General features: G+C 37.9%; 1 protein-coding gene and 1 pseudogene across 1 annotated transcript; one reads left to right on the plus strand and one right to left on the minus strand.

Annotated features, from left to right (window-relative positions):
- Positions 1 to 10041: 10041 nt before the first annotated feature.
- Positions 10042 to 34412, minus strand: LOC121962194 (peroxisomal acyl-coenzyme A oxidase 3-like). The gene is given in 20 exon segments (XM_042512410.1): positions 10042 to 11912; positions 16078 to 16164; positions 16357 to 16424; positions 16507 to 16681; positions 19219 to 19334; positions 20180 to 20293; positions 21620 to 21742; positions 21842 to 21962; positions 23214 to 23299; positions 23302 to 23335; positions 23438 to 23620; positions 27124 to 27220; positions 28525 to 28613; positions 29786 to 29929; positions 30023 to 30112; positions 30338 to 30412; positions 31295 to 31430; positions 31575 to 31672; positions 32979 to 33155; positions 34287 to 34412. Coding segments are annotated over 19 exon segments (2118 nt in total). The 5' UTR covers positions 33141 to 33155; positions 34287 to 34412; the 3' UTR covers positions 10042 to 11792.
- A 16042-nt stretch (positions 34413 to 50454) lies between these two features.
- Positions 50455 to 56270, plus strand: LOC121962390 (annotated as a pseudogene).
- Positions 56271 to 57542: the final 1272 nt, after the last annotated feature.

The raw sequence follows: 57542 nt of genomic DNA on the forward strand, positions 1-57542 counted from the left end.
CCATTTGTAAAATATGCTATTAATATTCGGGGGAACTGCCCAGTTTGATGCTTTCTGTCATATTTTATTTTTAAGCATCACAATGAGCTTCCAATGAAAGTTTGAGATGTCCAAACGGATAGTAAACATTGTCATTATCTATGGTTCATGGTTGGCATGATTCTTTATTGCTGTATGTCGTCCATCCATGACCAAATGTGAACCACATGTGTGCTGATTAAGTTGAAATGATGTACTCTGTTGGAATGAAGAGCACAAAATGTGAGTAGATGTTTGTACGTAGTCTCACCACTGCTGCTGCTCTGGTTCGTAACTGTTTGTCTTTTAGTATGAATCGACTCATGCTTTTATCACATCGTCAAAACCAAATGTTTACATGTTAAGTTGCTAACAAGGCATTCCTCTCCATCGGCCTTTGAATGCAGCCGCCAAATAAAGTTTTCACAAACTAACTTTGTTTTATTGCATCTGTAATGTCTTGATGGTGTGGAAATCCAAATTATACATCATTTTGTCCACATTTCCTCACCTTCGAATCTAGGTCACAAACAATGACTCATGGGACATTTTTGCAGGAGACATTTAGGAGCTCTTAGCACAGGAGTACAATACCTGACTGTGTGGAAACAAGGCTGAGCTCTCCTCGTGGCCAGCTATAAACATTCCTGAGTGGAAACAAGTCTCACATGCTGGAATGCAGAGGAAAAACACAAAGGAAACTCTTTTTTGGGGTTCAGTGATAAAGTCACTGCAGACAGACGGTGATCGTTTTCAGACGTAATCATTCTTTCCTCCCCAGCTCTTGACAGGTCAGGAGTTTATTTTTAACACAGCGGGCAGACTCGCACAGGCCCATGGCCAATGTTGTGGTTAGTTACAAATGTTAAAAACACAGAAAGAACTCTTAGCAGCTCTCAGATGGCGTCCATACATATACTTCACACTGAGTTAAAACTCTAGCTAAAACTCTATACTATTGTATGGGGCCTTAAAAAAAGCAGCATATAGTTAATAATTGTTTTTATTAAGTTTATTCTTTCTTGGTCAGCCCAGGGTTGTTGAAAACCAGTGCTTGCTAGCTGGTGTTCAAACCCCAGTTCTTTTTTGGTACCAACAAAAGGTATTTAATTGTGTCAAGTGTAGTATTGAATGCCCAAAATCCTAATGTCCTACCCAGCTAGCAGGGAACCCACAACATTGGCTTACGTTACCTACAAGTTGCAATAATACCGTTATAACTGCATTCTGAGGATATTCTGGTGATGTTGAGAGGTGACAGATAATAGAATGTTTATTCATAAAACATACACAAAATGTTACATGTAAACAAAGAAAGAACATTTTCAATGCAACTTTTTGTTTTGTTTTGTTTTGGTTTGGTTTTTTTTTACATTTTTTATGTTAAACTAACTAGTAGAAGAACATTCTGGGAACTTAAAGAAAACTTGCAGCTGAAAACATTACCAAAACATTGCATTGGCTGTATTATACCATTCTGAGAATGTTTCTAGAGCCAAAAAGTGTTAGCTGGGTATATAAACAATCTATAGTGAATGATCTTAAGTGCATTTAGGGTGTTTCTGGTCAGTTGTGCTTATTAAACGTTGCATAATGTGGGTGCAAAGTAAGGTGCAAGAGACAAAGGGATTGTATTTAGTCACTTAATTGACCACAGGTGTGTTTTGGGCATAACATAAATTCAACCAGTCAGAGTGTCATCTTACATTACCTTTAAAGGCCTTGTGCTGCTGCACCTGGTGCACTGCATTTTACATGGTGGATTGTGAAAATTAGAGAAGCAAGGGGTTTTCTGCTGGAAGTAGTGCAGTAAGAGCAGTAATATCACTGCTCCAAATATCGTGGGACATTTAAACACCTTAAGTTGAAATTGGCTCGATAAACTTGACAGTAACAGAAACTTGTGAAATAGTTACACTGCTACAAGTCTAGCCGGAAACCCAGTCACCTCTTTAGCTGTTTTGAAACCTTGTCATTGGAATAATTTGTAGCTGTCATATATGAAGTGATCCACATCTGCCAGAAGTCTAGAAAGCTAAAAACGTAATGTTTTTCAAAACAACTTGGCATGTTGGGGCTTCAGGACACTTGGTTTACTTCAGATAACATTTTGTGGTTTTATAATGAATTTTTTTAAACATTTGAATCCCTGTTACCATTTGCTTCAGTTGTTTGTGAGATGAGTGTAATGCCTTTTCCATGTGCAACTCTGGCAATGTTTTGTGAACCTTAAAACTTCACCTGATTTTCTGTCGGCACTAGGATGCAATAATGACTGAATTTTCATTTTTGGGTGAACTATCCCTATAATATTTTCCTCATAAACAATGTATTATTCCAACATCTCTAACCCATCCACACGTCCCTGTGTGTAACATAAAAAGTGTACATGTGTTTTGAACCTGTCTATGTAGACGCATCGTACAGTCTGAATAATGTCTCCTTAAAAATTGATAGCAGGAAAACACTGCACCATTCTGACTGTAGACCAGATTTTTGTTGGTCAATGATGTAATCACTTTCTGCTGCCTTGAAATAATAACATGCCAACAAAGTGCCTGACCACACCTAATTTTAAGACCCACACACTCATGGGCCCACAGATGGGTGCAAGTATGTACAGACGTGGGCATTGGCTGTAAAAAAAACAACTGCAAAACTAACAAAAAACAGTTGCGCCACTTTAGGTCGGGTGGTAAATAGGGCCCTAGTCCGAGTCTTTTTGACCTCTTGACATTGTTACATTCCCTGAACGGGCTCAGGGGATGAGGGGGGCAACAAAATAAAAGGAAAAAGGCAAACGGGAATGGGTGCATAAACAAAAGCTGTGATTTAATTACAAAAGAAGGCAATGAAAATGAAGAAAGGAAATATCTTCAACAAATTTTAACAAAAAACTACTTTCTTTAATAATCAATAGACACAAAAAGTTGATCATCCTCCCAAAACGAGAGAAAAGCTCATCAATTCTGGTGCACTGCATCACTAGTTTCTTCAGTCTACAACAGCACCCATGCTAACCCACTGGCCTCCAACTATTTGCGCTTTCAGTCCAGACATACTGCATGCTACTGATCAGCAGATTAAGCACAGGTGTGCTCAGAAACTCTCTACAGTGAGGAAGCGGGCATAGGCATAGGAATACAAAAAGGAAACAGTCACAGAAAAGAGCACACTTATCTCTTCACTCATGACAAATATATTCTTAGTTAGCCTTATAGTTGAAATCAGTCTCTAAACTAATGATTAAACTGAGGTTTGTAATTATACAATGCAGATTGTGAAACCCCCAAATTTCTAGAAAAGAAATCAAACGGCATCATCTCAGTGTCCTCAAAGATACAGTAGTTATGGCACTGGTGCTTTCAGGGAATTGTCTGGTCTTATTATTGAGTAACCTGGTGTTAATGAGCGCTAATATGTAATATGTCATCACTGGTCAACGCTGAATATATTTATTTTGAAAGTTTGTTTTACTTTAACATTACAGACATGATCCAGAAGACACATTCATAAGGGAAAGGAAATGCATAAACTATAAATCGTCCAAAAAAAAAAAAAAAAAAATTACAGCAAGGAGAACCATATGAACAAACCCATAACGGGATGTGGACAGAGCTCTTTCTTTCATTTCCTGAAGTGTGTCCTGCAGACAGCCATACAGCTGGGAGAATTTCCTAATATGATTTATTAGAGTGGAGTAACACTGACCTATATCCTGGACAGACTTGTGCTGTTGAAAACTGGGGCAAAGCCAGAATGCAAGGACAATACCAATGTTGAGACAAACAGCAACATGTTGAGGCAATTAAGGCAGAACTGCAGCATCCATCAACTATCTTTTCACTGTTACAATGAAGATCTCTGTTTTTACCAACCACATTTAGTTTGTCTCATACTCTGATTTTTAGTTTTTATTCATACAGTGTCTTAGCTAACCTGTCAAACTCACATAAGGCTGTTGGCCCACAAACTTCACACTAAGTGAGTTTTCCAGAGCAACACAAGTCCGTTGTGAGTGTTTGTGTGTGTTGGCAGTCAACACGTTAAGATATTTCATACGCTTTGAAGCACTTAAGACACTCACAAGGAGCCAAAACAAATAGTATGACTTTCCAGAGTCACAGTGATCCCCACTATGGCAGAGGTCACTGAAGTTGATGAAAAGTTTCAGGGATGAATGAGATGCGAAGAGATCTCTGGTCATGGGAATTTCCTGTTCAGTCTCATAGCTTTGCTTTGTGGAATCAGAGAAGGTGTGTGATTGTGTTTCACAGGGTACTGCACTAATATGGGCTACCTGTGCTGCTGCTATTCAGTCCTTTTATAACCAAAGTAAAAAAGCATGTCCTTTGTGGATGTTGGGTTTCGCCAAGACTTTCCCATCAAACATGTTGTGTTTGCTTCATGGACAGAATACCTAGACACATCCGAGGAACGGCGAATGTCCAAATTTGTGAAGCCAGCACAAACTGTGAGCATTTCGTTTTCAGCCAAACGCGATGTCTTTGGGGTGAGGATCAACCAGGGCAGTAGCACTCAAGTCTGGTCTCTGGCTCAACTGATAGTGACTTATTACAAACATGTACTGCAGCAATGGGCCATAGCAGTCAATTTGGCATCTGTGTATATGCAGTCATCAAAAACTGCCACTTTTGCAGTGCTTTTGGTGTAAGATCCAGACGCCAAAAGCCACTTTTGCATCCCTATATTATGCAGCTGTATTGCATCAGCTTAGAATGAGACTGGACCTAACTGTTCATGCTGCTGGGTGGCACCAGTTTAAGATGCTGCCAATTACAATGTAGGAGCATGACGGTCCTTATAGGGGCTGGTGGAAGGCGTGATAGATGGGTCCAACAAACCCCAAACTTTCATGCTCAGAGCCCAATGTTCACTTCTGGTCTTAATATTAAGGTTTTTTTTCTACACCTAACCATGTGCCCCTTTGCCTAAATCTTAACAGCTTCAGGACCAGGGTAAGGGTCTCAGACAGGAAGAGCAGGATGTCTCCTGAACACCTCCTTGTGGAGGTATTCAAGGCTTCTAGCATCCACAAGGGAACATCTTTGGATCCCTCAAAAAAAGCTGTAAAAAATGGCAGCAGTAAAAGGAGGACCATAAGAATGGATTGTGAATACAAGCAGCCAAATAAGTTTCCTTCGCAGGGTGTCTGAGCTCAACCTTAGGGACAGGGTAAGGGGTTTGGACATAGGAAAAAAGCTCAGAGTAGAACTGCTGTTTCTTCATACAGGAAGGAAACAGTAAAGGCTTTTGGGGCATCTGATCAGAAAATATCCTGGATGCTTGTCTATAAAGGCTTTCTGGTTATAAAGAATGAGGGATAGATCCAGAACATGCTGAAGAGATTAGTACGAGCATGACGCCAAAAGCCCCCTTCCGGGTCCAACCGGAATGTGGCTTTATGGCGTCAGATGAGAACGCACCTGGACAAAACTGGTGACATCAGATGGCAGACGGCCAGACAGCACTGGGTCGGTCCACATGAAACACACACAGGTAGCATTACTTGAGAACGCGTCCAGTTGTGTGTGCCTCAAATGCCGAAGAACTGCGTCAGGTAATTATGCTTCCGGCAATGACGTGATTTCAGGAGTGTGGGTACACTTTTAAGGTGGGCAGGTGGGAATGTGGATGGGCCCCACAAACAGCTGACTTTTGTGTGGGAGACTGGAGTTCCCCTCCCATGTGAATGCGAGGTTTCTGTTTTTCTACCTTACCATGTGCCTCTTTTGCCTAAACCTAAACATCTGTGACTTTGTTCCAACAATCTTGACAGTCCATATTGGTTGCCATTTGCTGTTGTGTTAACATAAGGACCATGCTGCATCATCCCACCATGTGCATTAGTTATCATGGTAACAGCATCCTGGAGCGGAAACCGCTGATGCAGAAGGATAGCTAAAACATCATAAGGAGAAGCAGAAGGTCACTAACAAAGCGGCACCATGTGACGAGTTGGGATGAAAACGTGTCAAGACAGCCCAGAATGATCCTTAGGAATCAGTACGGGAGAGGGAAATTTGGACTACCTTGCTTGGCTTGTGGCAGAAAACGTAGACGGACTTAAACTAAAACATCAGCTAAAATTCTATTTCAGTCGTCTCCCCAGCAGTAAAGAGCATCTCTGTTTCCATGAGTAACTGTCCTTTAATTAGAGACCAGATGATCCATTTGGGGCTAGAAACACGGTTTGAAGCATTGACGATAACCTCAGCATGGGGAAAGCAGACACGGTTGTGCTGACTCGTTCTGTGGTAGCTTCAAACAGGCATTATGTGGGGATACAGCGGCTAAAAATGTAACATGCCAGAGAAATGAATGAGTCCTGGCCAAAGAGACCATGATAACAGGCTTTCACATTGGCTGCCAGTTGCTCTTGGCTTGATTTCATGAGAGCACGGCCCAGTTTTAAGAACAGCTGGGTACTAATAAGTAAGTAAACTGATGATCAGTCCGTTCTGGTCTGCGTCGAGAGAAAATTACTCAAACATGGGAAAACTGAAAACACGAAGACGGTGATCAGCAATAACATAAAGTAGAGGGATGGAAGAGTAGATTAGGAGTTTTAGAACTGCGCATATCTTGACACCCAACTAACCACTCTGACACAATACATGGTGTTAAAATAGACATGCCATTGTTTTGCTAGTTGATAATTAATCTCACAAGTGTTTTGTTTCATTGAACCGAGCGTGAAAGAAATCTGTGGAATGCTTTTTATGACTGATTGACAAGTAGAGTTTAGACAGCTGTGCAAATTCAACAAAAATGCAGGAAACTGAAATATGACCAAAATGTTTAACCCTTTGAAACCTGGAGCAACATCACTTTTCTTGTGCTGCTTTCAAAGGCTTTTCAGCAGTATTCAAAGCTTTGAACACTGAGCAAATAAGTGTGATTTTTCTTGAAAACGTGGGGAAAAAGACAATGAGGAACTTGGTGGGAAATGTTCCACAAATTGCAAGAAATCAGTAAATTTAGAAAATAGTTTTCACAAAAAGCTTGGGAAAAGAAAAGAAAAAAAAAGAAACAGCTAGAGGGAAAACTGTATTTATAATGCTCAAAATGACATATTTAAAGTCATGTTCTGAATTATTATAATCTTTTAAGCACATTTTCCGAGTCTTGTTTGGTTTGTTGTTGTTTTATTTTACCTGCGTTTTTTGTGCTTATTTTGTTTTGTTTTACACATTCAAGGTCATTTTTTAGTTCTTTTTACTAATTATTTTTGCCAGTTTTTAGGTCATCGTAGCAACTTGGTAAGATATGTTCCACACATGGCAAGAATTTAGTAGATTTAGAATTTTTTACTTTTTATTAATTTTTTGCTAATTTTTGGGTGACTTCTTCCATTGCCCATTGCTATCTTTCCATGTTTTTCAAAGAAATAAAGTCAATATACTCAGTTTTCAAAGAATTAAATGAACTCACAAAACAATTTAGACTGATTTTATGTACAAAGTTGACGGAGAACTTCCTCTGTAGAGCTCTACTGCTGATATTCTGGGGACACATTAATAGAAATTGTATTAAGCTTTCTGGGGCCTCAAGAAAATTCATGCCTGAAGTGCAGAGACAGACCTAACTGAAAGTGTGTGTGGTGGTGAGAGTAATGGTTGTGGTTAGACATTTTCAGACAAAACATGAAATAATCTGGCATGAATCACATTGTTGGCTGGAACTCTTAAAACAAACCATTTGTTGCATCACAATGCAAAGTGAGTTTAAAGATCTATTCATCATTCTGCTGTCGAAGGTTTACTGGAGAGCTGGCGCAAAGACAGAGCTGGATCTCAAGTCAAATAAACCTTGATGGTGCAAACATTTTTTATTATTAATCTTTATAATTTACAACATAAAATCTGGGATAAAAAGTGAGCTCTAGTTAGGTGTGAAAAGCCATCATCTTGAATGTCTGAGGCCCTTCACATTTGGCAGAATGCCTTCTATGGATGCCAATATTAAAACCAGAGGAGGTCAGAAACAGCTTACGTGAATCAGCTGTCATAGCTGTCATATATGAATTGGTTCACATTTGCACTGAATATGCGTAAGTGAAGACTGGTTACGTCCATTTTCTTTCTTTTTCTTCTTATTTTGGTTATTTGTGTAAGTCTGAATGGAAGGGTGTAGGTGTGCATTTGTGTTAATGACAAACAAATATGTACATGTTAATGCATACCAAATGATTACCCTGCTAAAAAACAACAACAAAAAAACAACAGCAAGTGCAACCGTTGAATGTTTTAGTAACGTTCTCAGTGGCAAGTTTTCTTTTTGTTCCCAGAGTGTTAGTCTTAAACTTCAGGCAACATTCTCTATAAACATCAAAAAATGTTAAAAATGTTTTTTGTATTGTTAACATAACACTTTACATTTTCATCTTAAACGTAATCTGTAATCTCAGTCCTCAGTAACATTTTCTGAATGCTGCTTTAGAATAGAATAGAATAGAATATTCCTTTATTGATCCCCCATTGGGGGAAATTCCAAATGTTACAGCAGCATGAAAAAAGAAAAGTGAAATGTAACAAAGAAAATAACAATAACAATAACAATAAATAAGTAATAAAATAAGTATGTACATAGAGGAAATAAGGTATGTACACATAATAATAATTAAGTAATAGAATAGTATGTACACAAAAGATGGATTAGAGAATAAACATTTGAAAACATTCTCCATTTGTTCTCATGTAACATTGTGGGAACATTTTATAAAAGAACATTTTATATTCTGTCAGCTCTCAACATCACCAAAACATCCTCAGAATGTTGCAGTAAAACGTGACGCCTTAGTCAGCATTTAACCTTACAGGAATGTTATTTGAAATGATAAACATCCCTAAAACGTTCTTTGAACATTAGATCACAATGCTTTCTTTAAAACTTTATTGCAACTTATAGGTAACATTAGACAATGTTGTAGGAACGTTTCTTGCTTGCTAAGGATCCAGTTCTTGCTGGTCTTTTATGGTTTGATATGCTTGTGTTACCAGCCAACATATGACAATAGACTTAACTGGTTTATGCCTCATGACACTGTTAATTCTCCATTCTCAATTTTCAATTAATTTCAATGGATAAACCAGCTAAAGTCACCATCACATGCTGGCATGAGCAGCTAAACCATCACACATATCTTGAGCTGGTCAAGCTGTTTTTTTATGCAGGTTATATTTTGAAAATATAAATAAAGTTGAAGAAAAAAACCCAGAATACATTCTTTTTTCCCCCCTTCCTTCGTCCTCCTTCCCCTCCTGTCTTCCCTCCTCACTTATTCCAAGCAACATCTTAATTTCCCAAACTGTCACAAGGTAACATGTAATTTAGCGCTCTGGATTTTGGGCAGACGGCTCATACTATATAAGGTGAAGGTTCTTTAAATCTGGTTTTGACGAATGAGTCAGCTCTGTGAGTTTTGGGTCCTACAAAAACACACTTCTGAGTGGTGGAGGAGGAGAGGAAAATTCTGTTTACGTTCCCAATTCATGTACAGTTATTTAGCACTTTGTCAGTAGGTTACTTGGAGGGGGAGTAGGCAGAAGGAGGCAGAAGAACAGGAATTGAGCTGATTGGCTGAGAGAGACTGAGCAGCAGCGAAGGACTAATGAGGCTGATACTTTCTAAAATTGGAGATAAAAAGACCAGGAAAGTTCTAATGCATTTATAAAGGTCTGAGTGTCTTTTCTCAAATATATCAAGAATGCTAAGTTTTCAGATATTCCAACTTAATTCATTGTTGAGGAGAGGTGTGGCTACTCAAGGGTTTGCTTGTTTTTTTGTTTTGTGTCCTTTCATTTTTAGAGTAGAGGTACAACCTAAATGTACTGTTTAACATCCTTGTCATGTACTTGTGACGGATACCCATTTCTCTATAAAAATACGTGCTTTATATATATATTTGTTCCCTGAAAGAACACTGTAAAAGGTGATTGCATTTGTCTTTGATAAAAATCTTGCCCTGTAAGACACAATTTAAAAATATTAAAACAACTGTATTAGTAAATATATTTATTTTGCATTGGGTTTATATCAAAACACTTTATTTTAAGAACTGTGATCAGTTTTTACAGAGTCATATGGAACTGTGCATTATCTACAGATTAACACAATTTTTACATTCATTAAAATATTACATCCTATATGATACATTTCACATCCATTAGATTAATCTAAAAATCACACTCAGATGTCCTGTATGTTATGAGGCTTCTTATTTGTTTAGGCAACAACATTATATAGGCTTCGATAAGGCTCAGTCATTTTTGGACATGTAAAGTGAAATATGTCGTGTCAAATCAAATTTAATCATATTCATGAAGTGGGATGAAATGCAAGAATAGATTATTTTAAGTCCAATGGACATAAAAAATATGTCAAATGTTTTTAAAATGTATCAATAATATTATCCTATTACTTAAAGGAAGAAAAGGGGCGCCATCTTGAAACACATTTTCTTTGCACTTGTATGCTAGCAGCTTTAGCTTACAAGCTAGGACCGGGCAGTGTTTTATTAGCAGTGGTGTTGAAGAATAAAAGCATATAATTGAGTTTCTAAATGGAACGATGAAGATATTTGAAAGTATGTTTTCGTTCTATTAGCTAATTAGCTTGTCAGCTCAAGATGCTAAGTGTTGGCTGTGCACTTTCAAACTGGATCTTTATTTAGTGGTTTGTTAAAGACAACTGGTTGATGTGAGTGTTTGCCTGAAGTGTTTTTATTTTGTGTGTTTTGAGTCATAGCTGCTCTCTGGCTGTTAGCGTCAATCTCAGCTACTGATAGGCCAGTGACAGAGCATTACTTAAAAATTCACAAAATATAAAAGTATGTTGTTGCAGAAAAAAACTGCAATTTAACTTCAGTTGGACAGCTTTGACAGGTTCCATTTGGAATCCTTTCGAATGTGGTCAAAGCATTTAAAAGTATCAGCAGGATTTTAGGATTTTAAAATGTGCTGGTGAGCAGGTCTAAGGTTTCTCAGCATTTTCATAAGAGTGTCCATAAGTGTTAAGCGTTGAGGTCTTTCCATTTTTGGAACCCATTAGCCACTGGTATGATTTAGCCTCTGGTGGCGACAGCTAATATTTTGGGGGTTCCGTGGATATTGGGGCCAAGACTTCCTCTTCCATGTACCTTTCACTGTTTTGAGTCCACTAAGCACTTGAGACACAGGAATACAACCAGGTGTCATCTGCGTATAAATGAATTCTTAAAAAGCTGATGAAAAGCTGAATTATTGTTGGACGACAGCCGTTGGGTTCTGAGAACGCATTTCGGCCATTGCCTTCCACCTGTTCAGCTCTCCGCAGAGACTGTTTACCTGCATGGATTCTAAATAAATGTGATTGGTCAGTACGCCTCTGACTGAAAACAGAAACCTGGAGTACTCCTATACCCAAAATCTTGTACCTTTGCCTAAAGATTCTGCATTCATATGCAGATACCTGTATCTACATATAGAGATGAAGGCGTCTCTAATTTGTTCAGCATTGGGCTAGGGCTCAATAGTTGTTCAGTCCATTCAGAGTGTACAGGAATTTAGGGGTTTATAATAAACATTTGAAAAGTTACTATGTATAAAAAGTGTTGGCCATTAGAATAACTAAGCTGTGCCTTAACTGACAGGTGTGCGGTTTTGGCAAGAAGTTGTGTACATATGGACATTCCATTTAAAATTGCACTTAGCATTACACGTCAATAGTGGACACTTCAGACACATGTCCAGGGTTGTACCTGATAGTAAGTTTTAGAGTTTTGGACGGAGGCATCCGACCACAGGCTTGTCTGAGCAGAACTCTTTCCACCAGGACGGCCGCTCCAGCACCTGGTTGCCCTGCATCACTGTCGACCACAGGTTCTTGTAAAGCTACGACAAAAAGAGACAAGGAGGTTTTTATGGGCTCAAGGTTGAGAACAAAGGTGCTGATCCATTTACAATCATATAATTCTTGTAACCTATTCCACTCTCTCTATAATATTTAGATTTTAAAAAACACCTTTCAGTCATTTGCCTCAAATTTGAAGATCTACACAATCAGCCCAGTTTCAAGGTGGGCACCCAAGATTGGTGTATCAGCATTTAACTAAATGTCTTCTCTTCTGTTCCTGAGTTAGAACACTGAGAAACGTTCAGAAATGTTTGGGTTTTTTTGCAGAACATTACGATGTCACAGTGAAGTTGACCTTTTACCTTTTAGATATAAAATGTTGTCATTTAATCCAATTAGCAATTTGTGTGAAATTTTGTAATAATTAGCATATGAACTGTTGACTTTTGGCCCAAAACATGTTTTCTGAGGTCACACTGTCTTTGACCTTTAACCACCAAGTTGTAATCAGTTCATTCTTAAGTCTAAGTGGACGTTTGTGCTAAATTTGAGGAAACTCCCTTAATGCCTTCTTTAGATATTGCTTTCATGACAATGAGTTGGACGCGGCACATACTGCGCTCACAAGAATGTGACGGACAGACCAAATTCATACTTCTGGAATTATTTCCTAATACTTCTTTCTAAAAGGACATATTCATTTTGACACTGAAGAAAATGGGATTGGCTCTGTGAGCTTTTGGCTGTGGCGTGGGTGGACATCTTCATGCCATGTGTTGATATGATACAGTTCCCTTCCTGTATAATCTGAGCTGTCATCTTCACTTCCTGTCTAACCCGAAATCAAAAACCTGTAATTAAAATGCCTTTTGAATCCACACCAACCACAAAAGAGGCAAAGTTGTCATCTCGAGGATACTGTAAACATACTGCTGGCCGTCCAAATGTCACATGTCCTCCGTATTTCAGGCAAACAACCTGTACAGATTTGATTAATTGACGTTTTGGAACCTCACTATGAATTTGTGTGGGACCGCAGCTGAAGAGGAAGTTTGTTTATGTGAGTTGAACAAGATTCTGGAGAGTGATTCATAACAGGACAGCCTGCTGAGTAAGTTGACTGTTTATCTTTTAAGATGTTTTCAATTTCTGCTTCATAATATTATTATTATTATTATGTTGTTGTAGGTATACATTTACAAGAAGGAGGCTGAGAAGGATATGATGCATGACCACAATCAGAAGCTGGATTCAACCATATGTGATTACTCTTATGCTTTTTGAAAGTGACTAATGGCATATGTTTTCTACAGCAGATATAATTAAGATTAATCATACATCATGATGATGACTTGTATCCAAGACAATCTGAATTATCAAGAAGGCAACTGCCCTCAGGCCACCAAAGGGCCCCAAAGGCCCTATATTAACTGTGTTTCAGAGATTTGGTTTCTGAAATAATACTTAACCACCTTGTTTTGGTGGTTAATATACACCACTACATCACAATATTAACTGAAATACTGTTTTAAAAGGCTAACACTGGATCCTGCAGTATTAGCCCACTTTCAGTTTTCTTTTTTGAATACAGACACAGAGACAGATTAGTTAGATCAGTATGACAAAATGTATCATCTGACGATAAAAAAACGTCTATCATTTCATATTGTGCTAAATTGTTTATTTTGTTAATGTTATCTGATAACGCTTTGCATCCGTTTGTGTAGCCGAGGGCGTGTCTGCATAATGCACGGCACCAAAACAAACAAACATAGAGGAGTTAGAAAGCAATACTGAACGTGGAGATCCAGCAAAACACACTGACACCGACCAGCCAATTCAAAATGAGGAGGGGCTCATACCCAAAAGAGGGGCGACTTCTGTTGTTTGGACGTGGTTTGGGTATGAGAAGTCATACACAAAACTAGAGGTGAGTGAATGTAGAAATATACTCGTATCACTGCTTGTTTCACCTGCTATGTATAAAATAACTTTTTTGCATTTTGGCATTTCATTTTCCCTCTTTCCTTCAGCTCTCTGCCTCTCGTAGACACACACACAAAGCAGGGCTTTTGCAGAGCTCCTGCTCATGACTATTATTTACATTTTACGACCATGTGCACCATTATGACTTGCAAATACTATCAATATCCAAACTGGAAAGCTGTTAGTTTATTTCCAGCTCGCAGTGGATGAATCCTCATACTGCAGTGACAGTTTAACTTTCTGCTGACGCAAACATCCAACTGTTGAGCCGAAGCTTCAAGTCCATGGCAAAAACATCAACACTCCTGGTCTGAGACGAGCCAGGCCTTTCAAAATAAAAGCACCACGGGTTCCACTTTGATTCATTTAATCATAACAATACTTTATTTAACTTTTCTTCATTGACCTTTATACTTAATTTAACATTATAACAGTACTTTATTCAACTTTATGATAACAGTAGTTTATCTAATTGTATGTTATGACTGTAGCTACACATTATTTACGAGCTAACCTAAAAATATTGTGATATTATTACACCATATTGCCCAGTCATACTTCTAATAGTGTCATCTCAGTGCTAATCAATGGCAACCTTTACAAACTAACTGAGTATTGCTACTACTGGTAATTTTACTACTAGTACAAGCTATCCTCATAGACTGCTGTGTCAGGTATATTAAATCTAATATGCCTTTGAGTCATTGTCCAATCTTTCTGATTTTCTTTAAAACAGCACTGGAACCAGTTGCTAGTTTGATTTTAAAAAATTCAAAAGTAAAAGCAGTAGGAGCTTTTCTTATTTGCACACAATTTTTAAAAGAATTTAAAAGTCTCCAGAACATACAGCAAACCCGAACCTTATGTTGGATCAGAATGTTGTTTTCTTTACATAAAGTCATCACTCCTTCTTCTAAGACCTTCTTATCAGACTTTTCTAGAATTTAGACCCCCAGAGAGACCTTGAAGTACATGGTTTGTAAATGTTTTCATGTTAGGAGGATGAAGGCAACAATAAATCAACAGAGAAGGAATGGTAGTCAGCAGTTTTAGCATTATTTAACTGTAATCTTTCTCAATTGTCCCTAATACTACAGATAAACCACCTAAGACCAAATCTGCAGCATAAATAAATCTGACTGATCCTAAAAGCTGACACAGATGAACAGAATCCACTGTGGGTCTGTGTGACGTCTTCATCTCTAAGGCTAAACAAACATCAGTTTAGCCTTCTTATGAAAAAAGGAAGTTCTCAGACAGTGCAGAGAGGGTCATTGTCAACAAGTGTCAAAAACAATTTATGAGCAAACACAGCGCTGGATGTGTTTTCCTGGAAGAAGGAGAGACAGCAGCCAAAGCTCCGCTGACTTCTTCCCGTAATAAGACTTAAACCTGACTGACTAAATGTCCTGCAGTGGTTCTTCAGGGGAACGGGGAGGGACTGAGAGGCAAAAACTACTATATGGTTTGTTACTGAGTCACTGTGATGACAGCCGGTTGGTGCACAGAGTTCATACAATTTATTTACAATTTATGCCAAACTATTTTTATTAGATTTTTTTTTTTAACAATATTAACATTATGTTTTTAAAATTATCCACAAATTAATTGTGTGCCATTAAAATAAATAAAGATTTGATGATCAATGATCAATTTAAAACGTGATTTTTTTTCAAATTAAATTAAATTAAATGCAATTTTGTAAAATGTAATTTATTTATAAATAGAGAGAAACAGATATGTTGGCAGGCTGATAATGATAGGTATCTGTTGCTGTGACCAAAACCAAAATAACCAATACTATTAATTTAAAAAAAAAAGAATATAAATCAATCTTTATCAATCCGTCATTTCTGATTATTTCATTTGCATTCTCCAGACTCCATAGATGTGACTGGGTTCAAGTGCAAATATTACTTTTAATATTAAATGCGATAATCAAGTATTATTCATCGCAGAAATTTCAAGATAAAATACATTGATATTGTGTTAAATAGTTATTGTTAGAAACAGATATAGCATTTCAGGGCCTTTTAAGACCATACATTCTCTGACACGACCATTGATACTTCTTGTATTTTTGGCCTGGAAATTTGTACTTGCAAATTCCATAACTTTTCCAGGTTTTTCATGACTGTACAAAAACTGTACAATGCCAACTTGTTATTCTGGCAAGTGGCCTGTATAATTAGGCTTTATGTGTGTGTATGTCTTCACCTGTCCATCCGCGTTGCCAATGGGTGAATTGAGAATGAAGTCAGGAGGTGCCATAACATCCACCAATGCTACTGCATCATCTTTGAGCTGGAGGAGACACACAGAAAACAAGGCTGATCTTCAAGTCAGGAGGGAGAAGCGTCTATTAGAACCATAATGTCATTATTCAGCTTTATGAAAACACACAGGAAATGTGGAAGGATAAGAGAGGAACCCAATGACAATAAACACTGTAAATCAGTGTAAGTAAGAAACGCAGAGGATGGTGTGTTTGTGTACCTGAGAGCAGAGAGTCAGAATGGCCATCTGCATCAGCTCTGTGGGTTTCCCTCCACTCAAGTAACCACCTGCACAGAAACAAAACGAAATATCAGTACCATGGAATGTTACGTGTATCTATGCATGCAGTATTCAGAGTACAGTACTAACCCTGGTAGAGTGTAGCTGTGTGGTTGCTGAGGCTCCACAGTCCGTACAGAGCACACAGCCTGCTGAGGACAGCTCTGAGACCAACTGGTGTGTCCTCATCTGTAACCAGCTCATGGAACCTCTGGAGACAGCTGTGCTCGATGTAGGCGATGGCCAGGGACCGACAGAAGTACACCTACACACACACACACAGAGGGACATTGATAGCATTTATTTTTGCTCTACACTCAGGCAAACAAAGCAAAGCAATACAACATGAAGATTCTGATTATCACGGTTTAATTCTGAACATGTGTGTGTGTGTGGTGTGTATCAGCACTCTTTGTATTTAACTGAGAGTCCAAACTAGACATTGAGCCTCATATGCAGCAATATGTTCTTTAATTTCTCTTTAATTTCTCTTAGATTTTCTGGTAAGAGAAAAAATAAGAGAAGTCAACTCCAGATGCACCAAACGCTCTGAACCATCCAAATCTGCTCTGACCAGGTGTGCTTAGTGATGAATCCCACAATTCATCAGTCACCTGTTAGCAAAGGTAACGCCCACTAAACACCATATAAGGGCAGGTTTTGTGCCGTGTGCAAAGACTGGAGGCATGAGACCAAAAAGGGTCGTAAGAGGAACTTCTGCAGGGGTGAAACTGATGAAGGCCTACTGTTAAATAAACTTAAACAAAGTAAATGTGATTTTAAGGAAATATTCCAAAGTATTAAAAGTAAAAGTACACGTGAATAAAGGTTTAAAAAAAATTAATAAATGAAAATAATTTAAATAATTAAAAGAAATGCAGCATTAGGGACGGACAGATTATCAGTCTGGCTGATTATTATGGCGGATATTTGGCATTTTGTCGATTATCTGTATCTGCAATAAAATTAATGAATTAAAAAGTGCAAAGAAAGTGTCAGCATGAGGAGGAGCCTTTTTTATTTATTCATTTTTAATTTAGATTTTTACTTGACTTTATAAAAAAAAGTTGCTGTATTTGATGTTGAACATTTCAGTTTTGATTAAACGTTTGCTAAAGGCATTTAAACAAAGTTTTGTGTTGGAGTTTGAAATACCTTAAAATTCATTTTCTAATTAATAGTTTTAGTTGCACTTGTATATTCTCATATTTCTGATTTGTGCACAAAAATCTTAATTTGTAAGGTAGTTAACTGATAATAGAAGTACAGTAAAAAGTGTAACATCTGAAGTGCAGTGGATTAGAAGTGGAAAATGGCATGAGATTAAAATACTTAAATAAAATAAACGTAAAAGTAACCTCAAATATGTACTTAAGTACAGTACTTGAGTAAATGCAGTAAACTGACCGAATGTGGAAAAACTGAGACCCGCAGTTGAAATGATTTTTGAATGATGAATGAAATGATGTTGAATGAATCTCAGGCTGTTCATCATCTGTTTAGTTAATGGAAGAATGTTTTCATGATGTATCCTTTCACTGGAAGAAAGGCAACAATCTGGAGGTGGTATTATTTAGAGGTTATTATGCAACAGTTTTACAGGTCTGGCCCACTTGAGATCAAATCGGGCTGTATGTGGCCTGTAAAGTAAAATGAGTTTGACACCCCTGCTCTGGAGACTGTTAAACTGCGACAATGAAAATTATGACGTCATACTGATACAAAAACAAGTCAATTAAATTACTGAATGCGGTGACACACACATTTCCCAGAACCGCAACACACACCCGTCTGACACTTTCACCTCCAGTCTGAGTCTGTGGCACAATAACACAAACCAGATGACCGCAGCCGAGACACAGCCAAAACAGTCAAAAACTCACCTTCATTTAGCTAAACACTATTACTGATTCTAATCTGTTCGTGTGGAGGCAAAACATGAAGCAGAATCCTCTGATTCTGATAGATTTCACTGCTTTGGTTTGACCGTGACTGAATCTGGAGCGGAAATTATTGGCTACAACTCTACAAAAGGAAGAAGAATGGAATTATGTGCTTAGTGAAATTCTCAAAAGCTTAAGAAACATTTCTCAGCAGTCCTCTTTAACCATAGCACAGCTAGAAAATACTCATATCCTTTTTTGCCAAAATTAGCGCACAGCTCTGCAGCAGATGAGTCTGCCTTTGTATATGTCTGTCTGTATGTGTTTTGGTTTTTTTTTTACATGTCATGTGTGACATCACGGACACACTGAAAAACAGGTTAGTAACAGTAGAAGCAGCATGGATGAGAATGAAAACTTTATGGTGATTCATTTAAATCTCTTATTTATTTAGTCTCTCAAACTGGGTGCAGAATAATTTGGGTCAATGTTTGAGTTCTGCTTGGATAGAGATGGACATTAGGTTATTTAGCGAAGGCCCGTCTTTGCATCTTGCCGGTAAAGGGTGCGTTCACGTGGGTGTTTTCGTCACTGCCGATTGGAGACGGTGACGATAAATACCTGACTACTGCTCAGTCATTTGATGCGGGTGTGGACTGTAACCTTACCCATTACATTAAAAAGCCAGATTTTAGCAGGTTTTAATTTGTTATTTCCAATTAACTGATTCATTAAATCCATAAAGCTGAACACAGCTTGTGCTTTGGCCACACAATTATTAATCACAATTATCAGTGCATTATGTTATGACTCCTAAATACCCACTTTTTTAAATAACTAAATCCATCCAGTATCCATAGACTGTGCAGTGTGTGTGTGTGTGTGTGTGTGTGTGTGTGTGTGTGTGTGTGTTTGTTACCTGGCTGTTATTTCGGACCTCAAAGTCATCTTTTCCAGTGGCCCTCTGTTGCTCCAGCCTCTTCTGGCTCTCTTCAGCCAGGAAACACACCAGCCACTTGTAGGCAGCCAGAGGAACTGATGTGATGAACCAAGGGGATACTTACTGGGTTAAACTGGAAATAACTGTTGTAACTATTTAAATAACTGTTTGAAAGTATATCTATATAAATATAAGAAAATATTCATTAATTTTCAGAATTTTAACCCTTTGAATGCCAGGTTTTTGTCATGAATCTACTATGTTTTTTGATGAAAAAAACTTGAAAAATGAATTATTTTGAATAAATTACATGCTAAGAAGACTTTTATTGATAATCGTAGCCTGGGATTTGTCAATAATTAGCAGCAACATGGATTTTTGTACATTATTATTTTTTGTGCAGTCACAAATATGCACACTCGTACCGCTCTGGGCACAAAATGCGCTTTTCAAATAACTAACATGAGTCCTTATCGTAAATATCAAATATTCTTTAATTTTTCAGAATTTTAACCCTTTAAATGCCTGGTTTTTGTCATGATGCTGGTATGTTTTTAGATGAAAAAATATATATATTTTCAATATACTACATGCAAAGTATTTTTTTAAATGATCAAAAACTGTAACAATTTTGTTCACACAGAGTATTTTAAACTCATTGTAGGAGCGGAGATGTGAATTCCAACATTAAACAAACATACACAATCTTGCCAAAATGTATGCCATATGTATGAACATGGCCTAAATTATGCAAAAAAAAGAATTAAAAGCATGTAACATGCTACAAACAGTCCCTAAGGGTTAAATGTGAAAATGCAAGAAATATTTTGTACCAAGAATTGATGAGTAATCGTGATAAATAATTGTGATCTCAGTCGTGTTTAAAATTATGGTAATTATCATTTTGGCCATAATTGTGCAGTCTTAATTCCTGTAGTACCTGCAGCGTCCATACACTCCTCCACTGTTGTTGCTGTAAACTTGCTTTCTAGGATCTTTCGGGAATCATCCAGGAAATCCACGGTGTGAAGGGGAGACTCAATCCGCACACCATCTGAAACCAGACAACAACAGCTGAGACTTAAGGAATCAATCAGAGTTCCTGTGCTCACAATTCTTTTTGTTTTTGTCTCAGCAGAAAGAGAGTGTATCTCAGGCATTCATTTCCACCATGGCGCACAGAGGGAAGTATTATATTATAATATTCCAAGAAATTACTCAGAATTTCCTGGATGCCATAAAAATCCGAGACAACAACTTGAATATCCTCTTGAAATAAAGGTAAATTCATGAGAAAGAAAAACTAAACATTTTTTTAAAAGAAATTAGATTATAATGTCATAAATTTACTAGGCAAGACTCCGAAATCCTCTGAGATTTAAGTCTCAAATCACACATTTTGTAGAAAAATGTCCTCAAGACTTTCTGCCAGAGAGTCAGATGGTGCAAGAGCGACAAAGTCAACACAGGAAGGAAGCTGTTACAGATTAATGTATCCAACACAGAACGCAACATTTAGAACATTTGTAGCTCTTTAATTATTTATAATTATTATTTAAACTCAATTACAGAATGATTATAATTTTTTATCACTTTTTTCAAGTCTTGTTTACCTGTTTTTTGTTACTTCTTTTCTCATTTTTTGTATTTGTATTTTTTCTTTCTTTCTTTCTTTCTTTCTTTCTTTCTGTCTTTTTAAAAAAAATGTAATTCATTAAATTATATTTCTAATCTATTTAATTCATTTACTAATTTTCTTGTTCTTTTTTACTAATTTCTTGCTAATATTTAGGTCATTTAGGTAATCATAATAATAATAAGAAGAATTATTATTATTATTATTACATGTTTTTCAAAGCTGTGATGAAAACATGTTGGCTTTTTTAATGATTTACTGACTATAATAAAGGCTTTCATAGGTAATTCCTCCTCATTTTTCACATTTTTCACATATTTGGAGGGTCTGGATTTCCTTTGTGTTAATCCTGTTTGTTCCCGTTTCCATGAGCACCCCTCACAAGCTTTGGACCTACATTTAAAAATGATGTTATAAAATTATTAAACATTTTTTAAGCATCTTTTCCAGGTCATTTCTGTGTTTTCAAACTTTCTTTTAGGTTTTTTTTAAATTTTATTCTTAGCTATCAATCTTTTTTTTTCCCTTTTTAACTCGTTTTCAGGTAATTTTCTTGTACTTATAATTCATTTCTTTCTTGCCAATTTGCTCTGGTCAAGATTAGCAGGCTCATCAGAACTTGCACCTGCAGCACATCATGTCAATCACAAACAAGTGATCTGCCTTCTGAAGGAATTTTTGGCTCTATGTTTGGCCCCCTCCCCCTAAAAGCTGGTAATGACCCCTCAGTGTGCGGGGACTGACCACGGCGTTTGGCATGGAGCCTGCTCAGCAGGTAGTTGCTGGTCTGCTGCAGTAAGACGTTGTTGTCTCCTTCGTATGTGCAGTTTGGGTCGTTGTCATTACGCAGATCACCCAGCCGGTTCACTGAAAGACACAGGAGGTAGTTAGCTCTCTGAGTGTGTGTGTGTATGTGTGTGTGTTTGTGCATTAGTGCGTACAAGCATCTGTGTGTGTGATACTGACTGGCCAGGTATCCATGTCCCCCGCAGGCCTCCCTGCACTCCTGGATCCCCCTCTGAGCGGTCCACGAGCCCAGTGGTTTACTAGAGCAGCTGATGGCGTGCATCTCCCTGCCCATCTCTGCCTGCAACACACACACAATATACACATCTGTATGACACTATGCAGTATAACTGTGGATACAGACACACACCTCACTAGCTAATTGATAAAAAAGTAGTCCCTTTAATTGCTAATGGTCTTGTTTGGTCATATATTGTATGGAGTGTACATAAAACTGCGATAGTTATCCATATTGTAGCTGATTGTATATAAAATCTGGGACTTTTCTTATAGAATGTGAATGTATATATAGGGGTAGCAAAAAATAAATGTGTATTTCTTCCTCCTCCTTTTTGAACACTGGATGATTTAAGATAAATGAATTTAAATGAATTGAATGACTGAATTCTTTTATGATAATGTCACACCACCGGGTGGCTCATCCCCCATGGGATTATATGACACATTTACAACAATGAGAGCAATAGTCCACAGTGCATATTTCATTGTATGAAAACAGCTGGCCAAAAATCAGAATTAAAGCTGAATGGGAAACTCAAAATACATACAGTATATTAATAAATAAATATCATCGTACACCTACTGAAACAATGCTTCCTTCCTCATGTCGTAAGCATTCTTTAAATTAGTTGCTAACTTGAATGTCTCTTTCTCAAACAGCCAGGTCAGTCGCTGTGAGTCATCGATATTTATCAAATCTACGTTAGCGTTCATATTAATGAACAATTCCTCAGGAATCTTCCTATAAAAAGAACAATACAGAATAAAGTGATACTCATTTTCTATTTCTTTAGGGCCACATATTGGGCAAATTCAACTGTCTACTTCCAGGCCTCCATACCAACTTTTCTTCGACAAATTATACAGAAGATCATTTTCAGTGGAGTATTCATATTTCATTTCAGAGTAGGTATGTAGTTTTGGTTAACTCCAAATCCCCTCCGCCAAATTATTATGTTTCCTTATTGTTACATTATGAAACACCATCACCGTTATTTTGAAGAATAATTGCTAAAATCTATATCTACAACACACATCATGCATGTCTGCTCCCCACACTCAATGCCTTTTTTATACCGCTTAAATATTTACATATTTTAATATTTAAGTTTAAGTGGCTTGAGTATTTGTTATTGAGACTGATGTATAGATTTTATATGGGCCTTATTTTCATTTTTCATTTTGTTTTTTTTTTTTTTATTGCACTTAGCTGTCAGGCTTATTTGCTTTTATTTGTGTGTGTTTTTTTTTATTTCAAATGTTTGAAATAATGATTCCTTCATTCATTCACTTTGACCTCATCATAACTCACTTGTCTTTCACTCTTGTCCCTCATCATCTGTCCGACCTGGAGCTCGACGAAGTTCATGAAGATGGTTTTGCTGAAGTGTTCGAGGCGTACGCTGCCGCCAGGTACGGGATCAGACGCCATTGCTGAAACGACAGAAAAACATCAACACCTTCTGTACATTTTACAAAGAATCTGCAGTTTGATGTTGTGAATTTGCTTTGAAACGCCTTCCTCTCCACCCTGACCTGTAGCTGGTACTCCAATACAGGAATCTCCTCTGTGTCTTTGGGTCCAAACTGTCTCCTGGCGGCTGAGAAGCGGATGGCAATAACCAGAGCCAGCTTCAGGTTGACCTGAGCCATTCTGGTGATGGACAATCTGCCTCCTGACAGGGCGCCCAGAGACTCCCCGAACCGCTTGTTGGGGTCCTTAAAGGAGAGAAAAGACACAACGGAGAGACGTGAGAAACAGGACTTAGAGAGAATAAATATATGTGCATAATTGCTGCTTATATCATAGTTCTTCAAGAATTTGGTGTTGGACTATTAACCCTTTACAACCTGGAGCCATATCACTTTTCTCGTCTGCTTTCAGATGCCTTTGACAAGTATTTTAAACTTTGAACCTGCACAACCTTGTCCAATTTCTTTCAAAAACACGGGAAAAAAGGAGCGACTTGGTTAGAAATTTTCCCAAAATTATTACATTTATTTATTATTTATTATTTTTAAATAGCTATGGAAAATGTCTAGGAAAAAAAGATAAAAAGCTAGGAAACAGAATATATTTTTAGTATCATAAGCACATATCTAAAATTATGTTACTTATTTTTGTTGCTAATTTTCTGGAAATTTTCTTGTACTAACAAATTTCTTGCTTTTCTTGGGGAATTTACAAATCAGTTTGGCTGAGGATTGCTACTTCACATGTGCAAGTTTCAAAAACAGGTTCATTTTGGATTCAAGAACAAAAATGACCAAAAAATGATGGAGAGGTTAGACTTGTTACTTGTTAAAAAGGCACAATCATGCCATGATTTTTTTTGACATGCCTTAATGAAAACTGTATGTTGAAATACGTACGTAACTGTCAAGCCCATATTTTTTTAAGGCTTTTTAACTTTTGTAAATCAGTGCCTTTGATTTTTTTTGGTTTTGGCTTATTTCCAAACAGAATTACAAGTCTAATCTATCCCTCATTTTAGGTCATTTTTGGGGCTTTTCTTCTTTTGTTGGTCATTGTCTTCTTCCCCTGTTTTTGAAAGAAATCAAGTCATTTGCCCAGGTTTCAAAGGGTTAAAATCTACAAAAGACCTAAGAAAATAGAAAATGTGTCCTGAAAGTCTCTACCTCCATTATGTCCTTAAAGAATGTAGAATCCCCTCCAGATCAGCTCAGGATTTCAAGCATGAATCTTCCTGTTCCCCCTGTCTTACTATGTGTTCATCATCTGATGTCTTTGTTTACTCAGCTGGGTGGGATATTCTGTTCAAGACCTGGGGACAAGTTCAACTTAGGACCCCACCACAACTACCTCGTGCGGTCAGAATCTAGCAGAATCTAGGTCCATGGAAAAAAAGGTGATCCAGATCAAACTGAGCCATGTTTCCGTTGCTTTCTGGTTTGAGAATATTTTCGGATGGTTCTGACTGGACTTGGACTGTATGTAATATTTCATACCTTCCTGAAATGTAACGACAGCATAAGTGCCCAGTAATGTGCTACTTACTTTGAGCTTTTCAGACTAATAAATACACAATGGAAACCCCCAAAATGTGAGGAAATGTAATATTCTCACACCTATTTTCCTTATTAAACTGTCCTCGTTTAAATTCAACTTTCTTTCGATCACGGACGACTGATGAGGCGCAATTGCTTTAATTGCCTAAAACTAATTTTATTCAAACTCAACAGAGACAAATTAAAACTCACCCAAACCGTATTGGTTTATCTTGCTAGTAAGCTAGTAAGTCTAGTTAGTAAGTCCACTGTTCCAACAATCTCCAGCTCCGGTTTTGTCAAAATAAATCCTTAATTCACCAAGTTAGATGTATGAAACATGCTGTTATTCCCCACAGTCTCTCTCTGCCTGCTGGCCGCCGGGTGTTTACAGTCCTGTAACGTCTTCCTTCACCACTTGGTGCTGCTGTGACTTTCAGATCAGCTGTTCCACCAGTAGAGACCAAAGCTCTGGTGGTGCATGCTGTGCACTACATACAGTGACTTTAATAGAAAGAGGAGCACTTGTATTTATGACAGTATTGAAAAACACACCTTCAGGATTTCTAATTAACCTGGTATACTATGATATGGCCGAAGGCCAGTTCTGACTTTCGGATAGATTAAAAGATGAAGGTGCGTTAGCTTGGTGATACCAAAAGGTTTAGTTCCCCATATCTAGCTCCTTGGTTTAGGCCTCTGGACTGTCCTTACTATTTATACCTCTCATGGGGTAGCAGAGGAATTTTCCAGGTCTGGTTGTCATTAGCAGCCATCTTCTCTCCACTTCCATATGGATTTGGCCCCTGAGAGCTCATTAAATCACTGCAGCAGTGAAAAGCAGCAGCCATGATGTGAAGACAGTGTTTGACTGCTGAGCAGCTGAAGGTTTCCTGCTGCAACCATCTGTGCCTGAGCGCGGCACACTGCATGCATTTTTGAAAGGTTTCTTAGTAAAGGGACGGTTCTTTTAGGACTTGCTGCCAAAGTGAACACTGAAGGGAATGCAACTATATTCAATTTTTACACTGATTTAATGGGTCAGTTCACCCAAATTACTGTCAATTTTTGTAATTGTTTTGGTTTCAATCTCTGACAATTCTCCCTTGGCTTAGTCAGGTAGCTGTGGCTCAGGTAGGAGATATTGTCCAGGTTTGACACATTTTAATGGAAATATAAGGGTTAAAAGAAAGCTGATCGTTTCTTTTTACTATTCTATGATTTATCCACCTCAGCATGCAAGTGCTTAAGCAGTGCTCGTTTGCTCAATCAATGTTTTCACTGGTTTAAGTGACTAATGCCACGGGCGCATGCAGGTCATATCTGCTGTGTGGTAATTAAAATGAACTCCAAAAGGAACTTGCAAAAATTAAACTTGGCTAGTCCTCTCTACAAGGCAAGCCAGTGGCAAGCCAGGGAAGACAACCACTCTGTAACACTGCTGTGCTATCACAATAGTACAGCATTTTCGTAGCTCCAACGAAAGCCCGAGATGTCTTGTCTGGTACAGGGGGAGGCAAAGTGTGTCTCTGGAGCCAAATGTGGCTCTTTAGCCCCTCTCCAGTGGCCCCCTGTGGCTGAAAATGTGTAACTTTTTTTGTTATTTTCTTTGTCTTGTTTTTGTCTTGCATTTTTAGATTGTAAAAATGCGTAGTCTATATACCAATAAGTAAAATGTTTTAAGATTTTGCCTACTGAAGTGTGTCATACATCTTCGGTTTTGCATATTTTTCCTCTAAATTCTGCAGAGTCTCTATAATGATGGCTAGTCTCAAGTCTTTCAAGCAAGACCATTTATGGGTTCCAAATCCAAAACATGGAAAAGCAGCAGCTGACGTGGACCGATTTATTTGCTTTAAGTGCCAAATAGTAACTGCGGAGCTGCCACCATGTGGTAAAAACATAATAACAGATGCTCATTTTGACCTTTTAGTACTGTTGCAGTACTGTTGTAGAAATATTTTTAATCAATATTTAAGTTTATTTCTGTATCAAATCACTGGAAGAGGCTATAAAGCTCTGTAGTGAGAGCGGGGAACTACAGAGTTTGTAATAATTTGCTGTAGGGTCATCACTCAGAGTGATAACTTACACATTACACATACTCATTTTACACAGTTAAAAAAAATTACTAGGTGGTGCAGCTTTATTTTAACTTTATTTGGTGCTTATCTAGTGTCCTCTCTTTGGCCACCATTGGTAATTTAACTCACCTTGAAAGGTGTGACGTAGCGTCCATCAGGAGTAACATCTCCAGTTTTATTCAGCAGATTCTCCCGAGGGATCCGCACATTATGAAACAAAGCAAACCTGAAGACAGAAACACACAAATACGACTTTTGGTCACATACACACTGACAACATGTGCACAACACAAAATGGGAAATGCAATGAAATTATAGTGATGTGGTGTGTTTGTTTGATTACAGCAGGTTGCTAATACTCATACTGTATCCTACCGAAGCAAAAACCTGAAATAAAACACAAAAAACTAAGATTTAACCCTTTGAAACCTGAGCAAATTGGTTTGATTTCCTTCTTTCATAAACATAGTGGGAAGGCAAAAAAAAAAGGTAAAAAAAAAAAAAAATAAATAAAAACATTACCTAGAAAAGTCTTAAAATTAATAAATATGTACAATTTTTTTTTAATTTTCCTATTTTTTTTGGTAATATTATTTTAAATATAAAATCATTAAAATAATAATAGTTTTCTGGACATAATTCTCTCTCTCTCTATCTGTATATATATATATATATATATATATATATATATATATATATATATATATATATATATATATATATATATATATTTTTTATTTTTTTTTAATAATCCTCCTGTCATTTTAAAAATAAATAATTTTAAGGTCAAACATTTCTAGGACTTCTCTTGCCAAGTTGGTCACTGACATTTTTTGTTCGAATGTTTTTTAAAAAAATCAAAACATTTGCTCAAGTTCCAAAGGGTTAACTACCTTTTAAGAATAGCAAAGAAGACATTAAATATTTTTTTTTTTTGTATAATTATCATTTCAATCCCCAGGCTCATAAGGCAGTAATCTTACGGTGCCCTGGACAGAGAACAGAATCTAATAGGACAAGGCCAGAAACTACTTTACAGTGGCTCAAACAACAAAGTTCATCATCAACTTTGTGTTATTTTATTTTATTTTAATCGACTGGACTTTCAAAAGACAAAAATTCTAAAAACTGTGGGAATTGAAGCTTGTTTGACTTTGAGGATTTGGGGTTTTCCCTGCATGGACAGGCCTGTATGATTATGATTAACTGCTTGGTTACAATCAGTTTTTCTGCGTGTTTGCGATCCAGTTTCTAATGTTTCCTTTAGGTCTGACAATCCTCTGCTGTAAACTTTGAAAATAGCTCCATCTAGTTGCTTTACTGAGGCACTGAAGAGCATGCTGCTGGTTTACATCATCAGGGGATGATATATGGTGTGTGTAGGACAAACTTTGAATTCTAACATAAGGTTTGTAAAACCCCAGTGTTCATTTGGAGGCTTGAACTGTTACCATCTGAGCAAGATCACAGCTGATGAATGAACCCAGTTGAAAATCACGCTGTTAATAGTCTCCCTCTGCCGTCACTTACCCGTTATCCAGTCCGTTCTGGCCCAGCTTCTTGCCCATGTCTCCGACCAGCACACCAGGCATCGCCAGCAGGGTCTTTGGATCTCTCACCTGCAGCACATTTCATTCACACAGATTTAAAAACATCCGTTTATGGAAAATCAGTTCAGCTTTATAGCATAGTTTTAGAAGTTTCATGCTCTTTGGAGGCATTTTCACATTTTAATATAATGATGAGTCCTTATCAAGAAAACAGCAAATAAAAGGAAAAAAGTTGGCATTTTTTATATCCTTGGGGCTAATAATAACAACAATCAATGTCGTTATTGTTTTTATCATACCCCGTCATTTTTATGTAGGCCTCTACCAAACATTTGTGATGGCCGCTCATGGTGATGGTAAAAAAGAAAAAAAAAGAATTAAATAGTATTACCAGTGTGTTTATGATGTCCATGTTCATTAACAGTTACAGTACTGTAACATCTCACAGATGGTTAAAAAAAATCATACTGACATAATTTCTTTCACCAAATATATGATGAAGTAATATTATATATGTAGTATTAATAACAGTAAATATTCATGCCTTTTTTATTTTAATTTTTTTTTTTTAAAATTATCTTTTTATCAATACTTTTACCATAAAAGGCCAATGCAACTTTTTGGTAAAACATGGTTTAAGACAGTAAAAAAAAAAAAAACAAAAAAAAAAACATACTTACATTTTTTTTAAACCACTTTTAATAATAATCATGTTCATAAGTTTTTTTTTCTTTATCAAAAAATAGTCGATTTTAATTTCATTAGCCTAGCTTCACTGCCTATACCAGAGAAGGCCTCGTCAACCATTTGGTAGAGCGTGTGTTTACACAATTATTTGACCCTTACTAGATTTTTTAATCTGATTTGCAGTTTTGCATTTTAAATGGAGCACATATACATTTTTGTTGTTGTTTTTGTTTGTGTTGGAAGGACTTCTTTGAGTTGGACAAATCAAATGGACATTACATTACCTTGTGGACTAACTTGTTAAAAAAAAATCTCAGCTTCTTTCATACCTTAAACTCCAGAACTGTTCTGGTTTGAGATTTTTTTGTTTAAGCATGAATTAAGATTATGCTTTTCATTGCAGCTCTCGTTTCAAATATATCTATCTATCTATATATATAATAAGTTGAAAACTGTGTTTTCTGACAAGCAGCTGTGTGACATCACATCAGATAGCAGCCCATGGTGACGTAACCAGCTGAAACATGGTCAGGGGTTGAAGGTCGGAGTCTTACCTGCACGATGAAGGAGTGCAGGCCGTGACACTCCCCGTCAGGCGTGTAGAGCTGAGCGAAAACCATGGCGTGGGTGGCAGTCTTCCCCAAGTTCCCCACCCAGAACTTAGCAGCCTCAAAGTCCGGAGAGTTGATCACAAACTCCTGCAGAGTAAAAAGTTCAAGTTTGACTCCAAACAGTAGATCAGATACTGTAGATACTTCCATGCTGTCACATTTCACATTCATACTGCTGACCTGGCTGGAGGGGTCGTATGTCGCTGTGGTCCTCATGGCTCTGGTGTTGCTGCCGTGGCTCAGCTCAGTCAGTGCAAAGCATCCGTACGTCTAAAACAAGACACATGCAGCTGCAAATTCACAGTTTATGGTGATGGATCTGAATATCACACCTGAGTGAGATTAGATGTGGAAGCAATAATTGGAATTGACGAGCCTAACATGCCCAACTGTGTATCCTGAACATTTTGAGTTTTGAGAAAATATAGTGCATCACAGTAGAGCCTTACCAAAGCTGTGTAAAGTGGATTTATTTGCAGTGTAAAGAATTCTTACCGTCATGTCTTCAGTGTATTGAACAAATTTGCTGTGTCTCTTTGATCCTGTCCTTGCGATAGTCGCTCCAAACATCTGAAACAAAAGATATTCTTCTTAGCATCTTTTCCTGGGATGAGACAATGACTAAAAAGGGAAAAAAATGTAGATAAAAAATGGAATGCCGCCTTAAAGGGATAGTTCAGATTTTTTGGAGCAGGGTTGTAGGCTTAGGCGGTATCACAGTACAGTACATCAAGGTATCTACAAATCCTACAGGTATGTTTTTCAACACTGTCATGAATACAGCAATCCTCTTTCTATTAAAACTCATTGTATGTAGTGCACAGCACGCACCACCAGAGCTCAGTCTCCGGTTTCTACTAGTGGACTTGAGCTAAAAGACAACCAGTAGTGGAGAGAGATGTTACTAGATTGTAAACAGCCGGCGGCCAGCAGAGAGACTGTGGGGAATAACAGCATGGTGAATTAGGGATTTATTTTGACCAAAACAGAGCTGGTGTTGGTTGGAACAGTAGACTTACTGGATTACTAGCAAGAGGGACCATGAGTCCCACCAAGAACCATTGAGTTTTACTTTGTTTCTGTTGAGTTTGAATTTGTGTGTTTTATGCCGAGTTAACATGGCAATTAAGCCTCGTCAGTCTTCTGTGATTGAGAGAAAATTTAATTCAAAAGGTGGACATTTGTATTTGTCTGTTTACTAAAGAAATAGGTGTGAGAATATTATTTTATTAAATTTTTGGGGGATTCTATTGTGTATTTAGAGAGCTCTAGTCAGCATGGGAAGCCAACACTGTCAGATTATCAGTAAAGGAAGTAAATACAATGCATGCCATTACTGCTTTTGGGTAGATCACATCACATGTCCTTCAAATCTTAAAAGTTTTGATAAACTCATTATGATCAATGTTTCATTTTGCACACCTCCCACCACCGTCACCAATGCACACTCACCCCTTTGTTGAGGAAGTACTTGGCCGACAGCGCCCAATCATACATGCCCAGAGAATCATTAAGGGCCACACCCTTCCAGGGGTTGGCCATCGCCTCCTCTTGTGTCATGAAGTCATAGCGGAAAAGCTGTTTCACCCTGTGAATTTTCATTTGAAGATTTATTTTCTATATGTACATTATATAAATATGGACGTAATGTATATTACATAGATATGGATATGTTAGATAACAGAGGATGTTACTGGTGGTCAAAATTTGCAACTTTTGGTTGTGTTGATACCTGAGGAAGGTGAGCTCTCTCATTTTCTCGATGGGGACGTCTTCACCAGGCCGACGTGCAAACAGAGGGTCGTCCTCCAGTGTCTTAAACACATGTTGCTGCAGCACAGTGAGGACGAGGAACATTTAGATTATTAATCATCTATTTTATCTAAAAGCATGGTTCCTTCAGATTACCGAAAGTTAAAAACATCACTTTTTAAGACATTTTAATGCAACTCGGCATAACAATAAAGACCAATTTCACACAAAATTAAAAAAAAAAAAAAAAAAGATTGCTTAAAGTTAGGGAAAATGTTATCAAAAATGTTTTTGGAACATAAGACATGATGTTTGTGGTCTGGTGAAAAATTTAAATCTGGGGAGAACTTGCATTCCTTGCATTTTTCTGCGATTTCACTGGCAAGTTTTTCACTCTGCATGAAAAGTGGACTCAGTAAATTAGTTTTAAAAAAATAGAAGTTACCAATTATTTTTAGATTTTACTATGCAACATTAGAATCCCATCCCATGTCTGACCATTTTTAAGACTTTTAAAAGACTGATTCAGCCCTTTAAAACCTGGATACACATCACTTTCTTGTGCTGTTTTCAGACTTTTACAAACATTCAGACCTTTATTTCAGAGACATATTGGTTTGATTTCTTTTTAAAAAATAGGGGAAAAAGCATTGAACAACTTATTAAGAGATGTTCCACAAATTGCAGGAAATAAATAGATTCTGAAAACTGTTTTTTAAAAGTGCTAGAATAAAATATCTGTAGAGAAAAGAAAGAGCTACAAAAAGAATTGTATCTATAATGATCAAAATTACATGTTTAAACTTATGTTACAGAATTATTAATTATTATTAATTATAATATATATTATATTATTATTATAATTATTCTTGTTTGGCTTTGTTGTTTTCTTTTAATTCAAAAATCTAATAATGAGTCTCTATTTTTGTGTGTTTGCTTTGTTTTTGTTTTGTTTTTACTAATTCAAAGTAATTTTCTTTTTTTGGTACTTATTATTTTGCTAATTTTTAGGCCATTTATTCTGTTGTTGCTTACTGCCTTCTTCCCATAAAAAAAAAAAAGAAATCAAAACAATTTGCTTATATTTCAAAAACCCGGAGTCCTTTTAACATTAGTTCGAGCCTCATTTTTAGATTTTTAAACTCAATGCCTTTAAGGTTAAGGTGTTTTTAATTCATTTACAAATTAAATTATCTGCATTGCATCATGAATTTTTGTATGTTAAAATCTTGCATGTCATACCCCTCTCTTTCTCTCCCCATAATTCTACCTCTACACTGTCCTTTGACAAAAATGCCAAAAAATAAATAAATAAAGTGTGTTTAACTTTTCAGCTTTTCATATTTAGTCCAAACTGCAGAGAGTATTTGATGGTGCCAGCTACCTTGAACGCCAGGATTTCCTCTCCCTCTAAGAAGCAGAGCATGTCTTTCCAGCTGAACGAGGCTTGTTTCCTGTAGATATCCAGCGGGCCGCTGGGTAAATCAGCCACCGCGTGATCCATCTTCATGTGTTCAGACTGAAGGTGTTCAACGTGCAAGGACATCGGGCACTTTGCTCTCTAACGGAGGACAATAACAAAATTGGTGTGAAAATATGAAAGCTATCAAACACTGTATGTTTGATTATCTGCGATAACAAAGGAAATGCAACCAGATGGAGAATCTTTACCTATAGTTGAGTTTTTGTCAAAAGAGAGCCTTTTTACTCCCTCTCATATAGAAGTTTATGGGGGGGGGGGGGGGGGGATTTTTTTCGCAACATTTCTAGGATTTTAGTATGTTTCTAGGTTTTAAGGACAGTTCAAGTTTTTAAGGATGTTTCCAGGATTTTAGGCCATTTCTAGGATTTAAGGATGTTTCTAGGTTTTTAGGACATTTCTAGGATTTTAGGATGTTTCTGGGATTTTAAGACATTAGGTGACCTCTGTCAGGGGGAACTTTTTTAGATAAACAAGCTCTATTTCAATGCTGTTTTATGCTCTCTGGTACCTTATATATACTAAAAGTACAATATTCAGTGTGAATCACTTTATTTTCAGAATTAGACAATGGTTGGGCGACAGATTTGGCCAGCGTGCTCTTAGCTTAATATCACTTGCTTTATGTGTTATTATAACTGATATTAATCACAACAACTGTGTAATTCCACATATCATCATACTGTATATACTCTCTGAGAGGGTAACCGTATTGTGAAAACTCATACCGTTGCAACAAACAAAGGTAAAAATACCAATATGAATCTTTGCTTAATCAAATGAATACAGAGGAATCCTGGAGACAACAGCAAACACCGACCAGTATCTGCTAATCTGCTGTCTATAGCTTCAGTTTTATGTACCCAAATATTGATATATTCCACTTGAAGCTGTCAGATATTGTAAAACTCTGCAACAGAGCTGGCTGAATCTAGCTATCTATCTAAACTTTGTAGCTCAGCTGCTATCTTCACTGTGCAAAGTTCAAGGTTTGGTCGGTGTCTGGAAGCTGTTCAGCTGGTTTAAGTTCATTTGTCCAGCACACAGCAGTGCATTAAACTGGAAGAAGGCCATATAAAGTCAAATTAAACCCAGCATTGGTCCCAGTGTCACTCTGGTACGAGTAGTTTAATGTCTAACTTTAACCGGCGTTTCCTTAAAGAACCGACATGCTTGTAAACAACATGGCGTGTCTGTGGTTATGTGTCTTACCGTGTACTGTGTGCCGCCTGTTTAACTGCTGGGTCAGACCGACCTGAGCTGTGTTCCGCGCTGTTTCCGTGTGGTTGTGTGTCAGAGGTAACATGCAGGTCGGTTGTTTTCTTAGGCCAAAAGATAATATGCCATTTCCTCTCCGGACTCTTCAAAGTAAGAGCACCATATCCGTACAGTATTTTTCAGAACTAGACTCGAGAGCAGCCTTGACTTAAAAAAAAAAAAAAAGAAGAACTGAAATGAAATGACATTACTTTTAATCAAATAAAAAGACATAAAATGAAACAAAATGGCATGGGATGAAATGAAATGGCACGAATTAGAACGAAATCAAATTAATTAAAATTGAATTAAATTAAACTAAATTGAATTAATGGAATACAATTCAATTTAATGAAATGACATGGGAGGAAATGGCAGAAGATAAAGTTACATCAAATGAGATGAAAGTAGATGAAATGACATCAAATGAAATGGAATTTAATTTCATTAATGACATAAAATGAAATGACATGAAATTAATACAGATGAGATTAAAATGACAAAAGCAAAATGAAATGATAAAATGAAACGACCTGACAAGAAATAACAGGAAATTAAATGATATGACATGGAATGAATTATTGTATTTATTGTGCTATTTATTGGTACTTCTATGCTGCCCTCTGCTGGACAGCACTGAAACATAAACTTCTTCTACTTTGAATTGTAATGTGATTTTAACCCTTTCAAACCTGAGCGCATTGGCTTGCTTTTTTTTCTCTTTTTTTCAGAAACGTGAGGAAGGTGACAAGCAACGTAGCAAGACACGGCCATAAAAATAGAAATTAGTCAAATTTTACAAGAAAATCACCTAAAATGAGAAGGAAAAAAACATCAACAAGAAATGAGTAAAAAGTTATAGGAAAATTACCTGAAAATATGTTTTAAAAAAAAGTAAAATCAATCAATTTAAAACAAACAAACAACAAAAGTATCCTAAAAGAGTGCTAAAAAATAATCAAATCATTTTTTTAAGTTTTAGAGGTTTTAATGCTCCTGAAAGGTGTCTGAACGCAGCACAAGAAAACGTATGCCAATCCAGGGGTTAAAGGGTTAATGTGGTATGGGAAATTCATGTCTTAACGAAAAACACTTCATAAAGGCAATGTAGACAAAAATAAAAATAAAAGTCATTTAAGATGTTTTTATTAAATCATGACACAGTAAATGCAGAATATATTTAAAAATGTATTTGTATTCATGTATGCCTGATTTACTGTATTTTCATTTAGATTCATAAATCTTCCATAGATGGTAGCTCAAATGTGCCATTTGTAACATACAAATGCATTCACACTCATACCTACTTGCTGTGGATGGGTATAATCTGAATAAATCATGTGGCTCTAGACTTTTCAACTGTTATTAGACTCAATGGATCGAATCCTATAGTGAATGAGTCATTTTTTAAGGTGATGCTTTAAAAAATATGATTTACATACATCTCTTTCACCATGTAAGTTTATGGGATTTTTTTTTCTGTGGGGCATAACATGACAGTATAATTCCTCTGTTTTGCAACTATGAAAATTGGTTTCAAAGCTCACTTCCTGAGGGCCTGGTTTACATTTTGCTAGCTAGCAGTCTTTCCTAACTGTGGATCAATGGATGGCATAAATCCGTCGGCTCAACTGTATATTGAGTCACCTGCATGCATAAGAAAGTGCAATGCTGTCCCCATATGCATGCTTGCCATTTCTCATTAAAAAAAAAAACCTTAAGTACCTTTAAAATTGGCCTGTTTCTTGAAGATACTTTGACTGTAACAGTGATATTACTATGAAGGTTACAGTAATAACTTTCCTAATGTTACAGTTGTTGCTCATGAAGATCAGTCTTCCTGTCCTGCACAAACTCCTCATCCATCAAGTAGAAATATGCGTGTGAAATTTTCTGCCAGGTATCAAATATTTCATCTTTCTTATTATTGCCATTGAGATAAACATTGACATTTTCATTGACATAATCATTAGGATTCTCATTGACATTTTCATTGGGATTGCCATCTGCATTTGTGTTGGGATTATTGGGATTGGTGACCTTGTTACCATCCAGGTTTTTAGTTTGTTGTGGAAGTTCGTGACTTCGAATAGTCATAAGATGTTCTTTGCAGAGTTTTCTTGCTCTTCGTTTTGCTATTTTACTCAGCTCCTTTTTTAGACGGCAGCTCACCTCCGTTGCCAGGAGGTCTTCATAAACCCATCTGTAGTAAGGAGGGCAGAACACGTCCAGCCCAGTCACAGAGTTCCTTTGCCACATCGTCCGTCTGATAATAAAACCTTTACAATATTCAAAGAAATTCCAAAGCAAAAAAGTTCCAGAGATTACAGCAAAACCCCAGACCTGGAAAAGAAACAAAGGTAAATTGTAAACTTCCATTACTTTCCATAGTAATAACCTACACACAGTGCATGAAAACAACCTACTGTCCAAACAAATGTCATAAACAGCTCTTTTGAGCTGAAAATTGAGCAACCTTTTTATGGTAATACCAAGACTTAATTCTCATGTCATGACCAACAATATTGTGACTTTATTCTTGAAATAATGCAATATTTATCGTAAAATTAGGCTTTTGTAATGATGATTTGTGTGATATTATTTCTACTCAGCGGAATTAGGAATGTCTTGTTTTTTATAATCTTTGATAGGATTAAAAAATATGACTTTCTCTAGTAATGTTATGATTGATGTTCTGGTAACATGAATTTAATTCTTTATTTTTTAATATTGACTTTTTTCTTGTAATATTTTTCTCATTAACGCTCTTGTAATATAATGACTTCATTAAAATTCTGACTTAATGTCATAAAATATTCATAATATTAGGATTTTCTTTCTCCTAAAATATGTCAACTTGACTCTTGAAACCTTAGATATTGTTTTTCAGCAGTACCTTGGTGGAAAGGTGAGATCTCCACATTCAGCTTATTTGATTGTTGTCTCTTACCCTTGATGCATTCTTATAATCTGTCTTGATGAGTGTCTCTTCGTAGGTCAGATTTCTTTTGCAAGGAATTCCATTCTGGGAGGTGTTGAGGTTCGTCAGCAGGCAAAAGTACCAATCACCATCAAACAGGACTGTGGACGCCCAAATAGCACTCAGATAAAGATATTTCATCAAAAACTTAACTAGAGAGCTGCAGAGGTTGTTGCAGCAAAAATTACTGCAGCACAAACATATCCATTTTTGGTAGAAAGGCTCAATTAAGGTGACAATCAAGGTTAGGATCAAAGGGGGAACAGCCAAGAACACTACATCGTTTAGATGTACACCTGGTCTGCATGAACAAAAAAAATCCATATCCAATAAGTACTGCAGAATGAAGAAAAGGGCTATGAGCAAGAACATGCTCACAGCATTTGATATGGCTTTGAAAAATCTTGGATGAACATCACTGTGGTGTATCATGCCGACTGAAAAAAGGTTGTATAAAATAATCTTGTTTTCTATTTTTTTTTTGTTTTCTAATAGTTACAAGGTAGTTTAGTTTTCTTCTGCTTCACTAAATTCCTCTTGGTAGATATGTTTTGTCCTCAAATGTTTGAATGGGTTAATGCTCCGTCCTCCACTAGACGAGTGAAAATATGTCATCCACAAGAAAAAACAGGTAATGTTAAGATCTTCTGCAGCACTGACCTTGTCTGAATAGCATTGTCATGGGCAAATTCACAAAGTTTTGCAGCTGCTACACCTCCACTAATAAGACTGCAAAGCACCCACAAAAGGTGAAATGTACCCTTTACTGTGCTGCCAAGCATATAATGTCTGGTAATCCTGTGCTATTTTCATATATTTAAATTATTCAATATGCATACATTTGGTGCAAGACAATGCAAATTAACCTTATTGCAAAAGCAGTCCAATTCACAAAGATTTGTCAATTTGGAGGAATACTCTGCACCTTTTGCTCAGTACTGTGCAGATGGTAAAAGTCTCAGGAAACCATGGGGAGGCAGACTGGAACTCTCACACTGTCGTTAGATGAAAACACCAAGCAGCCACAGGCAAAAAGGCCCCAAGGACATGGAGACAGATCTCATGGTCTGGGACATATAATAAGGTTGGTTTCATTTACTATGAATCAGACAAAGCAGGCAGGCAGGGTTGACAAAGGGAAATCAGTCTGAAATATAGTGCTGTTTTGCATGACTGACGAAGATTTATCTGGCAATAAGTGACTGAGAGGCTGGAGTATATATACTGGCTGTGAGTAATAAGGAACAGGTGAACTAAGTTGGCTTGATGAGGTGGGCGTGGCTTCTGCTGAGGAGTGAGAAAACCAGGGTAAACAGAAAAATATTCACTGAGAGCTGGGTGACTGAATATGCAGAATAAAGCAAGTGACCAGGAATGAACTGTGATACTTTGTGAGTTCCAACGTCATCTCACTCTGAACTAGTCGGATGCTGACAGTTGGTCAGTGACCTTCCACGTCAGCTTATGACACTGTAGTTAACCTTGCCGCATCAACCATGACATGACATTCTGGGATGCTTCTATGGTGATGTCAACAAATATACATGGTGGGATGAGGTCATGATGGAATGACGCAGCCCGTTACTGTGATGTCAACTAATGCCATCCACCTCCCCATCCGCACACCCTAGTGTAGTGCATTTGTCCTCCTTATATTATGTGGTTACCTAAATCGTTCTCACTCTGAACTCGGAACGTCATACGTTGATGCGGCAAGGACACCTAAAATGTCATAGATCGACATAGAAGATCACTGACCGCCCATCACCATGTGACAACCTCTGACTGAGACCTGGTTGTGAATTCAACTGCCATGTATTGACGACAAAAATGTTACGCAAGTGCAATTTAACATATGTTTTTCATTTAACTGTGATACATGCATACATTAACAGCAAACACACATAACCTGCATGCAGTGGTGGATGAAAAAGTAAGATCTTTTACATGAGTAAAAATAATAGTAAAAAATAATACCATGTAGAAATAGTCTGTAACACGTAAAACTACTGTATTTTTTTTTACTTAAAGGTAAAGTCTGCGATTTTGGAGCAAAGTTGTTAATATTCACATGACACACAAACAGCACTCTCCTGGGTGAAAGTCTTGTGTTTGTTTGACCCAGCAATCTACCCAGACTTTCATTGCCATTGATATTATGTCAGTTGCTCTGAGCTTCTAGTATGGCCGCATATAGATTTGAATATGAGTTAGTTGAAAGCCCGGTATGCCTTTTAAAGACACTGAAGTTTGTGTTGTGCATCTGTATTAGATGTTGAGGGGGAGTGTGGCTTTTGACTTGAGAATAGACGGGTTGATTTAAGGATACACACGCGGACTGTTTGCAGACCGTGAGAAGATATTCACTGAATTTAAAAATTTCAGACTCAGTCTCTAAGTAAACCAACAGATGTAATATAATATCTAAATATACTGATGTGCTAAAAGTAGAAGTTCTTTACACTGAATGACCCGTCTCAAAATGCATACTATGTAGTTAAAGGAATCTGTCTGGCTGTAGCCCCTCCACAGACAGAGCTCAGTGCTCACAGAATGGATGAATCACAGCAAAGAGTTCAACAGGCCACTTCACCCAAAAAAGATACTAGAGCATACAATTCACTTAAATACTCAATATAATATATAATATAATATCCATCCGTGATTCTCCTCATCCTCATCTTCCCCCTCTTCATCCAGTTTTCTCCCCTACTATGTTGATAGTGGGTGACAGCATCACTGGGAACACATGCATTTCAACGCCACCACACTCTGTTTTCCTGGAGCCACTGTCCCGGTCATCCACGATAAACTTCCTGGGCTGCTGCACTCTCTCCCATCCTCCATAAACAGGTGATAGTCCATGTGGGCTGTAATGACGCGGCTTGTCGGCAATCTGAGCTGACAAAAAGGGATTTTAACAACCTTTTTAGCCTCCCCTCCCAACACTGTACTGCGGTGCAGCGCTTTCCAATAGACTCCTTAGCCTCGGCCCCTGGATCCAGTTCGCCTGCAGAGCTCTCAATTTTGTTTTTGTTGACAATTTTAACTTGTTATGGAATGACGGTATTCACCCAAGTATTTTGGGCAGCTCACGGGCTGTCCGTTCCCTGTATGACTGGTGCCAGAGCTTGGTCCGCATTGCCGGCAGTAAGTCGAACTCGTTTCCGGTGAGGGTTGGACTCCACCAGGGCTGCCCTTTGTCACCGATTCTGTTCATAACTTTTATGGACAGAATTTCTAGGCACAGCCAGAGTGTTGAGGGGGTCCGGTTTGGTGACCTCAGGATTGGGTCTCTGCTCTTCGCAGATGATGTGGTCCTGTTGGCTTCATTGGGCCGTGACCTTCAGCTCTCACTAGATCGGTTCGCAGCCGAGTGTGAAGCGGCTGGCATGAGAATCAGCACCTCCAAATCCGAGACCATGGTTCTCAGCCGGAAAAGGGTGGCGTGCCCCCTCCGGATCGGGGACGAAGTCCTGCCCCAAGTGGAGGAGTTTAAGTACCTCGGGGTCTTGTTCACGAGTGAGGGAAGGATGGAGTGGGAGATCGACAGGCGGATCAGTGCAGCGTCTGCAGTAATGCGGACTCTGCACCGGTCTGTCGTGGTGAAGAGGGAGCTGAGCCGAAAGGCAAAGCTCTTGATTTACCGGTCGATCTTTGTTCCTACCCTCACCTATGGTCACGAGCTTTGGGTAGTGACCGAAAGAAAAACATCGCGGGTACTTGCGGCCGAAATGAGTTTCCTCCGTAGGGTGGCTGGGCTCTCCCTTAGAGATAGGGTGAGAAGCTCGGTTATTCCGGGAGGAGCTCGGAGTAGAGCCGCTGCTCCTCCGCGTTGAGAAGAGCTAGATGAGGTGGCTCGGGCATCTAATTAGGATGCCTCCAGGACGCCTCCCTGGTGAGGTGTTCAGGGCACGTCCCACCGGTAGGAGGCCCAGAACACGCTGGAGAGACTACGTCTCACAGCTGGCCTGGGAACGCCTCGGGGGCCCCCGGGAAGAGCTGGACGAAGTGGCCGGGAGAGGGAAGTCTGGGTTTCCCTGCTTAGGCTGCTGCCCCCGTGACCCGACCCCGGATAAGCGGAAGAAAATGGATGGATGGATGGATGGATTTTGGGCAGCTCAATGTTGGTGGCTAACATGTAGCATGCCGTCCAGTCTACTCCATGTGATTAACTGTTTTCCATACACACAACACATGCCCCCTTCAAGTCCTTTTCCACCCCTATTAGGGCACCCCACAGTCCCATTCCCCTCACCAGCATCTCCTGCTGTCTTCCTACTGTCAGGTTCTAGTTATTACTTAGAGCACTGCATGGTCACGCTCCTGCATATCTGTCTGACCTGCTCTGTGTACTCTCAGCAGGCCACTGAGGTCTCCTGACCTGGGTCTATTGGTTGTCCCCCGCACCAGCTGAAAACTAAAGGTGATAGAGCCTTTGAGTCTGTTATACCTAGACGGTGGAACGCTCTTCCACAGGACTTGAGAGCTGCGCCCACTGTGGACATTTTTAAGAAGCAGCTAAAAACGCTTCTGTTTAGATAGGCATTTGCTGAACGATTGTGACTATGTTTCTATATTCATTTATTTTCTATCCTCTGTCTATTTATCTTCTGTCCTGTTTTCTGCATTTAAATTGTTATTTTATTGATCGTATTTAATATTCTATTGTTATTATTCTATCTATTTTGTATTTCTTTTATTCTTCGTAAAGCACTTTGTGATTCCTCTCTGTGAGGAGTGCTATATAAATAAAATTTACTTACTTAGTTATGTAATATTTTATATCCTGCTGGTTAGCTTAGTCTATGACAATACATGATCTGTTTTCTTTGTATTATATTTTGTATTGTTAAGATGAGTATGTTAAGTAAGTAATAACTTAAGATGTTGAAGATGGACAATTTCTTTTTTTTTTCCAGTAATGAATTACAGGTGTTGCTAATCAGAGTCAATCTCTCAATCCATCAAGTAGAAATATGACAGTGAAATTTTCTGCCAAGCATCAAAAATGTTGTCCTCCTCATTATCGCCACCAGCTTCGGCATTGGCATCATCACCAGCATCACCATTGGCATCACCATTGGCGTCGCCACCGGCATCATCACCCGCATCGCCATTGGCATTACCACCAGCATCACCATTGGCGTCGCTACTGGCATCGCCATTGGCATTGCCATCAGCATCGCCATTGGCAGAGCCATTAGAATCGCCATCCCCATTGGCATCACCACCAGCATCCCCATTGCCATCAGCATCGCCATTGGCATCACCACTGGCATCACCATTGGCGTCGCCACCGGCGTCGCCATTGGCATCACCACTGGCATTGCCGTCGCCATCGCCACTGGCATCACCATTGGCATCACCATTGGCATCGCCATTGGCATCGCCATTGGCATCACCAATGCCAGCGGGATTTTCACTGACTTGACCATCAGTGTTTTCGTTGACATTACCAATGGGATTTTCATTAATAATACCAAGAGGATTTTCATTGACATTAGCATTGGCATTTTCATTGACACTACTACCATGACTTTCATTGACATTCGCGTTGGGACTTTCATCGACATTGCCATTGGGATTATTATCTGCATTTGAATTGGGATTATTGGGATTCGTGACCTGGTTGCCATCCAGGTTTTCCGACAGTTCGTGCCTCTGTATAATCGTAAGATACACATTACAGAGTTTTCTGGCTTTCTCTTTTGCTATTTTCCTTAGCTCCTCTGTCAAATGTGAGTTCACCTCCTCTGCCAAAAGGTCTTCATAAACCCCTCTGTAGTATGGAGGGCAAGATATAAGGCTCCTTCCCCCCTTGCTCCGTTTCAATACGCCTTTAAAAAATTCATAGAAATTCAAACACAAAAAAAATACAGCAATCACAGCAAAACCCCAGACCTGAAAAAGAAACAAAGGTTGACTTTAACAGTTATTTACTGAAATATTTTTTTTTAGCAGTTCTCTTCAGTTTTTCTTAGTGAGGACATTAAATGACCAGGTAAGTTATATACAAAATATTGCAATCCAAAAAAAATGTTGTGTGCCAAAAAAGGCACATTTGATCTTAAAATACTGCAACTGTTTCCTGGTAATACCAAGATTTTACTGATAAAAACAAAAAGACAACAAATTAGGTACAAAAGTACCTAAATTTGTCTTCTCAAATTCAGTCAACATAAAATATTCATGAAGCCTTGACACCAACATTTTTAAGTCAAAACTAATAATGTATTTTTACAGTGAAAAATTTTGTGGCTTTATTCTTATATCTTAAAGTTTTTCAATTTTTCCTTGCTAAATGACTATTTTCTTTTCATATAATGTTTTGTTTGTCTATCAAACTTTATTGGATGCTGTTTTTTTACTTTAACATTTCCTTTAAAAAAGTCTGAAAAATGATTGTGATATTATTTCTACTTAGTGAAATAACGACCCTATCTTTTTTTTTAATCTGTAGGATAAATAATTTTGACTTTAACTTGTAAGATTATACTTTTTTTTCTTGATATTACAACTTGATGTTTTTGTGACCTCATGAAATATTCTCTTAACACATAAGTGTATAATTATTTCAAAAATCAAATTTAGTATTTCAATTATTACCTTTGTTTTATATATTTTCTCAATAATACTTGACCTTGTAATAATGTGACATATCTTGAAATGCTGACCATTTCATAAAACATTAATTTTGAGCTTATTTGATTGGTGTGTGTTGTCTCTTACCCGTGATTGATTCATATAATTATTCTTGATGAGTGTCTCCTCGTGGGTCAAATCTTTTCTGCAAGGAATTCCAGTCTGGTTGGTTTTGAGATTTGTCAGCAGGCAGAAGAACCAATCTCCATCAAACAGGATCGTAGACACCCAAACAGCACCCAGATAAATCAATTTAATAAAAAACTTGAAAAAAAATCGGCAGATGTTTTTGCAGCAATAATAATTCCTTCTGAATGAACAAATCTGCTTTTGGTAGAAACGCTCAATTAAGGTGATGATCAAGGTGAGGATTAAAGGTGGAGCAGCCACGAACATTACATCGTTTAGATGTACACCTGGTCTGCATGAGCAAAAAAAATCCATTTCCAATAAGTACTGCAGAGTGAAGAAGAGGGCTATGAACAGGAACAAGCTCACAACATTTGATATGGCTGCCAACAATTTTGGAGGAATATCCATGTGTTTCATGCTGAAAAACACTGAGTCCACTCAATACTAAACACTAAATCTTGTTTTCTTAAGGATGATAATACAACGCAGTTCAAATGTCTTCCTTTGCTCCACCAAAACCCTCTTGGTAGATATGTTTGTCCTCCATGTGCAAAACGATCAGATATTTGTGAGGGAAAATGCTCTGTCCTCAGCCAGACAAGAGAACATGTTTTGGCCAAAAGAGCGAGTGGAAATCTTTTATACCTTGTTTGAGCAGCTGTTTACCATATTGTCCCAGCCCCCACTTTTATAACAACCATAGAGCGTGCTTTCGGTTTTGTTTTTTGTTTTTTTCTCTTCTCTCTTAACCAGATTTTTATCATTTCTTCGTCCCTCGCTCTGAAACATCCTGTAAGGTGGATCATGAGCAGTTGTACCTGTAATCTCCTATTTTATTTTATTTTATATTGCATGTTTTGAGGTAAAGATTTTTGGAAAACATGCAATGTGCACATAAAATATTGAGGAGATATATAAAAACATTCAAACTTAAGTGGAATGCTAAATCAGTAAAAAATGATGCGTGAATGTTACAAAAGTAGTGGATAAGCTACAGTATATGAGGCAAATTACATGAAAAAAACAAGATATTAGAGGAGACTTGGAGTGATAGGCAATTATTAATTTGGATTTCAGTTCTAGGATAGAGATAATTAGGATGAATATATTGCTGAGGCTTTTATATTTATTTCAATCCTTGCCAGTTATGATCCCACAAAAACAATTTATAGAATGGGATAAGTGGATATTAAGGTTTATATGGGGTGGGAAGAAACCTAGGAGTAAATATGAGACTCTGCAGCTCCCCAAAGACAAAGGAGGTTCGGCTTTACCAAGCCTCAAGGAACATTTTTTTGCCACACAAATCAGGCCTTTGATTTACTGGTGCATTGATGAGTACAGTTCATTGCTAAATGGAAAGCTATAGAAATAGGAATGAAAGACTACAAGGTCCAGAATCTAATATCACACAAAGGACTATTTGACAAATTAGGTAAACAATTGGATTTGATCACCAAAACCACAGTTGAAATATGGAACATGGTAGTTAAAAAATATAAGTTGGAAAAAGAAACAAAGATCTTGAGTTGGTTTGCATTTGATCCAAAGTTCATACCTGGAATAAAAGATAAAGGATTTAAGCAATGGGTGAATGAGGACATTACTGCAGTGTGTACAATGGTGGAAAAGGGGGAGATGCAGAGTTTCGAAAAGTTAAGGGATAAATTTGGATTGGCGGAACATCAACAATATCGGTATCTACAAATAAGGGACTATTATGAGAAAGAGATTAAAAAAAAGACACAATGAATGAAGTTATTGAGGTCATTAATAATGCCAATAGAGGGGAAATGCAGAGTAATCTGAGTTCTATACAGGAGTCTGATGTCAGGCAGAAAAAAAATTTTCCTTGTATATTAAAGAAAAAATGGGAAAAAGAGCTCAGGGAAAAAATAACTGAGGAGGATTGGTAAAATATATGTAAAACACGATGCATGACCAGAAGCTCCAGAATCTGGAGAGAATTTTGCTGGAAAAATACAGTTAGATTTTGTATAACACCAAAGATTAGGGGGAAACTGATATTGAGACAGCAACCCTGCTGGAGGTTATGTGGACATATGGATGTGGATCATACACATATATTTTCAACTTGTCAAAAATTGAAAGGTTATTGGGACATAAAATGTCTTCCGTTGCTCCACCAAAATCCTCTTGGTAGGTATGTTTGTCCTGTAAGTGCAAAACGATCAGATATCTGTGAGGGAAAATGCTCTGTCCTCAGCCAGACAAGCAAACATGTTTTGGCAAAAAGGGCAGGTCTAAATATTTTATAACTTGTTTGAGCAGCTGTTTACAGCGCCCACATGATAACAATCATAGAGCGTGCTTTCAGTTTTGTTGTTTTCCTCTTAACCAGATTTTTATCATTTCTTTATCTGTCAGACATCGTCCCTCGCACTGAAACATCCTGTGAGGTGGATCATGAGCAGTTGTACCTGTAATCTCCTATTTTATTTTATTTTATATTGCATGTTTTGAGGTAAAGATTTTGGGAAAACATGCAATGCGCACATAATATATTAAAGAGATATATTATGACATAATTAGAAATATATTTGAAGTTAACTCTGTCTTTCTTCAGATGAGTCGGTCTCAAACTCTGATGAAGTTCACAGATTTGCTTGGAGATGTTGTTTTTAAATTCCGTCAGCATCATTTTGAGGCTTTGTTCAAGGCTGTTGTTGCCTTCTACTTCTTGGTGTGATTTTTTTGTCACGTGGGTCTTCTTTCTTTTGTTTTTAACCAGAGATTTCAGATTAATGCTGCTTTGTTTAAGTAGTTAGCCTAATTTCAAGACATTTTGGGAGATTTGTGAGGAGACCAACTCACTGCAACATTACTCGCCTGCTGTCAACCAGAAGTTCCTTCATTGTATCATTTTTAATAATAATGAGATGAGAACTTTTCTGTCTTCATAATGAGCTGCAATGCCTAAATTGAGCTTTATATACCAAATTTAGTGAAGTTGTTGCATCTTAAAAATGATTTAATCAATCTTTAAAATTAAATAAAGCTTTCTAAGTTTTAGCAACTTCAGTTTACTGCTTTACATGTTTGTATTCTGCTGGTTGCAAACGACACTAAAATCTGACAAGCTGATCTGACAAGCTAATAACCTGGTAATAGGAAAGTAAAACAGTATAATTATTAATCTTAATGTATGTTAACTTATCTGATTGTTACATTTTCTTGAAATTTAGCTGTAAATACATAATTTTGTGAAGATGTTGCACCATAAATTGACAAGTGGAATTACCTTGGTCTTTCTAAGTGTTAGCAACTTCAGTAAACCAAGTTAGTCTGATTTAAATTTATCACGACAAAGAGGATTTAACCAGTGATGAAGTTAGTTGATCTGTGAGGTCTGTTTTGCTAACATGTTTAAGAAAATACAAATATGATTGACTAGTTTGCAACCAGCAGAATGCAGATATACAGCACAGTAAACTGGGTTTTCTGAAGTAGCTCAAACTTAGAAAGATCGATTTGATTAAATTTGTCATTTTTAAGTTGCATGATCTTCACAAAATCAAGAAAATAGATTTTTGGTAAACTTAACAATTAGATATAAAGTTAACATGACTAAAGGCAATAGATTTCCAAAATTATTTTAAGTAAGATTACCTTGTCAGATTTTACAGTGTGTGGTTCCCAGTCTGGCTCCTGTGGTTTAAATGGACCAGATGAATGAAACTGGATATGTGTCCCTTGTACAACAATAAAAGTGTTTGAGTGATGATGTTATCTGTGATGAGGAGCTTTAATTTCAGGTTTGTTTTGAAAGGAAGCTGCTCTGGGTTAAACATTAACCATATGTAAGTCATATGCAGCAGGTGATCTTTGACCTTCAGTTTGGTTTAATAAAGAGCAGCCTGCAGAGCACACGGTCCCAATAAGGTCAGCAGAAAATGGTATTTGTCCACAGACCTGGTCCAGGCAGCAGATAGCTGCAGAATGATGAAGTTCATGAGTGAAAATTGAGTAAGTGGAACTTTGATTCAGTCCAGTCTCTGATGTCTCTTTGTTCGTTCATTTGGTTTTTTTGAAGGCTCCACAGCACAAAGTTTATCTGACAACAAACACTTTAACATAAGGATGGAAAGATTATCATTTGAGATTTAGCTAATTATCTGTATTTGTGTTTTATTTTAATTAATATTTTAAATTTCATTAATTAAAAAGTGCAAAGAAAGTGTCTGCATTGGGGGAACTTTTACTATATAAGACATTAGGGAGCTATTGTCATTTACTCTTTATTTTAAATTAAAAATTGACTTTAAAAAAAAGTTGCTGGGAACTTGTTGTATGTGATAATGAAAGTTTCACTTTTGATTAAACTTTTACTAAATGCATTTAAATACAGAAGCCCTAAAAGGACATCTTCCCATACATTTCATTTTCTCAGTTTTCTTGTGACTAAGACATATTTCCATTTTTTTCTCGAGATCACAATTTATTTATGCTGTTATCTCGAGATTATGACGCTCGCTGTCTTGTAATAACAATTCACTTTTCTTGTTATCTTGGGAAACAAAACTGGTTTTTCTCTTGATAACAGATTAATTTATTTTGTTATTTCAAAACAAGGTTTTGTGTTATAGTTAGATATTTGTTATATTCCTAAGTAGAAATATTGACAGAAAGATTTGAATTTTTATTGTAAATGCTCATCTGTTCCAAATATCAGTTATCGGTCTTATTAACTGAAGAGAGACGCAAGTCAGATGAGACTTAATGATGTGCCAATCTGTCTGTCTTAATCTGGAGGCTTCAGGTTATCACCATCATGAAAGGTATCACGATTAACATTTCACATCACATTTGATACTGTTTAACCCTTCATGTTCATAAACTCTCTGTTTACTCTTTCTCTGCTCTTTCACCTGAACCTTTACTTATAATAAACGTATAAATGTATAACAGTTGATACTGGATCTCATTTTGGACTTTAATACTTTAGTTATTTCATGAAGGCTGATTCTTCATGATTATTGAGGCCTGTGTTGGTCAAAGCGCTCTGTCAAATCACATGATCATTTTTACCCATTATCATTTTTGAGTTCTTGACACAGTAGTTTCAGTAGATTCATCCAATTCCAGGGGCACATTTATTCACAAAGAAGCAAACAAAATAAACACACAAATTCTAAATTTCCAGTGCTCAGTCAATGCAAGACTCTGTGTGAATCATGAGCTAATTAATATTGACTAAGCTTTGGCAAAGCCAACTAACCAATAACCTAATTGCAAAATCACACAACACAACAATAACCCATTGTATGGCATTAAATCAATACATGTTATACATAATATGACAGAAGACAGAGACTATCAGTCTTGCTTAGGATATGCTGTTGTCCTAATGCTATGCCCAGTTGTTACTTTACCAGTCGATAAATGGAGGGAAGACGAGCTTAGTGCTACTTGTTACCTGATGGCTGTCTATTATGGATGAGCCTAGTTGAGAGGAGGGGGGGCTCAAGTGCAGTCTTTGCTGTGCTGTGTTTCAGTGGTGCATAGGAATGTGATCACTCTGTGTCCTCACTGAATTAGCAGTTTAGTGCTAATTCAGCACCCATAACAGTCCTACAGCACCCTCCAAACCCTCCTCACCGCTCGTCTGGGAGATGAAGAGGGAAGATTAGCGGAAACATTCTTCATTTGTTAGCTTGGTGACCTTCCGAGGGGTCACATGTCACAGTGGCCAATCATGCTTGAAGAGTGGCACTGAGGTTTAACAAGTGAAGCACCCAGGGAAGCTGAGTTCAAATAGTTGTTCTTTGTTTGATGAATAAAGAAGACAACAGTAGCTATTTTGAAGAGAGCTGAGCTTACAGGACACATGAATAAATAATTTGATGTTAAGGTAAGTTCACAGATTCCAACTTGTTTGTCATTTGACAATGACAAACAAGACATGATTCAAAGACATTATTTAATGGCAAATAACATAACTTTTACTGTTAAAAGTCCCCTGTACCCAGCTGTGTGTTCATGAAAAGTGACCAGTCTAAAGAAACATCTGGAGATGGACGCCATTCTAATGTCCAGTATAAGTAATTAATTGCGATGAAGGACCCAAAAGCAGACAGACAAAACAGAGAAAAAAAGGTTCTTTTATTACAATAAGTGAACTGTGCAGGTGAATGATTAACAAGATGACTGGCTGAGGTGAGGGGTGACCTATGTTTTCTTTACCTGGAGGTGTGAACAGGGGTGGCTGGCAGGAAATCCTGACAGAGGTCACAAAAACAGGTCTTAGCAATAAACAAACTAGCAAGAGGGCAAAAATGGACAGGATGTGTATTAAGCTGCACCTGTCATGCAACAAACCATGTACAGTAAATCATCCTGTAGGGCATGGTTGTTGAGCTGGCTCGCTTGTAGGTAGCTCTCTTTATTGCAGGCAGGTGTGTTGTTTAAATAGTGCCATCAGGTGTGTAGAGAGGAAAAAGGAGAGACGAAACCGAAACTCAACAAACACACCAAATTCACAAAAGTGACTGGAAAAACAAACAAAAATGACACTCATGCAGACAGACAAGAGTAACCTGGGGCCAATTGAGGCAAAAGCTGTTGATTGAAACACCTGTTGTTGGTTTGTTTGAAAATCATAAATGCAAACAGTGTATGGAGAAAAATAATGTGTTATACTTAGGGATGGAGATGGGAAACCTGGTTCTTTTGAGGACTCAGTTCTGCTTTCTTCAAAGCCCAAAAATCAATAACATTTGAGGTTGTCAATACTGATGTCGAGTCCCTTCACATCATTTCAACCCAATCACTAGTCCACATACATCGATGGTCCAATAAAGTTTTTCAGTACAACTAAATTGCCAGCCAACAGGTTTTAAACCAAGCAAAGAAGAAATCCTGGCGGTCAAGAGGGGAGAATAACCTCCAGAGCCAAGCACATCAACATTGTGCATCAAAATGAACCTAAATGCAGAACCTCCGACTGTCTTGGGGTTGAAAGAACTCTTTCAGCTTTGTTAGCTGCTGCTGCTGAACAGCCGACACAGTCTTCATCATCATCCTCTCACAGCAGCAGTGGCAACTAGCCAGCCAAGCTCTGTAGCAAGTCCCGTCAGTTAAAAATAGTAAAATATTTAGAGTAAATATTTAAATCAAAATATTAAAAATTAAAAAAAAAAACTTGCCTCATCTTTCAACCTAATAATATCAATAATGGTATCAATAAAGACTTGGATCAATGAGGAGTTTCTATAATGGTATCAATATCAATAAAAATTAATGATCCCCCATCCCTAGTTATAATTCTTTATGATTCCTCTGCAGAGAAGACCAGGAAAGCTCAGAGGTTCCCAGTGGTCAATCTGCTCAGCAGCATCAAACACACCTGGACTCTGTATTTATGGTCTGTACTTGTACAACAATTACTTTTATGTTTGTTCGATTCACGATTTTCTCCATGCTGCACATTTTAAACCGTCAGATTGTCAGTCTGTTCAACATGGATCTGGTATTTAGTTCTATGATTTTAATTTGACTGTATTATTCATGTCATATTCTGTTCCAGCTGCTGGAGGACAACATCATCACTTTTGTGAAGATTGAGCTGAGAGATCCAGAAGGTTCTGAGCTCCGATTACCCAGAAAGTTCAGAGTCACAGCAAACATGAGGAGGTGTTGGTCGGTGAGGATGAAGAGCAAATGAGAAGTGGCAGCGATGCATTTCTGATCATCACACTGCGGTTCCTGAGGAGAATGAAGCAGAAGGAGCTGGCTGACTATTTGCAGAGCAGTAAGGTGATTTCTCTGAAGATTTAACATGATGGATATATGGGACATTTACTACTGTCTTTATTTGACTTGTAGAGCTTCTTTGTTTTTTCTTTTAAAAAAGAAAAGCCCCCCCATTAGCAATGGAAAAAGTCATCTTCAACTGAGTAACAACAATGCACACAATCAATGAGAAATATTAGTAATAAGATAGAAAAAAGAAGAAGAAAAAAAGAAATTCGATTGTCAAACTTCGAGGAGAAAAAAGAAAAGTAAAGAAACACATTACTCCTCGACATTTGTGTTAAGTCCACCTTTAGACAAACTCTAGGAAGTATATGGTCTGCTAAGAATCCTAGGAAAGGTACAATGAAGGGTTTTGGGGGGAGTCTCCGTCATGATAGGGGCCAGCGACCTATAAGTGTGCTTCAAATCCAGGCCCCCACAAAAATAAGTATGAAGGTTTTTTGACAGTTTTCTCAAGAAAACTGCTTAAATCTCCCATCTTCATATTCAGCTAGCTTGGCATTCAGCTTCTCATTCTCTGAGGGAAGGACCAGAGGACAGACATGGTGCTGTTGTTCCACATCTTCTAGCATGTTGAATCTGGCCTCACTGCTGAAACAGCAACCATCTCCTCTATAACGGACAGATCCTTCTGAATGTCTGTGAAGTGACTTGTTTGGTGTCATGGTGGCCTTGAAGCGCGAGTGGAGTTGAATTGTTTTACCGTCATTTTTTTTTCAAGGGGGAGGCATTTCCCTTGAATGCTTGATAACTTGTGATAAAAGTAAAATATTACGGATTTTAACAAATTATGGCAAAATGAATGGCAACGGTGCTGGAGCCTCTTCCCACAGCAGCCATCTCCCTCCTCACATGATGCCCCCTTGATCTTTTTTGTTGTGTTTTTTTTTCAGGATATCTTGCTGCAGTTGTACAGCGTAGACACAAATCTAACTTGAGGACGAAGTTCCAGTGCAATCCCCAACCCTTCTGAATGAGATCTGCACAGAGCTTTACATCTCAGATGGAGCGTTTGCAGAGGTCAATGATGAACATGAGGTCATACAGATTGAAACAGCATCTAGGACACCAGACAGACCAGAAACAACAATCAAACAAGAAGACATCGTTAAACCTTTTCCTGGAAGAGTTGAACCAATCAGAGCAGTGATGACAAAGCGAGTTGCTGGCATTGGGAAAACGGTCTTAACACAGAAGTTCACTCTGGACTGGGCTGAAGACAACCAAGACATAGAGTTCACATTTCCCTTCAATTTCAGAGAGCTGAATATGCTGAGAGAGAAAAAGTACAGCTTGGTAGAACTTGTTCATCAATTCTTTACTGAAACCAAAGAAGCAGGAATCTGCAGGTTTGAACAATTCCAGGTCGTGTTCATCCTTGACGGTCTGGATGAGTATCAACCTCCTCTGGACTTCCACAACAATGAGATCCTGACTGATGTTACAGAGTCCACCTCAGTGGATGTGCTACTGACAAACCTCATCAAAGGAAAACTGCTTCCCTCAGCTCGCCTCTGGATCACCACAAGACCTGCAGCAGCCAATCAGATCCCTCCTGAGTGTGTTGACATGGTGACAGAGGTCAGAGGGTTCACTGACCCACAGAAGGAGGAGTACTTCAGGAAGAGATTCAGAAAGAGGAAGCAGGCCAGCAGAATCATCTCCTACAACAAGACACAAAGATCACGAAGCCTCCACATCATGTGCCACATCCCAGTCTTCTGCTGGATCACTGCTTCAGTTCTGGAGGATATGTTGAAGACCAGAGAGCGTGAAGAGCTGCCCAAGACCCTGACTGAGATGTACATCCACTTCCTGGTGGTTCAGACCAAACTGAAGAACATCAGGTATGATGGAGGAGCTGAGAGAGATTCTCACTGGAGTCCCGAGAGCAGGGAGATGATTGAGTCTCTGGGAAAACTGGCCTTTGAGCAGCTGCAGAAAGGCAACCTGATCTTCTATGAATCTGACCTACAAGAGTGCGGCATCAATATCAGAGCAGCTTCAGTATGTTCAGGAGTGTTCACACAGATCTTTAAAGAGGAGAGAGGACTGTACCAGGACAAGGTGTTCTGGCTGATGTTCATGTCCACGTGAAATTCATCAACTCTGGAGTCAACCTGATGGCTGAAGAACAGACAACCTCCCTGTGGTCTAAATAATTTAAAGACAAACATAATCTACAATATCTACACAAGAATGCAATGGTCAAGGCCTTAGAAAGTCCAAATGGAGACCTGGACTTGCTCCTACGCTTCCTCCTGGGTCTCTCACTTCATACCAGTCAGAAATATCTACAAGGCCTGATGACACAGACAGGAAGTAGCTCAGAGACCAAAAATGAAACAGTCCAGTACATCAGTGAGAAGATCAATGAGGATCTCTCTCGAGAAAGAAGCATCAATCTGTTCCACTGTCTGGATGAACTGAATGATAGTGAAGCGAATCCAACAGTACCTGAGTTTAGGAGGTCTTTCCACAGATAAACTCTCTCCTGCTCAGTGGTCAGCTTTGGTCTTCATCTTACTGTCATCAGAAAAAGATCTGGATATGTTTGACCTAAAGAAATACTCTGCTTCAGAGGAGGCTCCTGTGAGGCTTCTGCTAGTGGTCAAATCCTCCAACAAAGCTCTGTAAGTACCGGAAGAGTTGGATTCATATATTGTAACTTAAATACTCTGCTATCTTTTCAACATATTGCTAATTTTTACTATATTACTGTCTCTTCAGGCTGAGTGGCTGTAACCTCTCAGAGAGAAGCTGTGAAGCTCTGTCCTTGATTGTCAGCTCCCTGTCCTCTAGCCTAAGAGAACTGGACCTAGGTATCAACAACCTCCAGGATTCAGAAGCAAAGCGGCTTTCTGCTGGACTGAGGAGTCCACAATGTATATTGAAAACTCTCAGGTTACTGTCAAGGTTACTGCAACTTTGCATCCATCTCATTTTTGTGAACACAGTATCTAAAGATTGCTGCGAGGGAGTTTCCTCAAATTTGGCACAAACATCCACTTGGACTCAAGAGTGAATTGATACGGTGGTCACACAACATGTTTTTGGCCATAACCCAAGAACCCTCAAGAACCACCTTGGAACTGCTCTGATTGTATAGATCTTCTGTGTGGAAAGCATCCATGTTTTCACAGAAATGGATATAACCTGTAAGTGCAACTTGACTGATGCACAGAGTATCCAACCACATGGCAGTATATGTTGTTTAACCAGGGAAGAGAACATATTATGTAGTATATCACTGAACTATATGATCGAGATTTCCAGTTTAAATTTCAGTGTCATAGGAAAAAAGTGTCATTAAAATGTAGGTCTGTTAGTTTCCTGTGACCTGAAGGGCAAACAAAGGTCTTTGTTCTTTTCGATTGTTCTTAAATAAACTATCAAAGAGGATTCAATTTTAACCTACATTTTATTTTCCTTCTTGTTGATTGTTGTCTCCTCAGATTGAGTCTGTGTCAACTTTCAGAGAGAAGTTGTGAAGGTCTGTCCTCAGTTCTCAGCTCCCAGTCCTCTAGCCTGAGAAAGCTACCTTGAGTAACAACAACCTGCGGGATTCAGGAGTAAAGCTGCTTTCTGCTGGACTGAGGAGTCTACAATGTACCCTGGAAAGTCTTAGGTTCTAATTCATCAACATGTTCAACTAATGTTCCTGATATATGTTGATAGATAAACAAATTATTCACATAAGATTGTTTCTGCTTATGTCATTTCAAACTAGTGCTTATTTACTTTTTTCCATGAACATCTTCAATTTTATTTTTCTCACTCACTTAAAATATCCGAGAGGACTCAGAGAGTTACCCGTAACATTGTCAGATATTTGATGGAAAAAGTAAGTGTTTGCTTGTGACCAGAAAATCCCACAGTAGTCAATAGTATGGCAGCACTGCAGTAAACACCAACAGGTTATGCAACATGTGTTGTTTTGTGTTTGTGTGCAGTCTGTCAGGTTGTCTGATTACAGAGGAGGGCTGTGCTTCTCTGGCCTCGGCTCTGAGCTCCAACCCCGCCCATCTGAGAGAGCTGGATCTGAGCTACAATCATCCAGGAGACTCAGGAATACAGCAGCTGTCTGCTGGACTGGAGGATCCATGCTGGAGACTGGACACTCTTAGGTATGAAGATGCCTGTTGTAGCTACACTCACTCTGATAGAGGAGGTAGAGCTTGAAACGTTCACACTGTCAGCCAGGGGTCACTACCTGCTTTGGGACACCTTATTCTACCCGCTCAGGTACACTTGCTACTTAAATACACTGTACTTACTTGCTAGGGTGCACTACCTGCCCTGGTACACAGTGCTCTGACCCCCTTCGTCTCTGCAGGGTGGAGCTTTGTGGAGTCCGATGGTTTAGATTAGGTCTGCGGAAGTGTAAGTATCTTTTTGTTGCCTAATCCTATCCATTGTGACAGTCACACTGTTGTGTAAACATAAGGACAGGGCAGCGTCATCCCACCACGTGCATTTGTTGACATCACTATAACAGCATCCTGGAGCATAAACAGCTGACATAGAAGGATAGCTAAAACATCATAAGTAGACACAAAAGGTCACTGACAGAGTTGGGATGAAATTTTTTAATGATTCTGCTTTAGCAGCCTTTGTGTCTTCAGTGCTCAAGTTTTTCCATGTGCTCAGCCCTCGCTGGAAATTATTCAACAAGTCAGCCAGCTCCCTGCCTCCTCTGCCTGCTCCTTTATTTTTCTTGAGTTCAATAAACTCTTTTTGTATATCTACCTGTGTCAGCCTCCGCTTTGGGGTCCAAACAAAACCAAAACCTAGCATGATATAATTATAAAAGTTCTGTTTATGTGTAGAGGGTCAGTCACTCAGAGGTACAGTTAACATAGTTCAATATTTTTCAACTGGTCTGTAGACCACTAAAGACAAAAATAAAGACCTGTCGAAGGCTTATAATAAGGCTTATAATTTGTGAGTCTGACATAGGCCAATATGTTTTCCTAACAGTTCTTCCTAACATTCTTATATATTTCAAAAAACATGAAAAATACAAAATAAAGTTATGAGGCCGAAATGTTACTACTTGAGAATGACCTGTAATGCTCCAAGAATAATTTCTAAAACCTGGAAATGAGTTGGCATTTTACCACTCCCGTATCCCTCGTCTCAAAGTCGATGGGGTTTTTGGTTAGATGCCTAAAATAAGGTCTGTGATTAACACAAGACTTTAACGTTTTTTCTATGGTATAAAATACATTGTACATACCCAACTCGTGAATTTTGAAGTTTTTGTGTGTCTTTAAAAAGGCGGTTGCTAACAAGTAGCTAAATGAGACCATAAAACATTATCATGCTGAACATGGCTTTACAGCCTCCTTGTGGTAGGATTTTAAAGTTGTGACCATTTTGCAGTTTGTTTATAGCCCAACATTAGCTTTTCACTTCTGGCAATTGCATTTAGGCTTCAAACTCTATAATGTTTACCTATGTTCAACATTTTAGTTTAGCATGTTAGCATGCTAACTTTTTCTGTTAGTACAGCTGAGGTTCATGGGAATCACTTTTCAGGTAAAATTTAGATGTTTATTTACAAATCAGTCTGAAGGGATATCAATGTCCACACCAAATTTCATGTCAATCCACAAAATTGTTGTTGAGACATTTTTCTCAAAACCCTTAAATGTCTACCTCATCTGTCTATGTGT

Source organism: Plectropomus leopardus, chromosome 23 (genome assembly GCF_008729295.1).
Source record: "Plectropomus leopardus isolate mb chromosome 23, YSFRI_Pleo_2.0, whole genome shotgun sequence".
NCBI lineage: Eukaryota > Metazoa > Chordata > Actinopteri > Perciformes > Serranidae > Plectropomus > Plectropomus leopardus.